The following is a 72089-nucleotide window of genomic DNA, read 5'->3' as shown; positions in this document are numbered from 1 at the left end:
TATTTTTTAATCTAAAAAAAAAAATTATTTATGTCAATTTTTTTTATCTCCTCCAAAAAGTGGTACATAATAAAATTCAATATTTTAAAAAGTGATAGTTCATTTAACACACATAACTTTTTTTCTAGAAATGATAATGAAGTAATTCTTTTGACGTTAGATTTGTAACATCAATATCCAGAGGATGCATTTGGTTTGATTTATTTTGGTTGAATATTGTATAGTTTATGAAGTTTTGAAGTGACATGAACCGTAATTCAGACATATGTTATGTTTGACATAGATAATTTGAAAATAGAAAGGTATCTCAATAAGCCAGTTCCTCCATATTTTTCAAAAAAAATTTGACCTAGTTTACTAATTTTCTCGAGGTGTCAAAGTCAGTTGATGTTCAATCAGTAATGAACCTATAATGAGTTAAACTCATATTTGAAAGTCTTAATGATTAAATTATGTATTAAAATTATAGTCATTGGAAAGCTTGCTCCGAGCAGCATATTTTGACATTTTTTATTTTACAGTAGGAGATCATTCTCCTGCAATTATGGAAGTCAAAAGAGCAAAAAAAAAAAAATCTAAAAAACAGGTGAAAATTTTTGTGATTTTGTATGTTCGCACGAACATGGCGTTCGCGCGAACATGCGCCATAAAATTTTGCGACAGCCGAAAAAGTTTGGGTACATGTTTGCCCGAACATATGTAATTCAACGTGTTCATGCGAACACTCAAATTTTTTTTGAAAAAGTTGCCATTTGTCTTTTTATTTTCCATTTGTATAACTATTTGCCATCAACCTGACCTACATGCATTGTTTGTCTTTGGCATGAATTTCATTCGCAAAATCGAAAGCATCAATTTGGTAAAAATGTTGTACATTTAAATTATTTATTTATTTCTTTTATTAGTGAAGTTGTTTGACAGATGCATTGAAGTTAAATTAAAAATTAGTAACATATTAATGGTGTTAAAAAATGTATATTCTTATTGTGTTACTAATAGTCTCCTTGCAGCATGTGGCAATCATGGAATAAAGACATGATCGTAACAAACAACTAATGCTTGTTTTGCAGGATGTTGTCGAAGACCATTGTGTGTTTGTCAAAACCATGTGTGTGGATTTATTAGATTAAATAACACTTCGTTTGGTGCTTAAAATGAACTTTTTATTTTCTGTCTAGTGTGTCTACAGTGTTTAAATCCCTAAGAGTTGCATTGGACGTATCCTCTCCCCTCGCCATTCATGGATCTTGGGTGTAAGAGAAATCCATGTAATTTTAATAGGAGGTCTGCCTTGGACCAAGATACTCGATATTGGGTATGCCAGGGGACAACCTCAAAGCAATAACGGGCCAAAAGCCAGGTCAACGTTCCAGCCGCTATATAAAACTCGATTATAGTGAAAGCCATGTCGGTGGTATTGCTGAGTGATAGCTCCCCTCCAGTACCCTTATGGTGCATCAAACCCCGGTTCTCGAGGCTGGGAGACCTTCTGAGGAATTTTATCACTCACTTGTTGAACGAAATGCCCTTACTAAAAACCATGTTTTAGTGGCCAAAATCCTTTCTATCCACTGGCTCAAGGGGTCACCCATACCCGTGAAGACATCCTACATTCTCGCAGTCCTTAGTAGAGACAACAGTCCCTTGGGAAGTCATGCCCCTTAAGACACGGATCTTGGTAGCCCCGAGAAGTGAGTGCGTTGTAAGGGGGAGCCTGTGGTACCAAGGTCCTAAGTTGTCCGCTCTAGATAAGCGCAGTTGAACTTTGGTTCAAGTAGAAATTCAGTGGATACAATCCTAAAGCCTAGGTTGTGGTGTGATTGTTCACTTTTAACAATAGCTATTCTTGTCTTAATGTGTCTTGCATGTGTGTAAAACATAATCAAGATAAAAGATAACATTCAAATTTACACCTTGGAAACTTGCAAAACCTTGTCAAAACATCAAACATTGTCAAAACCTTGTCAAGATTTCACCTAAGTTCAAAAAACCTTATGTATACCTCTATCATTAGCATAATCATATTCTTAAATGTCATTTTTGACTTAACCTAGTGGTATATCCCCCTCATATTGCATTGTGCAAACCCTAGCATCATTTTCACTATCAAACCCTATCAAATTGTCCATCAACCAACTTGTCTTCTTGATCACCTATCCTCATTTTACATTGCCTAAATGTCATTATCAACCCTAGGAAACCATCCCTTTCATAGTCCACTTTGTGTACACCTACCTTTAACATCTTTACCAAGTCCAAAACATAACCCTAACTTTCATTTTGCATATCATAATCTTCATCTTGCATACCTTCAAAACGACACCTTGCATTTGCACTTGCATAACGTCCCCAAGACATTTGCACTTTGAATATCAAAACCCTATGTCATTTAGCATTTCCTCACATTGCATAACATCTCTAAACACTTAAAAATCTCAAAAACACTCATATCTTGCATACCCACATCTTAATTATCAAGTTTTGACCTCTTTACCAACTGCACACTTCATGGGTGAAGTTGGTAGTTTTAGGGCACAGTTGGTAGTTTTAGGGTGCACTTGGTAATTAGATGTTTCATTCTAAGTTCAAGAACCCTAATCTACACTTCCACACCTTGCATTGCATCCCAAGACCTTAGGAAACACTCTAAATTATTCAAAACACTCAAAATTTGCATTTTAGGCACCCTGCAACTCTATTTTACCAACTGCAACCTTTTTTTATCAACTGCACACTTCAAGTGTGCAGTTGGTAGTCTAGGTACACACTTGAGAGGCATAAAGTTCATTTAAGTTTTCCTCCACTGCATCTGCATTCTAAGGTATCATGCCAGCACTCACTAGGACACAACCTTTGGAGTTATCAAATGCAATAATGGCACCTATAAGGTCTCATCAAGAATCAACCATCGAAATCATCTAAGATACATTTGAACACATCAATGTTAATCCCTTGTTTGACGAGATACCACCAATTCCTAAATATCCCAAAAGGACATTAAGACTTGATTTTAGGACTCACATCATTTGGAGCTACATCATTTGGAGAAGAAAGAAGGACATGAGAGCTACAAACAAAAGAGGGGATTTCTAACATTATGTTTGCTTCTTTTGATAGTCGATGCCATTGTCTTTTATGCAGCAATTTATTCTTGAAGAATGTTTGTGACTCACAGATTTTAGTCATATTATAATGAAGAATATTTATGCTTTGTTGCAGATGACTGCATTCTATTGATTGCTGTCAAACAATTTAAAAGTACCAACAGCGACAGACAAATCTATACAGTGGTTTTTTTATCTGGTTATTGGCAAAATTTATCTTGAGGCAACGGATAAATTATTATTATTTTTTATTTTATAATGGGAAACAAGAAAGGAAGGCAAAACAAATATGCAAGAAAAAGATCTGATGAAGCAAAACAAAGAAATATTCAGAAGACTATGGCACGTTATCATCGAATTAAACAAGGTGAAGGAAATGTTGAAGAACGCTCAATAGAAGTAGAAGTAGTGCATATGGGAGAGAGGTCAGGAACACTCCCTACAGAATCTCAAACAATGAATGTTGAAGAAGGTTCAAGATTAGTCCCTACAGAGGTTCAAATAACAGAAGTCAGAGAAGGGTCAGAATCTTTCCCTGGTGAATCTCAAACAATGGATGTTGGAGAAGGCTCAAGATCAGTCCCTATAGAAATTCTAGTAATAGAAATCGAAGAAGGGTCGAGATCAGGTGTAGGAACTGGTATGGATGAACTCTTAAATATTGTCCAATCTGTAAAGTATGGTATTTCTCATAATAATTTAGATCATTTACTTAAAATGGATGTAGATAAATTGAGAAAACTTGTAGCTAGTGTTCAACCATTAAGTTTGTCTAAGAGAAGGTCAATGAAGAAGAAGATAAGAGAAATTATGACTCTATTTGATAATACTGAAACACTTGAACAAGCTCAGTTGCTTTCACTTTTGCTTACACAAAAAAAGTTGCAAGAGGCATTGAAATTGGTAGGTGTAAACACAACATCAAAGAAGAGAAGATTTTCTAGCATGCAAACTGATTTGATTGAAAATGTTAAACAAGGTTTGAGAAACATGGGAAAACACTCTCGAACTAAAGATAACTCTGTGGCAAGAAAAGTGATGTTGATGTCTGTTGTAAGTAAAAATATGTCTCAAAATAGACAAATATCTTCAATTTCGTCTAAAATGGGTTTTAGTAGGAAAATAATGAGACAATATGTTAAGAGAAGATTAATTGTGGATGACAGTACTATGGAGGGCAACTGGGCAATCATGTGTAGAGCACCTCATTCTGATAGAATTGAAGAGTTATTAAAAAATTTAGTCATATCATTTTGTATTGATAACACTCGTCCTTCATCAAATAGTAGAGATGTTATCAAGCATAAGATTGCACCTGGTCAATATGAACATCATACAAAACATTGGTTGGACACAACACAACATGAGTTATATGTGTTGTTTTGTAATGAACATCCTAATGTAAAAGTTGGGCAAACATTGTTTGAAAAATTGAAGCCATACTTTGTGAGGTCAAACAAAGTGTTTGAAACTTGTTGTTGTCGTCATCATATTGAGTTTGATCTCCACTATTAGGTATTTTGACAGTTTATAGAAGACACATATGGTTTTCATGCTGCTCCTCATAGTAGGAGAAATGAGTTTATATCATCCATTTTGTGTGACAACATAGATGATCCAACTGGTAAAATAAATTGCATCAAAGGATTATGTGAAACATGTGGTGAATTGGCTCTATTTCCTTTGAAAACTGAAAATATTGATGTAACAAAAATATTGAATTGCAAAAGTTACAAGTATGTCAAGAATGAAACAAAGTTGGGGAAAGAAACAAAAAGGTTGGAATATGTTGAAGAGGAGTTTCTTGTTCTAACATTTATGGATAGATTTAAGAAATTGATTCAACCTTATATTTGTCATGCATTTTTTGCAAAGTGGCAAGCACAACAGTTTCAAACTCTGAGAGATAATTTTCCACTTGGGGAACAATTGTATCAGTTGTTGATTTTGCAGAGAACTATTCATTTTTTCATCAGAAAGCAATTCAATCAGATTATTACTTTAATAAACAGGCCACTATTATGGTACATGTTTTTTATAGACATGCACAGTTAGATTTGGATGGTGTTCAGAGTACAGTTCAAGCACGAGTAATTATAAAGGAATATCATTTTTATATAAGTGATGATAAAGAACATGACATTCACTATGTAGAACATTGCTTCAATATGTTATTTTCTTATTTGAAAGAAAGAAACATAAATGTTGATAAACATTATGTTTGGTCTGAGGGATGTGTCGCGCAGTTTAAATCCTCTAGACCATTTTATGCATTGTGTAGATATCATCGCAATGAGAATATAAAACACATATGGAATTTCTTTGAGAGTGGCCATGGAAAAGGTGAACATGATGGTGCTGGAGCTTGCATAAAATGTGCTTTGCGAAAGTATCAAATGAATTATTAGGGAGTTCATGTAAATGATGCACATGATGTTGTTGAATAGTGTAAGACTCATTTTGCATTAGATGAGGTTGGTACATCATCAACAATGAGTCGACAGACACCATATAGAGTCTTCTGGGAGATAACAAGTATGGATGTGTACGTCTGTTTAACTTTTATGCACAATTAAATTATAAAATTTTATTGTTAAGTTTTATTTTTGAATTCGTTGAAGTTTAAATTTAATTTTTCAATATTTTCAATTTAACGAACTTTCAGGTGTCAATAGAAAAAACATGCATGGTTGCAAGAGGATAGAAAAGACATGTTCCTTACATTCAGTCATGAGTACAGATAATTGCAATTGGAAATTGAAGACAAGAGAATACTCATGTTTTTGCGACAGTTGCATTGATGAAAACTATGAAGAATGCATCAATCAAACACATGGATATACAGGTGCATGGATTTTGGTACCACTTGATGTTACTGATACATTTGATAAATAAGATGAAAATTTTGATGATATTCCATTGATTTCTGATGATTATAATCATATCTCTGGATTGGTAAAAGTGGGTGAGTATCGTAAAAATTAATCTCAACTTTTTATTTAATTATCGATTTCAAATGTCTTATATATATTGTACACATGCATTCATGTATACTTGTTATGCAGGAGATATCTTTGCAGTGATTGCTGAGCCTGGAAATCATGAATGTGTTAGTTATTATTTATTGCGATGTACTACAGAGAGGAAAAAGTTATATGACCCTGAAGGAAGTGATGGAATGTTGTTCCCCATAGGTAAATTATACATATACATGTACATGCACATATATATTTAAATAAATATATATATCTAGGTAACTTCATATCTGTCAAATTTTAAAACACTTAAATTTGTGGTACAAGTTCTGTTGTGATAGAGGGAACATATTTGAAGCAAGAGAAAATAGTCCAACATGGAATACACTTTGTTGATTATCAACCTGACAACAAAGTTTTACACTGTAGCCACCTAGTCGTTACTACAGGCTTTGTCTGCATCCAGTCAAACTTAAGCGTGTACGTCGCAAGTGGAGACTAGACAGTGAAGATCATGAAAAAATATTGCATGTTATAAGTGTACATCATGGTTGATTAGACCTTTGAGATTTATTTTATAATAATCTGAATATCAACTTTGGTGAAATGTGTTTTCAATTGTACTATGGTGAAATTGTGAATATCAACTTTGGTGAAATTGTGTTTTTAATCTGAATATTTGAGTTTCAGTTATCATTAGTTTATTTAAAAACTATAATATTAATTGTACTATGGATGAATTTAATAATTTAACAACTTGATATAAATAGGCTAGAAGTTAGTTCGAACTTACACAATTTCATTATCTATGTTACAATTCTTAAATATCAACTTCTTTTCAAACTATTGAATTTCATCTTGAATTAAATGTGTTTTGATTAATTGTATGATCATAAGTTCTTAATTTTCATTAATTTATTAAAAAAATTAATAATTTAAATTAATTGTACCATGGATGAATTTAATAATACTCCACCTTAAAAAGTTCCAAGGAAATTCAAGTAGTTGCAAACAATAAATATGGTGATTTTGTATCATTGTAAAACAAAACGCATACTATCTAAGCCCACGGAGGTCCTCCAAAAGTTATAATTAAAAACCATCCATTAAAGAAGATCAAAAACATTATTATTACGATAAGCTTCCACGACAAACCACTTTAGAGTCAGTTCAAAGAAATTCATTGGACGACTGAAAATTGAACTCTTGTTAAAAAAAAAAGTATTTTCTGATTGTAGACCTTTATAAAATTAATTTGAAAATAAAAAAATTACTATTCTTAGTTAGGGTATGCAATCCTTTGATTTGACAATTTAAAATCAGTAGAGAACATTCTGTTCTGGTTAAAATCCTTTTCCATTTTTCAAGTAGTCTATTAACGTTGAGTTATTTACAAAAAAAATGAGCCTACACATTGATCAGGAAAAATTATTAGCTTAGGCTTTTGAGTGCATTATTTCTCTCACTTCCATCACAATGCGAGGAAACTCATAATTTAAAACAAATACAACACAACTTAAATGTATTCCAAATCGATGAAGAGCAACTTCCACTCCACCAATACTAGAAAACAGAGAAAGAACTCTGATTCCATCAGGATATAATGCTTTCAAGACTGATAAATGATATGCAACTATATCTATTTGGAATGAATTACCCAAACAACACAAGCGGTCAGTCGAACAAGAAGTTCCACGAGTGTGATCTCTATCAAATTTTAATATAAGCTCTATCTCATGGAGCTCTAGAGGGACGAGGTCACCTGGCCCCACCCATACCAAATTCCACTCTTCACACTTTTGAAGTATATATTTCTGTGCACTATCTTGCAGTTGCCCTCGTGCATTTTGAATCATAACTCTCAGTTGATCAATAAGGACAGTGCCACATCGTCTTGAGTCTATGGAATTTTTTTTTGTCGTCTGATCCCATGAAGGCCAATACTTTTTTATTTGTGGAAGTGCTTCCTAAATAGTCATGGGGGGAAAGGTTCTGCTTGAAATTTCTCTTCTATTGGAAGGTTATGCACATACCCTCTTGCTCTTCTCGAAGCTGAAAATAACATTGAGTCCACCAACTTTGGTTCAACACTATTAAATTGTTTGGATATTATCTTCCAAATATCCTTCGATGCAAAAGCATCATTCTCATAGTAGAAGAAATGTGGCCCTTGCATGAACACATTGATTTCCTTTGAACGTTGGCCAATAGGTTACCCAAGAACTCCAAAACCAATTAGTTCCTTGGGACACAAATTAGGGATTGCATCACATACTTCAAACATTGCTTGCTTGTCTTGCATACCCTCTATGTATTTTTCATACTTCAACACTTTCATTATCTATGTTACAATTTCCAACTCACACAATTTCATTATCTATGTTACAATTCTTAAATATCAACTTTTTTTCAAACTATTGAATTTCATCTTGAATTAAATGTGTTTTTAATTGTACGGTCATAAGTTCTTAATTATCAAATTTAGTTTATTAAAAAATTATATAATTTAATAATTTAAATTAATTGTACCATGGATGAATTTGATAATTTAAATTCATTTATCAACTTGTTTTCAAACTAGATTGAATTTCATAAGTGAAAATTAAAGTATGTGTTTTTAAAATTGTAAGATTATAAGTTCATAGTTATCATTTAGGTTAGTTTATTAAAAAACTATATATTTTAATGTTACTTTATTACATCTACGGTCATGTACTCTTAAAGTTTAAATTAGCTTAAATTAATATATTTTTTTAATATTATATTTTGTAAAAGTTCTCTAAAATAATGTATTGGCTTATCTAATGAACATATTTTTATCCACATAAAACTAATATTTATCTTTAGCAGGTTAGTAATTGATAATTTAAGAAATATGTATCTTTCTAACTTCTTACTAATTGATAATTGTTATACATGTACACGCGTGTCTCAAGATTATGTTCTATAGCTATAACACAAAAAAATACACATATGTACACATATACACGTCTCAAGAATAAACATCTACAGATCTAATATATCTCTATGTATCTAAAATGCAAATTGTAAATCTCGAATAAATATATGTATGTAGCAAAATATAAAAAGTCATATATACGTACATGTGATGGTATCTAACACTGAAATACTCAATAATCAAATAAATAGTGAAAGTACATGCATGTCATCAAGGAACTGAAATACATGTGTACATGTAAACTAGACCTCCAATATATATGCATCAAAAAATATATAAATCTGATCTACTACTAGAAGGGCCCCTCAAGACGCATACGAATAGAACGACCCTCTGATCAAGTCCCCTGTACATCCTCTCGCCGAGGCGCATCAACCAAGCCCTGCAAATTTATATACATATATACATACATGTGTTAGAGTTCTATCTTTAAAACATATATATACATGCGTGCATCATGTGCATATACATTCAAATTAAATAAAAATTTGCATATATATAGATATATATCTAGTTTTCAAAATATTTAAATAACTTTAAACAAACTATTTAAAACTCAAGTACCTAAGCACTACCAGGTGCCTCAATAGAATCATCTCTCTGATGTATATGATGCCCTAAACCAACAGTATGTGTAACCATGTGCTTAGTGACCTGTGCCTACATGATTTATTACGAGTTAAAGATTAAATTAAATATCTACATAAATATCTAAACTAAATTTTTCAATAAATGAACATATTTTTTAATTTCATATATATTTAAAATTAAAAATAAATTATATATGTACCTGGGTCTCCGGAGGTGGAGGATGATCAGCAGACTCCATCATATCATCTACTGATGCACTTGAGCCTGAAACTCCATGTCCAACTGCTAATAAATCTGAGTGAAGTGGACTGTGTAACTGGCTGGGTACATTTGGTGTAGAATCAGTGCTGCCAAGTCCGAATAACAAGTCCATGTATGATGAAATACCTAGGGTCAAACTAGTATCAATCTCAGATAGGCCTCGCAACTTCTCACCAAAATCATCAAGTCCCTCAGCTGTGATATGGACATCTCCAACTCGTATGCTCAAGTCATCTGTAGAGTGTTGTGAGTCTGGTGCCGAATGCTATGAGCTATGCACAGGTGTATCATCTGTCACTGGTGTGGCGGCCTGTGTCTGTGGAACTGTATCAGGGCTCTGATGTTGTCTAACAACATCCATCACCGCGTGTACTGGAATCCTCTATGTATCAGAAATATAGCTAATAAAGTGCAACATATCCTCCAAAAAATACAGTGCCATATCCATATGTGTTTGTTGTCCTGAAAGATCATGAATATCCCCTGGTAGTGGTAGCCCAACAGCTCTATATGCATCATCAGAGGAGGCACCTAAAGTGCTACTAGATGCCTGTGAAGATGGTTGACCAAGTGGACGAGGACATCAACTACGAAGATAACGACCAATAAAATATGATGTGATACTAGCTGTCGTAGATGCAATGTGCCCAATAGTGTCAATTGCTTCCCTCTGGGAAGCAATGACGACTCTATCTGCAATAGGTGCATGTGTAGGAATCACAAGAGACATCCTCGGTCCAACAAACTGTCTAAGATGTGTAGGTGGCAGACGATCTACACTGCGGTACTAGTCACAATCTACGATCCGACCATGCCCTTGTCTGCAATAATCAGGAATATCCAAGTAGTTGACACTGAGCCCTATATAGAACTCAGCATACAACTGATGTGCAAAATAAAGGGGTATTTGATCATTATTAGGATAATGACCATATGCAACTAAAAATCGTGGATAGATCATGCTAGCCATAATAGGGTCTCTGCATCATGTGACTCTGTAGCCTCTCACCCTACCCTGTGTCCCCTCATAAGCTAGAAATATAGCTCTCTCTGGATGACGTCTTTGGGGGCTACCCTCTTGACGTCATCGAATGATGCATCTCCTGAAACCTCAGCCCTAAGCTTCCTAGATATGGAAGCTAATATGGCAGGAGTAAATGAATGGTGACCTTTAAACCTAGCTGTCAAATCTTGTAAACTCTTACATATCGTAGTACATATGTCTCTATAAAGACCATCATCAGAGGTCAATATAGAGTGTTGTAGTCTAGCAACCTCATGCTCTGAAAATGCAAATAATGCATCGATATTGATGCGTGGAGGTGGTGCAGTAGGACCTCCAGTAGGAGCTATAGGTGCAGCTTGACTTGCAACATGAGCTGCACCAAGAGTTGGAACATGAGTTGCATGAAGAGCCCTAAGTCGAGGTACACAAGGAGCCCCACCAGAAGCTGCAACACGAGCCCCACCACGAGTTGCACAAGGAGCCATATCGGGAACTGCATCAGGTGCTGCAACAGGAACCGCATCAACCTGTGCCGCAGTAGGAGCTGCAGTAGGAGCCGCAATAGGAACTACATCAGGTGTCACACCAAAAGTCGCATCAAGCATATCGTGTGAAGCCATATCTGTAGAAATGTATGAACAGCTAAATTGCCTATTGTACATAATTTTTTATTTTTAACATAAAAAATTATACACATGTAATTAAACATACATCACACATCATGGACCTAGATAATATGTAACACATCCAGACCTAGATTAATTTGCATATAAGTATAAGATAACTTTAAAGTTGAGAGTTTGGTTATGGTTAGAGTTAATTTTTTGTTCTAAGATTTTATTATACTTTGGGGGGTATTATTAGAGAATTGAATTAAAGGGTACCTAATAAATTATTTATATTACTCTTAAATGATAATGTTTTGAGGTTTAGGTTTCAAGTTGGGTTACATATATATCATTTAAAACAAGGGTCATACTTCATTTATGTGCATGTGTTTGAATGTATGTGCATGTATCTCAAATGTAATTTTTAACAATTTAGGATTAGGGTCAACTTGTTTTAATTTTATGTAAGTTAGGCTTCAATTAGGTTTTCAAATAGGGTTTTAGTGTAATTAGGCTCAATTTTAGGGTAAGATTTAAGACCTTATGACACTGTCAGGGTTTACACGAACTTATATAATTTCTAGCATTAAATTTAGGGGTTAATATTAAAGTCCATGGTTAAGAATTTAGAATAAGGGAACTTAGCATATGAAGTTTATGATTTGGTTCAAGATTATGATTTAGGGTATTTATTATCATTTATAATATTGGGTCTAGAAATTAAATTTTAAGATCAAGGTTAGGGTTAGGGTTTGGATAATGGTTAGGGTTAGGGTTTGGTTAGGTTAGGGTTAGGGTTTGGATGTACATGTATGTTATATTCATACTTAGATATGCAAATTAATCTACATTCTTATATATGTATAATTTAGGATCTCCCCTTAAGACATGTCATTGAATTATATAGTGAATTATATACTTCTAATTATTAAGACATTAAAAATAATAACATATGTACATTTAAACATGAATATTGAAAGCATATGTATGTACATCTATATCTACCACATGAACATATTTACATGTACACTTATGAAATAAAATATACATTTTAATCTACATTCTTATGTATAATTTAGGATCTCCCCTTAAGACATGTGTTATTAAATATAGTTAATTACACTTAGTTATAAGATAAATTAAGATCAATAGTTAACATATACACAAATTATACATATAAAAATGTGAATTTATTAAAAATATGTACATACATCTACTTTTAACCATGAACAAATATACATGTACATCTATGTTCAAAATAAAAAATTATACATTTTAATCTATATTTTTACATGTACAATTCAGGATCTAGACCCTTAAGATATGTCATTTAATTAAACTTCTAAGATTAAGACATTAAAGTGAATTTGACATATATACATTTAACACACGCGCGCGCATATTTATTTATTTATTTTTTTTAATTTGTTTTCTAAAATTTTGTAATGATTTTCTAATTTTTTTAAAAATATTTTTTTTAATGTTTTTCTAAATTTTATATTACTATAAATTTTCTAATATTTTTTTTTAATTTGTTTTCTAAAATTTATATTATTATAAATTTTATAACGTTTTTCTAATGTTTTTTCTAAATTTTTTTTTTAAAATTTATATTAAATTATAAATTTTCTAATGTTTTTGTAATGTTTTTTCTAAATTAATTTTTTTAATTTTATATTAAATTCTAAATTTTCTAATGTTTTTGCAATTTTTTTTTAAAATTTTTTTCTAAATTTTATATTAAATTATAAATTTTCTAATATTATTTCTAATTTTTTTTTAAAAAAAATTTAATATTTTTTTAATATTAATTTAAAATTTTATATTAAATTATAAATTCTCTAATATTTTTGTAATGTTTTTTTCTAAATTTGTTTTCTAAATTTTGTAATGTTTTTGCAATATTTTTTTTCTAAATTTTCTAATTTTTAAAAATATTTTTTCTAAATTTTCGAATTTTTTATAATTTTTTTTGTAATTTTCTAATTTTTTTAACTATTTTTTATAAATTTGTTTTCTAAATTTTATATTAAATTATAAATTTTCTAATTTTTTGTAATGTTTTTTATAATTTTTTTCTAAATTTTATATTAAATTATAAATTCTCTAATATTTTCGTAATGTTTTTTCTAAATTTGTTTTCTAATGTTTTTCCTAAATTTTATATTATATATTTTTTACTATTTTTTCTAATGTTTTCTATATAATATTTTTTTGTTTTTTAAATTAATATAAATAAACAATAAAAATATTAAATTAACATTTAGATATGTTTTTAAAACTATTAAAAACGTAAATAACATTCAAATATGTTTTAAAAACACAAAAACAAAGCATTGAAAACATTAAAATCTACTTTGATAATATAAAAAAAAATACTTCAAAAATGTTGAAAACATTAAATTAATATTATTTTGACATACCCAATAATGAAAATGAGAACAAAAACGAGAGGATGACGTTGACGGAAGTTGCTCAAGCCACACATTAGCCCGAACGCTCAATCAATAGTACTCGTTGTAAAAATGAGTTTGGAAAAGTGAAAAAAACATTTTTAAGCGCCGAAAATCGGCACAATACATGTTCGCGCGAACATGTACCTTGCGCATGTTCGCGCAAACACGCGCGTGGTACATGTTTGTGCGAACATGTCTAAGGTGTTCACGCGAACGTATGGCGAATAGAGATGCGAAAATTTGTCAACTTTTTCAAGTTTCTTTGTCCCACTAAAGTGGAACCCATTATTGTGGGTTCACCCACTACTAATGAATCAATGCTAGTATGAAGCACAACCTATATGGTAAGCGATAAAATGTTAGAATTGTAGAGTAGGCATTAGGGATTCTAAATAGAGTAAAAAAACAAAAAAATGTATTATAGCCTAAGTTAGATCTCTCGTGCTAGTAGGAGGTACAACCATTGATGAATAAGTGTTGGTATGAGGCACAACTTGTATGGTAAGTGATAAAATGTTAGCCTAACATTAGGGATTCCAATTAGAGTAAAAAAAAGATATTGTAGCCTGAGTTGGATCTCTTGTGCTAGCAGGAGGCACAACCACTAATGAATCAATGCTAGTATGAGGCATAGACTATAAGGTAAGCGATAAAATGTTAGAATTATAGAGTAGGTGTTAGGGATTTCTATCACACACACAAGCTATCCAAATTGAGATCACAAGAGGGCTTCATCTAGGACTCTACGTACATGCCTCTGGCCTTTGTTGTGTTTGCCCCCATCTTTGGTGCTCGAGACTCCTAAGAAAATGAAATGGGAAAGAATTTGCATGAAGTCTCAAAGAGTGTTGTAATAGGTAAAAGATAAATAACACATGTTAATAAGACAAATTGTTGATAACTACTATAAAACTAGAAAAAAACATGTACTCATTTGTAAATGCAACTATTTAATATGTACATAGAACAAATGCATACTATAACCTAAAATTTATGAGAAGGAAAATATGAGATTTTACCTCTTCAATTGCCTCAACATTGGCAGTCTCAGGTGCATTCATCAACTCTACAAAACTAAATTATTTCTACATATATTCAACAAGTAAGTCAACACGTATTCATCAATATTGAGTACATGTATGTACATTCATTCATAATAAATTTCAAAATATAAACTTGACTTTTATTTAATACCTTTTTTTTGTTTCACTATTCTTGTTGATTTCCTTCCCTTTCCTCCAAACCTCGAGCTATGTGGAGTACCCTAAACAAGAAACAAATATAACATAAGAGGAATCAATAAGACACATCATGAGTTCAACTCAAATTGTAAACTTGATAAGTGTGCAAGCTATGATACTACATAGCTCTCAAGGCCAAAGTTAATGACAGAAAGCATGGCATCATCAATTTGAGAAATGTCAGCCCCCGATAATGTTAGAGTAAATAATTAATTAATTGTTAATTATTTATTCTATTGCTTAAGCTTACTTAGGTTAATGCATGTAGTTGAGGTTAGTTGTTGACAACACAAGAGTTTGTTCCCTTTAGCATACTTATCTTTTCCACCTTTTGTGGATGTGTGCTGAGTTGTCATCCTTATCTCCTACCTCTTTCCAGCTTGTTCTACAAGCTTCCATGAGGCCTTTATAAGTCGTCTCTCTCACATTGTAAATTCATTCCATTTTACATTTTCACATAGCAATTCTAATTTCCTATTGTGAAATATTCTTGTGCGATATTTGCTTCAAGCTCTTTGCTCCCTAGGTTTCTCTTCAGCAAGCTATTTGCACTGCAAGTGATCTTGGCGCATTATCAAAGTCAAATTCTCAACTCTTACATGGTATCAAAGCCTCCCTGCTGCTTCTTGTTCGAAGGATTTTTGAAGCCATAATTTGGAGTCACAAACCCTAGTTTGTTTGTGTAATTTTTCTTCAAATCGGGGGTAGAACAAATTTTCAGAGCATTTTCAGCCCAAACAAATGCTGCCATTGGATCCAAAATGCCGTTTACAGCTAAGATTCATATAAAAAATTTCATTTTTGGCTTCAGGCATTTTTTTGGCCTCCCAGGTAGCCATACGGACGAACAGAGCGAAATTTTTTATTTTTTTAATATTAATTACGGGCATCGCCATAGCAGTGTTGAAGCGCCACCCGGTGGCCACCCAGCAGCCACCCGCCAGCCACTCAAACTCCACTCCGCCGGTGGCTAGCGTCGTAGCGCCATTGGAGGCCACTGCAGCCAACGCTCCGTCGCAGCTCCACCAGGGAGCCACCTGCACCAGCGACACCGTCGAGTTTTCCTCCTGGGTGCCATCACCATCGACAGTCTCCGCTCACGCACTGCTCCAATCGCATTCTGCCATGTGGACACCTGCAGATAGTTGCTGATGTCACTTCCTGTCAGTTGACATCATATTTCGGTGCTGACATCATTTTTCATCAGCTGATGTCATTCGTACCTGTGACCCTGCTGATGTCACTTTCTTGACTGTTGACATCACCTTTCTGGTGTTGACATCATCATTCTAGTTGCTGACATCAAAGAAGAAAGGAAAATCGAAGAAAGACACATCAAAATCTGATCCTCCAACTAATCCTCCAGCAAACTCTCCCAAGGGTAAAGATTCTTCAAAGTCGGGTGAGTTTACCTCCAAGACCAAGAAGAAATCGAGTGAGAACTGTAGTTTTTGTGGGAAAGATGGACATTCAATTTCCAGGTGTTGGAAATGATTAGAGGCTTTAGAGGAAGCCATGAAGGATCATTACATTTTAGCTCCTCAGTCTTCATCTCCATCTGCAGGGAAAGGTCATGCTCTTTCTGCACGAGCTACGGCATCAACGCCTTTATGGATTCTTGATTCCAGGGCTTCTCACCACTTAACAAACACTCCTAAGTTGCTTACTTCACTTGCTCCTTGCGCCACCACATGGATTGCAGTTGGGAACTCTTCACAACTTTCAGTTTTGGGTTCTGGCACTGGTTCTTTGGCTGGGGGTTCTCTACAGGATGTACTTTGTGTTCCTGATATTTCAATGAACCTTCTATCTATCAGATTTGTCACTCTGGCTCTAGGAAGATAGTCAAGTTCGTACCACATGATGTGGTTATTTGGGACTTGCATGATCCAGAGATGATCGTGGCCACTGGAAGTGTTGACTCTGCATCACGCCTCTACAAATTTGATGGATTTGAGTCTTCTGATGACACAGGTTCATGCTTAGTTGCACATGCAGATTCATTAAGGAGACTTTGGCATGAACGTTGTGGGTATGTCAATTACAAATATCTATAGCAGATGAGCACACAGGCACTTTTTCTTAGGCTTCCCCAAATTTCCTGTCCAGATGGTGTTTGTCAGGGATGTGCACTTGGCAAGCAACATAGGGATTATTTTCCACATGGACGAGTCACTCGTGCTTTAGCACCTCTGGAGTTGATTCATAGTGACCTTATGTCATTTCCTACTCCTTCTTTTTCAGGTGCTAGATATGTGCTTACATTCATTGATGACTTCTCCAGACGCACATGGGTGTACTTTCTTAAGTACAAGTCTAATGCCTTCGACTCCTTTCGAGTTTTTAAGGCATTTGTAGAGAAGCAATCTGGACTTTCTATTCGATGGATACGCACAGACAATGGGGGCAAGTATGTGAACTAGGCTTTTAGAGATTTCTATTTTGAGCATGGTCTTCAGCATCAGCTTTCAATGCCCTACACTCCTCAGCAGAATGGTGTGACCGAGAGGAAGAACAGAACCCTTCGGGAGATGGTAAATTGCATGATTCAGTCTAGGTCCATAGATTCATGTTTTTGAGCAGAGGTAGTCAATTGTGTGAACTACATTTAGAATCAGATGCCTCATAAGCCACTTCAACATATGACTCCTAAGGAAGCTTGGCCCCGTGTCAAGCCTGATGTGTCATCATTCAGAGTTTTTGGGAGTACAGCATACGCATTTGTACCTGATGCTCAGAGGAAAGCAATGGAACCAAAGATCCGACCATTGATTTTTGTTGGCTACTGCAAGGATGTAAAGGCTTACAGGTTATTTAATCCTGATTCCAGAGAGGTCCTATTTCGACGAGATGTCCAGTTTGATGAGAGCCCTCCTGCAGTTCATTCCTCACCTCTAGCTCCCACTACTCCCTCTTCATCTCCACTTTGTTTCACGGATGATGAGGATGATGGTCATGGTGATCCCGATATACCTCCACCACAGGATCCTCCCCAGATGCCTAAATGGGCTCGAGCTACTATTGAGGCTACAGGATCTCTAGCTGGTGACCCATCCACATCCCGCCACACTCGTTCTCACACTGCAAGTTCCAGTCTACTCAGTCATACTATTAGTACTGATCCTCAGACATTTGCGAAAGCGACAAGACATTCAAAATGGGACAGTGTAATGGAGGAGGAATATTCTTCTTTGATGAAGAACCACACATGGGATCTTTGTACTCTTCCTAAGGGGAGAAAACTAGTGTGTTGTAAGTGGATTTATCGCACTAAGTATGTTGCTGATGGTTCCATTGATAAGTATAAGGCTCGTCTTGTTGCGAAAGGTTTTTCGCAAGTTGAAGGTGTTGATTACTCTGAGACATTTGCCCCTGTCACTAAGATGAATTCTATTTGCCTTGTCTTATCCCTCGCAGCTTCACAGGGATGGTTAGTTTATCAGATGGATGTGAAGAGTGCCTTCCTGCATGGTGATATCATAGAGGAGATTTATATGGAGTAGCCTCCAGGTTTTGTGCAAGATCCCACCTTGGTTTGCAGGCTTCAACGTTCATTGTATGGTCTCAAACAAGCCCCTAGGGCTTGGTATTAGAAGATGGACTCATTTTTGTTGTCTACAGGCTTCACTCGCTGCCATTCTGATCCCACAGTGTACATTCAATGTCTTGGTGATGAGATTCTGATTCTTGTTTTGTATGTTGATGATCTTATCCTTACAGGTAGTTCGTCATCCATGCTCCAGGATGTTAAACATGCACTGATGGACCAATTTGAGATGACTGATCTTGGTTTACTGCACTATTTTCTTGGTCTTCAGACTCATCAGTCTCCCACTGGCATTTTTGTGTATCAGCAGAAGTATTCTCTTGACATGCTTCGTCACTTTCACATGCTTGATTGTAAGGCTGCTCCTACACCATTTCAGTCGAGTGTTACTTTGACTACCTCCTGCTCTTCACCTATAGTGGATTCTACGTTGTATCGACAGTTGGTTGGTAGCCTATTGTACCTGACACACACCCACCCTGATCTTTCTTTTGTGGTTGGCCTAGTCTATCAGTTTTCTCAAGACTCTCATGAGAGTCATTGGCAAGCTACCAGGCGTATTTTGCGCTACATTCAGGGCACACTTATGTATGGCATTCATTACACTATGGGGACTCCACACATTGTTGGCTACACTGACTCAAATTGGGCTGGTGATGTCGATGATCGAAAGTTTACTTTTGGCTTTGTGTTTTGCCTTGGCTTCAGTCCAATCACATGGTCATGCAAGAAGCATCATGCTCGAGCACTTTCATCTACAGAGGCTGAGTACAGGGCCGCAGTTCTTGCTAGTCAGGAGGCTTTATGGCTTTGTCAGTTGATGATTGAGTTTGGATTTCCTCCTGATCATCCTACTATTTTGTGGTGTGATAATCAGAGTGCCATCCACATTTCATGCAACCCGGTGGAACATCAACATACCAAGCACATTGAGTTGCATATGCATTTCATCCGTCAGTTGATCCAGGATGGTGTTATTGCATTGGAGTACATTCCTACCACTGGTCAAGTTGTAGACATCTTCACTAAGCCTTTTGCATCGCCGCGCTTTCTTCAACTACGGTCAATGCTTGGGGTTACGGAAGTTGTCCTTGGGGGGATTGGTTGAGGCCTTCCTTCCTTCACTTCATGCTTTTTTTAGCATGTTGATTTTTACCTCTTTTTGGGGAGAGTTTTTCCCATGGGGTTTTCTCTCTTTCCCCATTTTTCAGAGGTTGCATTTAGTTGCATTGTACTTGGGTACCTAAAATGGCCACATTGCCGAGACCCATTTTGCATTTTTCCCTTGTTTTGTGAGCTTAAGGCATTCCCCTAAGTTGCACTTAAGGTGGGGTGTTAGAGTAAATAATTAATTAATTGTTAATTATTTATTCTATTGCTTAAGCTTACTTAGGTTAATGCATGTAGTTGAGGTTAGTTGTTGACAACACGGGAGTTTGTTCCCTTTGGCATACTTATCTTTTCCACCTTTTGTGGATGTGTGCTGAGTTGTCATCCTTATCTCCTACCTCTTTCCATCTTGTTCTACAAGCTTCCATGAGGCCCTTATAAGCTATCACTCTCTCATTGTAAATTCATTCCATTTTACATTTTCACATAGCAATTCTAATTTCCTATTGTGAAATATTCTCGTGCGGTATTTGCTTCAAGTTCTTTGCTCCCTAGGTTTCTCTTCAGCAAGTTATTTGCACTGTAGGTAATCTTGGTGCATTATCAGAGTTAGATTCTCAACTCCTACAAATAAGCCCTATAAAATAGTAAAGAGTATTGTTATAAATATGAGATATTGTTGTAAATGGCAAGAAGGCACAATAACAACAAGAAGATCATAGAAGGGCAAGAAGACACAAGAAGGACTTGAAGGATGATATTGGAAGGATAGTTGAAAGATAGGAAAAATTGGGGCTCAAAAAGACTACAAGGCCTAAACTGAAAATAAAGAGACCGAGAAGGAAAAGAGAGATGCAAATGAACTTTTGGTACCTTGTCAAGAAATAAAAGTGGAGATTCATGATCTTTATACTCCTGCAAGACACCCTATGTGATACTGAGGTTCTTTGATGCAGATGGGTATATGGAGGATGAACTCATGAGGTTCATAAGATGGAGTTCGAGTATGCTAGGAGCAAGATATGTGGATGGGAATTGGATGGATTTGATGAGTTGGGGAGGGTCTCAATAATGGTAGGAGATGGAAAGGTATTATTGTACTTTTAAGAATACTAATTAAGAAAAAATATTTCAAAGCCAATGTATTATTTTACTTTTAAGAATATTTTAAAAACTTTACCTCGGGTGTTCTTTCTCCTAGCCTCGCACCTCTAGCAAAATGATTACTATGTGGTGTTCTCATATTGCTTGTTGCACCCTGCATTGCATATTGTTTGAACCTATCAATCTAAAGTGCTCTATAAAATAAAAAATAAATTTACTTTTACAATATATAGGTGATTAAATAATATCATGTCAAAACTCATGAAGTTCATTAGATAACATTTTGGTAATGCTAGGAGCAAGAGATGTGGTTGAGAATTGGATGGATTTGAAGAATGGGAGGGTTTCAATGATGGTAGCAGATGGAAGAGGATCTATAAGAGGTTGTTAGTTTCATACCAATTAAGAAATAATATTTTTAAGCCAATGTATTATTGTACTTTTAAGAATATTTTTAAAAACGTTACCTCGGGTGTTCTTGCTCCTAGCCTCACACCTCTAGCAGAATAAGTACTCTAGCATTCTTGTACTGCTTGTTGCACCCTACATTGCATATTGTTCACATATCAATCTAGAGTGATCTATAAAATAATTTCATTTTACTTTTATGATATTTATGTGATTAAATAATATCATGTCAAAACTCAAACAAACAAACTTGTGTATCTTGACCACTGAAGACCATCGCCATAAAATCATCTATGAGTGTGAAATCCCCACCTCCATATGAATAACAAGTATGCCCACATTGTACACATGGATAAGATGACACTCCATCCGGAGACACCTCCATATCCATCCCATCACAAATGTGCTGACAGCTAAAATAAAAATGTTGATTAGGCCCTGTAGACTGTAACGATGCACATGATGGTGATGCAAGTGGCATAATTGAGGATGACATTGGTGGTGTAGGTGACACAAGTGGAGATGACACTAGTGGTGTAGGTGACACAAGCAAAGATGACACTGGTTGTGTAAGGGATGATAATGGATTTGTTGTAGGCTGTGATGATTGAGGTGTCATAGGTGATGATGATGAAGTTGTTCGATGATGTGATGACTCTAAAGGTGCATCTAATGATGGTCGAGATGCCATAGGTGAAGGAAAATCACCTAACTATGAGTCATGCTCAATGATAACATTTTTCAATGATGCAGCTGCATGAAGAGTTTGTAAATCAATAGGCTCCTTTACAATTTATGGGAGTACAACATGAGGCATGATTTTTTGTGTTGTATGTCTCCTCTCATGTTGTGGCACCACCCTACAAGCCTTAGGTTTATCTTGCACAAAGCCTCTCCCTCTACCCTAGAGCTGATAGATGTCAAAGTAATTTGGCTTCTCGCCAAGGAAGAATTCACAATATATCTTTCTCAAAAAATATAGAGGTACCTCATAATTATTACATGGTGGTAGGTTAAATACTATATAACACCTATCCCAAAAATATGATCTCATCTTATGATGAGTGCACCAATGAATAGGAAAAGTTTTGGTTGTGTAATAGGGAGTTGCTAGATATAGGATCGGTGTAAAGAAAACATATAGTACCTTTCCTTATGTCTTTATCTTTCACTTGCTAATATGTTAACCCATCGACATAAAATGCATGACACCTATCCCTCCATGAACCCCATTTTGTAGCCTCCCTAGACACCACATTTACATTTTGGGTCATTTGTTCAAGTACATTCACTAGGTTGAGTGGTGAGAAAGTGTAGATGATCACAACTTATTGGCCATTTGGGTAATGTTAGCACTATTTTGTGTAAGGCAGATATGAGGTCCTCTTGTTTAGTAGTTAAATGATGTAATTGTATGCACGAAGGGCTTATAGTAGGCAGTGGTTGTTGAACAGGAACATTGAGTGGAGGGTTTTATGGTTGTGTCACTATAGGTGGAGGATTTTGTGGTTGTGTCACTATGGGTGGAGGATTTTGTGGTTGTGTCACCATGGGTGGAGATTTTTGTGGTTGTGTCACAACAAATGAAGTGTTTTGTGGTTGTGTCACAACAGTTGAAGAGTTTGATTGTGTAGGAGGTGGTGTTTCATCTCTCCCTCATTTTCTTAGATTTCTTGATGCATCTATATTAAAAAAATTTAAAAACAATTACAAAACTTATAAATTACAAAACCACATTACAAAATTTGATGGAAAAATACATAAACGATGAATAGAATGAAGACCTACCTCATTTGCAGGGTGTAATGGATGGAAATGCAATAAAAATCAATTTTTATCCCAAACCCGATCAAGTTTTGACCTTCTCCTCTGCACTCCATGTTGTTGCTATTGTTTAAGGGTATAAAAATGCCCTCAAATGCGAGTAGTAGACAAAAATATATACTTTACAAAACTCGATCAGGTTTTAATTATCTTATTTAATAACCCGATCAGGGTTTTCAAATTGTAATGGCTAGCCTTGGATACCAAGTGTGATCGACATTTCACTTTTAAATAACCCGATCAGGTTATTGAACTTTTTTTTTGAGTTTCCACTTTTTTGTACACCAACTTAGTGCACCATCTAGAAAGGTTATTATCATCATTATTGACAAACTTCTTAAGAGCTCCAATAGCAACAGCACTATCAAGATTCTAATTTTCTTGTGAAAACCTTATCAACTTATGAAGGATGAACTCTTAAAGCTTCATATTCATGATGAGATGAGTGATAAGATTTGTGCTCCATTATGGGATTAAGATCATGAGTAAAAATATGAGTGTCATCATGAGTCTTAGGAAGAAAAGAGGAATCATGATCAAAAGAGCCCATGAGTCTATAGATTCACCTAATTGGAATGCTATAGGTTGGACTTCATGTAATTAAGCTCATAAAGAGGAGATCACAAAAGGAAAACCCAGTGAGATCTAACCACACACAAGATAGTCAAATTTGAGTCCATGATAAAAGGGTAAGAAGGTTGGGTTCACCAAAAGAAGGTAAATATCTAAAACTAAAATGAAAAGGAGTGACCTAACACCACAAAAGAAAGAGTTGATGGAGTCAGGTTCACCAAAATGTTTAGGGGGAAAAGAAAGACACTTTAATAGGACTATAAGTCTCCCTATTTTTGGGCCACAAATCTAATCAAATATATGTGAAAGGGAAAGAGGAGAATTTCCAAATATGATTCCACTTATGATCTAAATTAGATTAGCTAGGACCCAAAGGAAGAAGGGTGCTAATACTAAATTCAAATTATAAAGAGAAATAAAATACAAGTAAATGTACTCTTTGGCCCTTGATAGGATAATGTGAAAGTGAAATTGAACTAATGACTTAAATAATGTAAATCTAGATGCTATGTGAACAATTAGCCCAATTAAGATATAGATCTAGGGTAAAGATATAGAAGGAAATAAAATATGAAAGACTCACCTTGAAATGCATAGAGGAAGATATCATTTGGCTTCAAAACTTGTAGATCTAAACTATTTCTTGAATATCCATTTGTGGATCTTAGAATAAAATGATGAAAGGGGGAAAAACTCCTAAATCTCCCTTAAAAAAGAGACTGAAGGACTAGGTTGACTTGGGAAGACGTCCTATAACTAGGTGGATGTAGTCTAGAAACTTGAACTAACTTCTCCAGAAAACTCTAAAAAGTAGGTTCTAGATTTGTAAGCTCTGACTGATATCCTACAAATCAACACAAAAAAGAAGAATTTTGTGGTTGGGGTTTGATGAGGGCTTGCCTTGTTCAAGCCCTAGGTTAAGGAATTAACCATTATTGAGAAATGTAAATGTAAATAACTAAAAGATAAGATTAATGATAAAATTCACCTTGCTTGAAACCCTTATTAATAAGGATTTTGTATGTAAATATATCGTAGATCTTGAACTAGGAATGTAGGGTATCTCCACACTTTGCAATAGATCTACCATAATTCCATCATGGTGTCATGGATGTAAACGTGCATCAATGAAGATGATGATGAAAAATCTCCTATATTGATGACAAACAATAAGCCAGATCTTGCAGAGGAAATGCTCACAAAGGATCCTTCAACGCTAGATAGAAATATCCTTGCTTAAATGCTTGAAATCTTGAATACTTGAACTCCTTGAATGTAAAAGGTAGAAATATGGACTTAAGAGAAAGAGCTTGAAATATTGGAATTAAATTATGAATATGATATATGAAAATAAAGCCTCCAAGTCTTCTTATATATGATTTTTTTTGTGGGGGGGGGGGGGGGGGGGGGGAATAATACATGACAAGAGAGCGAAAGAAAACTAATTAAATCCCCAAGGCCTTTAGGGCCCTGAGCCCCAAAATCACTAGGGAGTAGGTTGACCTGGATCGACCTAGTCCAAAATAGGTCTACTTTAGTTGACCTTGTCTTGGAGATCAAGTTTGGAGTGCCACAAAAAGAAGAGGTAGATATCAGAAGAAATAGGGTGGAAAGAGGAAGAAGATAGGAGAAAAAGGAGATCAATCACATGTATATCCATGGTTCAAAGAATGCATTATGAAGAGGGACCTAAAAGATTTTAAAAGGCAAGTGCATCCATTTTAAAATGGCACAAGGGTGTTTGACTCTCCTATTAGGAATTTCTAGGCTCAAGGTACCTATATGGATAATGGTTCCATCTCCAAATCAATAGATATTGTAAGGAAACTTGGCAATAAAGAATATAACCATTTCCACATAACCCATAATAGATCTAAAATAAACATGGAATTAAAATCCACATGCAAGAGAATAGACAACATACCCACAAAATTGTGACACAAGATATACCCTGGGAAACCCTCATTGAGGGAAAAAACCCAGCCTCCAAAAGCATCCATCATCATGTATTATTTAGCAAAAATAACCATTGCCATACAATCATGGAAGCCTTCATGGCCATAGCCACAACCGAGCAATCTATGTGAACAAGCATGAATCCACACATCCCATGCCATGCTTTCAACCTTCACAAATGCTCCCTTGGCTAACCTGTCAAGCCTTGTCCCACTTGACTCTTGCCTTTTTTCTTCTCCTTGTCACTCTCTCTCTCTCTACAACAACTACCCTTGTGGCTGCTTATATAGTAGCAAGTCCCACAAAACCACCAAGTGGTATTACATAAACCATGTGCTAAAACCATGTGCTACCTAACCCACTGACCCCACATTTAATATTGGGCATTTAATTCTTTTCCCCCAATATTAAATAATTACATGAAATATTTTCACAATGTTACAATACAACTCATCAAGAATATTCTATGAGAATCTTTACATGTTGCACGTCCATTTAGGTACAACATTACATAATAAAATAAAATAATAAAATAACAATATTATGCAATGTGTGCAACACTCATTATCTCAACAGATATTGTAGAGGCTTCAAGTACATGTTCTTGCACACACCTACATTACCAAGAAATAAACATGCATATCCACAAAATTTCATGATATATCATACAATATTATAAGCATCAAGTGGGTTAGTAGGGTTAGAAAATCCATGAAACCAATAATCCTCATATGAAAACATCCACTATATAGTAAGTCTCAAATCAAGTCGCTAGGGAGACACTATACAACATCAAAGGCATATAGGAGAAGTACTAATTGAAACCCTCATTGAAAGAGACATTGGCACACAAGAAACATGTCATATGTTATTGGAGTTACCATTGGTAGAAAGTAGTAGAGTATTTGTTACACTAAATATTTCACAAGAGGTGTTCAAGCCAACCATGAAAAATGAAAAAATAAATGAAGATGATGGTCACTTAAAACATTCCACTAAAGGATATACGGATGGACCATATGAAAAGAAAATTGTCACACTCATGGATGCAACTAAATCTTGAACTTATAACAACAAGAGAAAAAGTGATAATAAATGGAAAGCAAGGACAATGACAACTATTGTGAAAGTGTTTCCAATATTTATGAATGCACCTTCACGAAACTAAGAAAAGTTGGTTGATTTTTGTTGGTCGGAATTATTATTGTATAAACCATTTCTTAATATACAAAGAGATATTGGAGTAGATGATACTATAGTTATATCCAATCGGGAGTCCCTCACTTATATTCCATGGCATGTGGATATGAGGACTATTGAAAATGAAAATGAAAATCATGATGATTTTGAAGATGACAATGAATTAGAAAATAATCAAAATATAATTGAACATGAGTGGGAGATAATATCAAGACTACATCATGGACAAATTATGGATCTAATAGAAATAGAAATGTTGGGTAGAAGAGATATCAATAAACATGCTCCATGGAGTACAAAATATTGAGGAGAAGAATACACAAAGAAATTAGTATAATTTATTAATACCGTGAAAGAAAATGACATACTAATACCTAATGATATGATGATGAGTATATCCGATAGAAATTTAGGTACTAAGCAAAAAAAGCACTTGATATTTTTATGACACATTATAATCCTCTATGCATGATAATTTAAGGAATGATTGGAATAGGGAAATCATATCTAATTCAAGCCATTTTTCAAGCTCTTTATTATGCATCACCACTACAATGTTCTCCCTTCACCATTTGGAATTGCAACTTTTAACATTAGTGCATCAACAATTCATTCAACTCTAAGAATTCCTCTTATAGATTTTTCAAACTTACAAGACACAAGGCTAACAACTTTACAATAAGAAATTCAACATATTAGGTACATATTAATTGATGAAATGAGTTTTATCGGGGAAAATTTGCTACAAAATATAGAATCAAGATTATGTCAAGCTTTTCCAGAAAATTCAAACATGATTTTTGGAGTAAGATGAATTATTGTAGTAGGAGATTTGGGACAACTACCTCCTATTAGTGACAAACCACCCTATGATAGTAATGTTCATACAAAGTTATTATGGGAAGAGTTCAAGAGTATTGTTACTTTGGATAAGGTGTTCAAACAAGAAGATGAAAGCAAAGACCAACAAAGGTTTTGCCAATTACTCACTAATATAAGAGATGCTCATCCAAATATAGATGATTGGAAATTGTTAATGACAATGAAACATGTTTCATTTCATCAAAATGTTAAGGAGGGGTTTGATAATACTATTCATCTATTTGCAACTAATGATAATGTACATAACCATAACATAAATAAATTATATTCACTAAAACTTCTGGTCAACCATAGCATTGCATCAAAAGAAGGTAGTACTAATCTAGGAGGAGGTCAAAATGATGATGTATATATTGAATTATTACTTGCTAAGGATGCAAGAGTCATGTTAACATCTAATTTCTAGATAGAAGTAGGACTTGTCAATGGAGCTGTGGGATACATTTGAAGTATCATATACATGTCTAGAAATGCCCCACCAAATCCACCAACATATGTTATGGTTGAATTCAAAAATTACTCTAGAATGCCATTTGAAGACAAATCTCCTAATTTAATTCCCATTTCTCCAATACAAAGGGGTTACACATGTCAATTGCCCTTATGCTTGGCTTGGGTATGAATTATCCATAAAAGGATTATTGTTTTCCAAGGCAATAATTGACGTTGGATCAAGAGAAATGGTAGGACTAACATTTATTGCTATATCGTGAGTTAAGTCTTGGGATAGACTTAGAATTTCACCACCCTTTTCTTATGATTGTTATGAAAAGATGAAGACAAGGATGTTGGTTTAAAGAATAATTTTGACAGCTGAGTGTCAATACACTTAACCATTTTTCACTATACATGCTGAGCAAAGAGTAGGTGCTGAGTGATATCAAATTTCGAGTGATATCAAGTGCCGAGTGATATCAAATGCCGAGTGATATCAAGTGCCGAGTGATATCAAGTGCCGAGTTATTCAAGTGCCGAGTAATATCAAGTGTCGAGTAACATAAGGTGCCGAGTGATACAGTTTTGTTTAGGTGCCGAGCTATCCAGGAAGTAGCATGTGCCAAGCATCAGTAATGCTTCAAGAGCCAAGTAACTTAGGATATCATCATAAGAGTTTGTAATTGCACAAACTATGATGTAAACCATTTTTGTAACCAACATAAGGTAAATCTCAAAAGATCTAGAGATAAGAACGAATCTTTTACATTTTCTATGCAATCTGCATGCAACCAATTGGAAAATTGGAAAGGCATGCAACCAATTAGCAAAAAGGGAAGTATTGAGCGAGAAATTGAGATTCAATGTGGATCGTAGATCCATATCTAACCCTAAGTCTTCGAAATCTTTTTAAAGGAAGACAAAAGATTCACTGTAATGATGATGAGAGAAGGAGAATAGTGTTAAGGGAAAAACATAATGGAATTCAGTGAAAGAAGACATAGAGAGTAAGAGCCGCAATTCAATATTCAGTTGATCAGAACAAAGCAAAGGAGATGAATAGAAATCAGATCTCAGAGGATCGAAATCAAAGAGAGAGCCAGAACAAGTGCCTACATTCAACAATCAAGGATTGCAAACTATCAGGTTTATAATACCTAATACTCTCTTACCATTGTATTAGAAAGGAAATCCTATGTAGATAGGTTGGCTTAACAGCTATTTTTAGATCCTTATCAAAAGGTGATTAAATCCTTTAACAGGGTGACACTTCATGTTAAGTGTTTGTAAATCCTTTAACCAGGTCACTATTGACATAGTGTAAAGCCTTTAAAAGGGTGGGCCTTTAACAGGGCAGCCCATCAGAAGTGGTTGAACAATATTACTGCAGTGAATTTTTGTGGGTATCATCCCCACCCCAGTTTTACCTTCTTATTTCTGGAGGGTTTCTGGGTTACCAAATTCCAGTGTTATGTGTTGTTGATGCATGTCTTAGTTTCATATTTTCATGATGTATTTACATGCATGCAATTTACTTTCAAATAAAAGTTTTATTGGATAAAGTGTAATACTTCTGATTCACCCCCCCCGCCCCCCCTCTCATCAGTATTCTTTCCATATTTGAATATGTTGCGTTGTGGATGCTACTAGCTTAGATATATTTATACATCTATCTAAAACATGCCGAGAGATATCAATCTCGAGGTACCTATCTATTCTTAATAAATATTATTGAAATAGGTGCCTCAAGACTGATATCTGTCGATGTCTTTTAGATAGATGTATAAAGATATCTAAGCTAGTTATAACATAAATAAGTCTCTATTATATCAATTTTAATTATAATTCTAACTTAATTATAATTCTATTTTACAAAATAAAATATTGGTTAAATTAATTACACATATGCTCATTAGTTATAATACTAAGTATTTTTGAAGGCACTTGTTGGGAAAAGAGGGCACAATTTGCATGTCATCACTAAGACGAACTAATTTCGAAAAGAGTTCATTTAAAAAAAAACTAAATATTAGAAATTCATAGAAATATTTTTTGTGTGCTTAGTTTTTATTGGCTAGATGAAAGATACTTTTTTTAATCAATAATGGGCTGAAGCATTTGAGTGTTATTTATCTATTTATCATTATTTATTAGAATTTATTATTATTATGTATCAAGCTCAAGTAGAGTTGAACCCAAGACCTCCTGGATGAGACACTCACAATTTATGTTTGTGTTACAAGGTCTTGCCTTAGATGAAATAAATTTTGATTTTTGAATGAAAACATTGAAAAACACTACCAAAATTCTGATGTACTAATTGAAAAAAGAAATTTTGTTTAAAAAAAAGGAAGAAGATCAAATATTTTTCTCCCTAGAGTTTTCGAAGCAAACAAATGTTAAAACAATGCATGTGAAAAACATAAGTCTCGACCTAAATGGAACTAATAATCTAATTTTTTTTTAATAAAAAAAGTCATAATTAATTTAGAATCTAGAAAACAAAGAAGAATCCATACATAAATGAAAACTAATTTGAGATTTTTTTTAAAGACTTGGACAATGAAAATTTTCCTTAGAAAAAATGAATAAGATCCCCAAAGAGTATTACAAAATCAATTTCATTCATTCATAAGTTGAAAGATGTGAGGGAAAAAAAAATATTTTTGTACCTTAAATTTAGGCTATCTAGAATTAATGAAAATTTTACACTAAAAACATGACATTAAAACATTTAATTCTATCCAATGTAAATAGCATAAACGATTCCAAATAACTATATTATTTTGCACCAATCAAAATTAACCATTCTTTCATAAATTAAATATTTTTAAAGTTTTAATTTTATTTATTAATTTTTAATATTATATAATTTATTTATCTTAAATATGATTGGCTCAAAAAATTTGGCACTTTTTTTGAGATTCTCTATATTGTATTTTGCTCGACTAGGATTAACAATTATATATGAATTGTTAGTATTAATTAATAATATAATGTATCAAATTATATTAAAGTTAAACAAGAGGACTACAGTTAATACAAGAAATTGTATTCATTATTTTCTTATTACAATATTATATTCATTTATAAAGTTTTAATGAATATTAACAATAATAGTAACACTATGTATTAAATATAATTAATACAATCAGACATATCAACTCACCCTTTGTAAATATCTCTTATCATCTTCAATCATGATAAAACTAGCACTTGCACCAAAAGGTGCAATGTGTACGTCGATAGTAGTATATGTTGTATAATTTCTTCAATGTGACAGAAGGACAATCCTTTTTGTTGTTACTCTTTACTTTGCTAATTGTTGGGATGATGTCTTGCTTTATGTGCAATTGATTTGAATAATTTGTTACAAGTGCACACCATCAATCTATAACACTATGTTGAATTTTTTTTTTCTCTTGTGAAAATCATATCATATCATGTACAAGAGATATAAATTTAATTTGCAATTGAGAGGCAACTTACTTTTTTATTGTCATTTTTTTGCTAACAAATCAACAAATAGCTAGATGAACTATACAAACCAAAGGTCTTAAAGAATAAAAAATGACCCAAGTGAAGGTATTATTTTGGGATAAGGAGGAGCGAAAGGCTAGATTGTACAAGTTGTTAAAAAAATCTCAATAAATATTACAACTAACCAAACTAAACTAAGCCTCGAGTGATTGTTATAGGCAAAGTTATCCAATTACATCTACCAATGTAATAGATGTGTTAGAATATATATTCCACTGATATAACTGGGGGGGGGTGGGGCGTGAATTAGTTATCCAACTATCATCACAAACATTAACCTTAAACAAACTTATGCAAGTGATATAAACTAAAACCACAACAAGATACTCATACACAATTAACACCAAATATGTTAACTAGGGAAACCCTTGATCAGAGGGAAAATCTTGGTGGGGATGGTACCCACAAGATGATGTACTAATATAAATATTCCTTGTTAGAGGATAGACCTTGTTAAGAGTCTGTTACAACATTCAATACATATGAGTCCCTGCTAGGAGACTTTGAATCCCTATTACGAGATTCCAACCCTATTAGGAGTTGTGGAAGATAGCTGGACCAACTGCCCAAACAACTTCAAGGTTAAGATCAAAGAACCCACTGTCTAAATGATCTTTATATTATTCCTTGCAAAATAATAGAATTGAAATGTACTTCCTTCCTTTGTCTCTATCCTGTTAACCAGATTTTTGCTCCTTCATATCTTGTAACCAGATCTCATACTGCACATCTAATGATCCCTTGGATTGCTTATACACATTTAGGAAGCATTCTGCTCCTTCTTGCACTATGCACTAATCTTGATCCTCTCAATCAAAGTCTATTTACAAATAAGAAAAAAAACTTTCCTTTATACCATATCTTCATAATAATTCCTTGAGTCGGCCTTGAGGGTTTCCTAATTAATTAAAATAAGATAATTAATCAAATCACAATTACAACAACACTATCTGACTCATAGTCTATACAAAACTTTATGTGTGTGAAACCACGTCTTGTGCACCTGCTAGCATCACCACATGATCTTCCTCTATCACTGTTATCTATGCATCAGCTCCATTACATCTCAGATGAAAGATAGTGATAGATCATTATAGCTCTGTTTTCCAATGTTCTATTTTTGCACTACTTATAGTAAAACAAGTGTAACTTCTATACAACATTGAATCAAACTTAGTCTTTTAAACCACATCATTAGGACAACCTCAAGAAAATGTCCTCTACTGTGCATCATCTGAAACTTCCTTAGCTTCTGTACATACTAAGATTACTGATTGCTATTCTCCCAATCTTAACAAAATTATTGCTATGTTGACATGAATGACAAATACAGTCATGAATGCAACATATCAATACTCTTCAATGCTTAGGATACTCCCCCAATGTAGTGTCATCAAAATTCATGCTAGCAAGATGTTCATCTACAACATTTTTCCTCTCAAGATTTGTTTGAGCAATTTGATATCATGCTAAAACACACCTCTTACCTCCTCCAATGACCATTATAGGCAAAGTTATCCAGTTACATCTAACAATGTAAAAAATGTTCTCTCTACAACATTTTCCTCTCAAGATTTATTTGAGCAATTTTATATCATGCTGAAACACACCTCTCACCTATGGGTATCCATATTCTTATGGTCCTTTAATGCTAACCAGTTTATAAGGTGAAGTAATTATGCATTGAAGATAAAATATGTTCTATCATTAAAAACCATAACCTTTGTAGTTAGAAACCTTACGTGAAACATATGCTTGGAGGGTGTTTTGGATTAATAGAATTGAATCTTTTCTATCTCCTTAAATTCCATCACTATTAGAATGGCTTTATTATATCCATAATTATTACAGTGCAATAACAATAAATAAGATAAAATTGATAAATTTCCTTTGTAGTTAGAAACCTTACATGAAACATATGTGTGGAGGGTATTTTAGGTTAATAGAATAGAATCTTTTCTATCTCCTTAAATTCCACCATTATCAAAATGGCTTTATTAAATCCATAATTATTACAGTGCAATAATAATAAATAGGACAAAACCAATAAATTTTAATCCCAAACATTACAATAGCGCCAACATTTGTGATTTCAGAGAAGGGAAAGGAAAAACTAAAAAATTAATCCATGTAAGAGGGTAACTATCAACACTATAATTATTTAAAAAATATTTTAAACATGAAAGTCAAAATGTTCTCAAGCAATAAAACTCTTCTCCAACATCAAATTGTTCTCTTGTTCAACCATTTTTGAGAACATATTCTTCTAGACTCCACCACAATGGTAAAATCTGAACATTAGCAGGGAAGTTTGCCTGCATTCTTAAGATTATAAAAAAATTTTATGCTTAAGCATACCAATTTCTTGCTTAACAACTACTTATATATATGTACGTTACAATTATGTACAATCTAACAATAGGGAAGGGGATTTGAAGTCCAAGAGGACATAGAGGTCTTGTTTGGGTCTTCCAATCGGTGGTTATAGTCATGCAAATAATTGTTTTTGTTATATTCTATAAGCCTTAAGTGGTGACTCTTAAACAAACAAACAAATACATGGATTCCTCTCTAGGTCTCTAAATTACTTTCCACACCGAAATAAATGATGGTGAAGAAGCATGTGTATTATTTGGGGGTTCAAGAATTCATTATGACTAACATTGTCCCATTCAAGGAAATAATCTAAACCTACTATGGTTAGGGACTCCACACCGAAAAAATAACATTAAAATAAATAAGGAAATCATCAACCCAACATGCTAGGTTTGGCATCTTTGCTATACCATCAATCATTAGTGAACAATAATGGGTAGGTGCCATAATTAAGAAAGGGATGAATAACTTTCTATTTAGAGCATTTTATTTTAATATAAAATTAAAAAAAATAGTTCCATTATCACATAATATGTTACTCAAAGTAAGAAAGAACCTGGACAAATGTCTACACTCAGCTCCGTCGCTTCTTCTTCCAATCGGTTATTTATGCTGGAAAAACTAAAACTATTTATCAAAGAATTGTAAAATATCTGTCAGAAATTCACACACATAAGGAAAACAATGATTCCATTTTTTTTGATAAATTATTTATGAAACCACTATTTGAAAATTTAAAATACCTCATTGTACATTGTTGAATGCTACGAGGAAGGAGGAAACATTTTGACAATTTAAATTGAAATCATTGGGAAGAAGTTGATAAGAAAATGCTAAATATAGATACCTAAATGAATTTCATGAAGGCAAAAGCTTAAATTAGAGGGTTGTGAAGAATTAGTTTTTGCATACAGGCAAGAACAAGGATATCACTTGCATGCATTGTACTTGGTCCCTACACATTCACATTGGAGGGGATGTGGATCTTAGTTGGTAAACATATTTGCATTGAAGGAAATGTGGAAAGAACTCCATTGTTATTTTTACAGTTTAACGATATATTATAAAATTTCTTTAAATACATATTATAAATTTTCTTTAAAGATATATTATATATTTATAAGTATAATAACTTTACAAGTATAATGTCACAAGTAAATTTGCATTTCAAATTACTATATTTCTGGTCAACATCCAACAATTTTCTTCAGATGTAAGACAATTTTCAAATCATTGTGTGCCACAATAAAAAAGCCTACCGACTTAATTATATAGTATGCAAATATAGATTTTTATTATATATAATTATATATATTTATACAATATTTTAATATATCACAATTATACAATCTTATATATATATATATATATATATATATATATATATATATATATATATATATATATATAGATATACTATTTTATAATTTATATAAATATAATAATATAATTATAATATATTTAAATAGAATTAATTATACATTACAATATGTCTTATATTTTCAAATAAAGTATTTATCATTTAATTTTTTTCTAGAATCTAATTTAGAACTATTAAAACTATTTATTGACAACAAATACAAGCCACTACGGAACACTTCTTACTACTAAATTTACCTCACGTTTTTTCCTCTTCCTTCCAATATATCATTCGTCCCACCTATGTAGGGGAGACTTATGTTTTCACCTCATTTTGTACTTTTAGTTTGCCTCCATTGTAGAAATATTAAATTACATTTTTTCACATTTCTCTTATTTTTATTTTTTAAAGACTTTCTTTTTTCTCATTGGTTCCTCCTATTTTTGCTAGTGGTTTATTTTTATTTTATTTTAAAAAATTGAAAATATTTTGTGCTACTCATTTTCTACTATTAATTTGCCTCCATTCTAGAAATATTAATTACATTTGTAATGTTTCACAGTTATCTTATTTTTATTTTTATTTTTTAAGATCTATTTCTTTTTCTTAATTGGTTCCTCATATTTTTTGTTAGTATTTAAAAAAAATAAAAATTAATATGTTTCTTTGTAACCAATAAAAAACAAGCAAATGAAATATTTTTACATTTCTTAAAAAATTCTAAAATAATTATTTCTACACTTCTTAAGAAAATCTTAAGTATTTTTATTTTTTTACATTAATATAACTCCATAAACCTAGAAACACTAACACATTATTTGTATCTAAAGCTAATTGTAAAGAACTATAATTGAAAAATGATATATATACACACTACAGATTTTTTCAAAGTTATAAGCACATTTCCTACTCGAGTTGCATCACAACTCTTATTTAACATATATTTTGATTGTGATATTGCTATTAGGATTTAACTGTGTGATTTTTGAAAAACTCATTGACCCATGTTTCATGAGTAGTGATTCAACATGAATCCATCTCTCATGAGAATAAATGGAACACTTAGCACTCATTGTATCTAGGTGATGCTCATAGGGGTGAAGCACCAGGAGGTCACCCATCCCAATACTACTATGGCCTGAGTGCACTTAACTATGGAGTTTCCTCCATGGTTAAACCCAAAGCTTGCAACCCCATTTGCAAAACCTTCACCAAGTGTTGTGCTTTATGAACCATTCATTAGAAAGCCCCTTAAGCTCATCAATTGTTAAGTAGGAGATAATTTTCACAGCAAGTCAAATTGTGATATTGCTATCAGGATTTAACTATGTAATTTTTGAGCCAAACTCATTGACCCATGTTTCATGAGTAGTGTTTCAACATGAATCCATCTCTCATGAGAATAAATGGAACACTTAGCACTCATTGGATCTAGGTGATGCTTACAAGGGTGAAGCACCAGTACTTCTCGGGAGGTCACCCATCCCAATACTACTCCAGCGTGAGTGCGCTTAACTATGTGAGCATCAACTAGATCCAATGAGTGCTAAGTGTTCCATTTATTCTCATGAGAAATGGATTCATGTTGAATCACTACTCATGAAACATGGGTCAATGAGTTTGATCTCAAAAATCACATAGTTAAATCCTGATAACAATATCACAATTTGACTTGCTGTGAAAATTATCTCGTACTTATCAATATATTTTGATCTCAACCTAGCTATTACATAACCTCTCAACATAAAGGCTATACAACCTTTCAACATAAAGGCTTAAAAAAACAAGAAAAGAATTATATAATTACTATGCAAGCTGAGAGTAGCCAAAACCCTCCCTCCCAAGGGACAACTGAATCATCTAAGTTAATTACTTTAAATATACAAATAAATAATTTGCCGAGATATTTATTATGTATATGGTAAAGTTAACTTTCATCTTTTTTTTATACCTGCCGTTTTCCACCCGTCTCTTGGATCTTTATAACGTGATTTCACATTGCCTGTTTTTCGAGGACGGAGGGTTTGCAGGCGAGAAACCCTTGAAACACTTGACGCCGTCACTATTTCTCTCTTTTCCTTCTCCATTCTAAACCTTGCGATTACAACAATTTGGGTTCTCAACGCCGCTGCTCGGATTTTCTCAGGTTAGATTTATTTTTTCTCTTTTATTTTTATTTAGTGCAATTGCTGTCGCGAACCTTCTTTGTTGGATGTCAAATATAATGGCATTGAAGTAGAATTTCACAATGGTTTGTCGCATGAGCTTGCATTAGATTTTTTTTATTGTGACTGGAATGGTTCTTAGTCCCCTTTAGAACGAATTTGATTCTAGGGTTTTTTATACCTTTTTTCTTTTGCACTTATTGCTTTACTCTCTGTTGTTATCGTTGGATTTACTGAGCTCGATTTTGCTATTTTGAAACTTTTGATGATGTCAGTTTTAAACTCAAATTTCTGTATTAAAATGGTTATAAATGGGGAGAGATTGACGACGGTGCTTGATCGACGCGCGGATTGAAATGTTGGTAGACTATTTTTTTCCCAGATTTCGTTAAATTAAGTTCCAAAAGTAGATACCCGGAACCTTTAAAAACCATAGAAATCAACGCAAATGTTTGAAACTTATCCCTAGAGGAGAATTTAGCATGCTACAGAGAAAATTCCCCCTATGTTGGCAAAGGCCACTGTATAGAAATCTGTGATGGTAATTACGTAAAGGGGGGTAAGGGGGGTCGCTTTTCATTAAATGCTACAAAATAAGGTTATTAATATAAGTGCACAAGCATGCCGAGGGTCCACATTATGTAGCTTATTACGAGTACAGCAAACACATAGAATTTGCAGCCCCCTTTAATGCATGCGGTTATTTGATTGATATCCATGTGCATATCAGCTAGTTGTCAGCGTTCTTAAGCTAAATGCCTTCAATTATGGACACTGCAGGCCTGTTTCATAATTTGCTAAATTTTGATTGTTTTGTGATTGTTTGATAATTGATTAGCTTAGTAGATTACTTATACTGCCCGTTCTAGAAGGCATTTAATTTTTCAGATTATTATCTTCCTTGATTTACATTAGTATATAATGGATTTCATTTGCATGGACAAGTTTTGGCATTACCAATTGTGATGAAATGAGTGAATTTGGCTGATATATATCTGGCATTATCATTTTTTTGGTTTTATGTTGTAATGAGGGTATTTGTTATAAAGCTCAAATTCATGATGGGAAGACACATCACAATCAAATTCGTGTAAAATATTGGATACTTTTATGATATAGATTTGTCTTCTACAATTTAAGTTTTGTTAATCATTTGGGGTGCTTTTGTACCTTGTTATGCAGATTTTGTTTTCTGTTCTTGTGTCTGGATTGCTCGTTGTACTGATTAGTTACCAGACGGGACCCATTTTGTTACCAGTTCAACCCAGTGAAGATCCAAGAGCTTATCTAAACAATTTTTCTTAATACAGAATCACAAAGCCCAGTTGTTTTCCAACGTATGTGAGTTTGTTGTGGCTGGACATCATGACAGTTCCAGGTAATGGGTTGTTGCTGCTTACATATTCCGCTGAGCTTGAAGATGGAAAGCCTCTTTATGTATCATCTAACTGTCATCCTATAAAGGCTCTTGGGTTGGAACCTGCTGGATTCTCATTCCATGCTGCTGCTCTAAGATTACTGGGTTACGAGGATTGCTCAGAGAATGATAATGATGATAAAAGTGAGGTTGATGAGAAGGATAGAGGACACACAGCATCTTACGATTCATATAGTTTCAAAGGGAAAAAGAAATCTGCTGCTGGAAAGGATCAAGAAGATCATTATGCCTTACTAGGATTAGGTCATTTGCGCTTCCTTGCAACTGAAGATCAGATTCGTAAAAGCTACCGTGAAGCTGCTCTGAAACATCATCCAGATAAGCAGGCATCACTTCTTCTAGCTGAGGAAACAGAGGAAGCAAAAGAGGCAAAGAAGGACAAAATTGAAAGTCATTTTAAGGCTATTCAGGAGGCATATGAAATTCTGATAGATCCTGTAAAGAGGAGAATTTATGATTCCACTGACGAATTTGATGATGAAGTACCATCTGATTGTGCCCCACAAGATTTCTTTAAAGTGTTTGGGACTGTTTTTTTGAGGAACAGCCGATGGTCTGTGATTCAACCAGTTCCATCGTTGGGGGATGAAAACACTCCCATGAAAGAAGTTGACAAGTTTTATGATTTCTGGTTTATCTTCAAAAGCTGGAGAGAATTTCCTCAAGAAGATGACTTTGATCTAGAGCAGGCTGAGTCTCGAGAACATAGAAGGTGGATGGAAAAACAGAATGCGAAGATTCGAGAAAAGGCCAGGAAGGAGGAATATGCAAGGATTATGACACTAGTTGAGAATGCTTATAAAAAGGATCCTCGAATACTTAGGAGGAAAGAAAATGAGAAGGCAGAAAAATTGAGAAAGAAAGAAGCCAAATTTCAAGCAAGGAGGTTGAAAGAGGAAGAAGCAGCAAAAATTGCAGAGGATGAGAGACTCAGGAAAGAGGAGGAGGACAAAAGAGTGGCAGAAGCGGCTCTAGCTCAAAAAAAGGCAAAAGAGAAAGAAAAGAGACTTTTACGTAAAGAAAGGTCTAGGTTACGAACTATGTCTGCTTCAGTCGTCTCCAAGAAAATTCTTGGCATTTCAGAAGATTATGTTGAGAGTTTATGTTTATCCTTGGAAGTTGAACAGCTAAGAAATCTTTGTGAGCAAATAGAGAACAAAGAACAACACGAGCAAGCCCAACTCTTGAGGGATGCATTGGCAAATAATGATGGTGGAAATAAGCCAGAGAAGAGTGTGCAACAGAATGGTTCTATACAGGAAAAGCCTAGTGGTCAAGGGGTAGCAGTGCAGGTGAAAGCAGAAAGTTTGCTTGACAATTATGAAAAGAAAGAAAAACCTTGGAGCAGGGAAGAGGTTGAATTATTGCGGAAAGGATTGCAGAAGTATCCTAAGGGAACCTCACAAAGGTGGGAAGTAATAGCGAATTATATTGGCACTGGGAGGACTGTGGAGGAGATTCTTAAAGCTATAAAGACTGTTCTTTTGCAGAAGCCTGATTCTACAAAAGTATTTGATTCTTTCCTTGAAAAACGGAAGCCTGTAAATACCATTTCATCCCCTTTAACAACTAGAGAAGAAGTTGTAGGCATTCCTGTAAATGGGAGTGCCAATGCTATGGGTGTTGAGGAAAAAGAAAAATGTAAAATTGAGCAGAAAGCAAGTGATGGTAGCAGTCAAAATACTGATGAAAAAGAGACTCCTGGTGGAAGTGTTCAGTCTGCTTCAAATGGATCTGTGGCAGCCAATGAGCAGGAATTCTGGTCGGCTGTACAAGAAAGAGCTCTAATTCAGGCACTGAAGACATTTCCAAAAGATACACCTCAGAGATGGGAAAGAGTTGCAACTGCAGTTCCAGGCAAGAGCAAGGTTCAGTGCATGAAAAAGTTTTCTGAGTTGAAGGATAACTTTAGGAACAAGAGGAATGCTGAGTAGGTTTTTTAGATATACCTTTGTAAAGGTCAACGAAGGTGAGGTGACTGTTAGTCACTTGATGAGATGCTTTTGCAGATTCAAGTGATGAGCATTTAGGCTTTTATTGCCTGAGATTTTGTCTGCAATATTATTGCACACTATAGCTGTGCATATTCCTCTGTGCGTTAATTTTTAATAGGAAATTCATTGGATAATTATTCGAAGCCAACTTATAAGTTTTGAGTAGCTTTTTGGTCTACCTTTTGTGGTTTCAAATGAAGGAACAAAGAAAATGATATTTGTTTAAGAGATTTGATAGAAACTAATTGAGTCAAATAATGAATTTCTCAAATGTTATTGGCATCTACAGTCTTTATTGTGTTGCCATTAGTTGATTTAGCACGGGGACATTGATTCTGAGAAGCTAAATGGTATTCAATTGTGGAAGTCACCGTTTTGCATGCTGAAACTTTTGGAAATAGATAAAAGTTATGCTTGAGGCATAAAAACATATATATGATTAATATTTGAAATTGCACTCTTTGGGTTGCTTATGCTGACTTGGTAACTGTTTGAATTAAAGAGCAACAGGTATAAAGATGTTAGATTGCATTCTAGTTTAGGAGTCTATTTTGGCCTTTACATGAATTATTAATTATGCTTTTAATTCTGTCCAACCTTACTTGGCAAGGAATGGGTGGAGTATTTAAAGTTCTCAAAGGTCTCGCTATTGAATTTTGGGTCACACATGAGGAAGTCTGGTGGAATGTTTTCTGATTGAGCTTGATGAGTTCTTATGGGACATAATATTGCAATCCTGGAATTTTTATTGGTTTATTCTCGGTTTTTGTTTACCAATTTTACTTGATGTATTTTTACAAGGCATAATATTGTGTGATGTTCTGGCCCATGAGGATTTCCGTTTACCAGTTTTTTAATAATTTCTTTGTCACCAGGCATATTCATTTGATTGTGAAGTTGTTTCTGGCCCCACGTATTGGTCTAAAAGTTTTCAATTTGAGGTTAAAATGTTTTGTAACGCGAGCAGTAGTTTTTAACATATCTTGGTCGATCTTCTCTCTTCTCATATCATCTGAGTTATTTGTTGAAATTTTATAGTATATAGTGAGTTCCCTTTGAATCTGAAGCTGTAGGTGGATATGGTGAGATGGGAGTTTAGCTTTCATGAGGTCGATACATGAGAGGGTACAGAGAGAACAAATGAGGTTGAAGTGACAAGCTCCAGTTTTCCTTTGCTATATACCTACAAAATCACTTATTGCTTTTAAAGCAATTGAATAGACACTAGTAGGCATTTAAGTTTGCAAAATTTTTAGACTCCTGCATTTCTCCTTGATGTTAAACAAATTCAAGCTCGACTCCAGTGTTTTTCTATAGTTTCCCGTACAAATTTGTGCATCAGAGTTATAACAGAATTGACATTGAAACATTAATTATGATAAGTAATAAACTAAAGTATGGTAAACCTCTTACCAGTTGTATATGTTAGTGAGGTTTTTTTCCACTAAGTGGAACCTGGCAGGGACATCCAAACTTTTTACATCAAAAAGTGCAGGAGCACATGGTGGATTTAAACTATAGCGGAGTTGAATTGAAAAGAAAATTCACGTATGGTGGACTAAAACCTGAGGCCCCAAAACTAAGTACTTATACATCCATTGTTTCCCAAAACCAAGTACCTATAACTCCAGTATGTTCTGTAATTTCTAATTCTTCTAGGAGAGAACAGTTAATGTTTTGACAGCTGGAATATGTACTTGGATCTTTTTGACACTAAGTGGAACTTGGCAGGGACATCCGAGCTTGTTACATTGAAAAGTGCAGGAGCACATGGTGGATTTAAACTATTGTGTAGTTGAATTAGAAAAGCAAAATCAAATATGGTGGACTAAAGACTGAGGTATATTGTTTCCATAAACAAAGTAGCTATACCTCCCTTGTTTACCAAAACAAAATACCTACACTACTTCCAATACGCCTTTTATTTCCTTTTCTGTTCTAATTCTTCTAGGAGAGAACGAGTAATATTTCAAAAAGATGTAAATGTTTTGATAACCTTTCAAGTAATACTTTCCAGATTGGTAACTACTTACTTTGGGCATGCTTTTGAAAACTGTTGCATCAAAGCAAATAGTAAATAGTTAAGTTAGCTGGGTTTATCAAATGAATTGATTTGAGGAAAGGGTTCCTCTGAAATCACCAGGGAAGAAGTAATTACAAGCCTACAGTTGGTAAGAAGACTGCATATTTCTTTCTGAACTCTGCAACGATGGTATTAGTACAGAATGTTCTTTTGGGAGCAACCTTGTAAACATCTCCAATCAAGGGATAATCAATGCCACGTAAAGACTGGAAGGCATGCTCCTTAGTCAACCTAACCACCGAGTAGTTGGGGAGTGGTTGTGGCAGTGGATTGTGGGGGACTACCAATTTGCTTGGGGTGCTGCTGAGAACTTGCAGGTAATCAAATTGTTTCATCCAACTTTGATGGCGAAATTTGACTTTTTCAATTACACTTTTTGTAATGATTTATAAGGTTCAATTGGTTGAGCTTAATTGATGAGAATGATGGGATGTTTCTTGATTATGCTATCTTGGAAGATTTATACTATTAGGAGGTGAGATCAAGTCAGGTTTAATTTCCTGATAATTTTGGTACATTGTGTTCCACCACGTGAAAGCATTTTTGGTGATGATAATGGTATGCAGTTTAACTTTGGGATTTTGACTATCTGGTTACCCATAGTTGGCAGTGACTTTGGTCAAGATGCACCCCTACTCCGTGTCCAATTGAAAACAACAGAGATATAAATATCTATGTAATCAAGTTTTTTCCAGAAATATATAAAAATCATGAGGCCATCTATAAAATATGAGTAGAAACAGTGATCCTCTTCATGGTGTTAAAATCTTTTTGCAGTTCCCATTACCCTCCCAAAAGATGACTGACTCAAGACATTCTGTTGCTCAAGGTTATTGGATCAAGGTTATATATGGAAGCTTCTCAAGTTCTCCAGTGGAAAAATTATAGCAATTATTATGTGGTTTTTTTGTTAAAACGTTGCTATCTGAGATCAACTGTATAGAAATGGTAGGCTACTATGGGGTTTATTATCTAAACTGCTTCTGAAGTCTCTTGTTCAAAACATTGTTGCCCCAGATTTTTAAGATGCAGTGTTTTTACCAATAATTTATCTGCTGTGCCTTTAAGCTGTCATTTTCTATATATATATATATATATGTATGTATGTATGAGAGAGAGAGAGAGAGAGAGAAAACATTCTCTCTCTCTCTCTCTCTCTCTCTCTCGCTCTCTCTCTATCTGAGATAGTATATATATAGAGAGAGAGAGTATGTTTTCTGTTCTACATAATTAAATCAGAACAATATGCATCTCTTGTTTGAGAAGGCTGTTTATAAGCATTCCCAACGCTGCACACAAGTCATGGTGTATATGTGGTGTGGCATGTTAGCATTCTCTGTCTGATTTGGTCTTAAAATACATTTGTTCATGCAGTAGCCTCTATAACGAGCAGACCCTACCTTCTCTGTCTGGTTTGGTCTGAAAATACATTTGTTCATGCACTAGCCTCTATAGCGAGCAAACCCAGACCCTACCTTCTCTGTCTGGATTGGTCTTAAAATGCATTTGTTCATGCACTAGCCCCTATAGTGAGCAAACCCTATCCTAGATGTTGGGAAGTACTCAGTATGGTAAGTCTTATGGTTCAAAACTCACATCAGGGAGCTGGCAGAACTCAGATGGAATTTCTTTTCTCAAAGTATAATTTTGGTGCAAGTAACCATAAACTAGACAATGTGCCAGCATAATGCCTCTGTCTTTAATTGTTTTTGTTTCGTTGCTGATGGAAAATAGGTTAAAGGGTGAAAAATTCTCATTCTTTTTTCTTATTGAGAAATGGTCTGAGGTGTTTGTGAGTTATGTGAGTTTTGGAAAAATGTCTTAGAGCAATCATGATGATCATGAAAAATGTCTTGGAGCAATCCCTGAAATGAAATATCAGGTTGCTGCTGCTGTAGGGTGTGGAGTATATTTTTATACTTCATTACACACACACATAATATCGAACCTTTCTTTTTTATTACTTCACATGATGGTTAAAATGAACTCATGGTACGTGTATTTCACTTGTACAACAAAAGCTAACGTCATTCCTTTGTAAGTAGAGGAATGAATTAGAAACTCTGTGATGGGTTCGTTAAATCATTTATCACCAAATATTTCACTTGTACAACAAAAGCTAACGTCATTCCTTTGTAAGTAGAGGAATGAATTAGAAACTCTGTGATGGGTTCGTTAAATCATTTATCACCAAATATTACAGTAGATCAGGGAAATAAGGGGGTAGATATAAACATGTTTAGTCAACTGTAAAAGGTTATAACATCATGCAAATAACATCCTAATCTGGCCAATAAGAGTTTTGAAATAAAATACACACTTATTTCAGCCGAAGTACAAGAATTTCTTTGATCCTCAGTGCTCTTTTTCCTTTTCTAACATTTTTTATGACGTGACAAACAGGTTTTAGGGATCCGAAACCCATTACACAAGATTTACATAGATATGATCATTAAAGTCCAGCAAAGACAAAACATAAACTACAAGACATCCACAACATGAGACAGGCCAAGACCACAGAGGGTTTTAACAGTAGGCTCCCCAACCTGGAACTAACACAACATGGAAAAACATGCCTCAGAAAAGATTTAAGATTTTCCTTTAATCCCTTTCTTGTGGGATTGGAGGGTCATGTTAAAAGAGGACAAGGACTTCTTGGAATTTTCACCTTTGATCGTAATATAGCCCTCATCCACCATTCCAGCTGTACTCTGCTAACCAAAGAGTCCACCCCAGAGAAGTCCAGCAACAGGGGCACACTAAACAAATCTAGAGATAGGATGAACATCCTCCACAAGAAAAGGGCTAATAACATCCAAAGAGACTGCACCAGCAAGCATCAGTAGAGCCAGCATCCGCCTGAGAGACAGTGTCAGCAATCGCTAGAGGGACGAAAACTGCAACACATCAACTACAAGAGCCCATTCTTTATTAGTCTCAGACAATCAAATCAAAACCAGTATTCTCAACCTTCACAGAATCCGTACCAGAAGCTGGAAGAATTTATAGATGGCATCTTGTTTTGTATCAGAAGCTGTAATAATTTTGGTGCAACCATAAGCTATAACAGTGTTTTAGCTCAATTTCTCGTCCTTAATTGTTTTTATTTCATTGCTAATGGCAAAATATGTTAGGGTGAAAGACTCTCATTCATTTTTTTACCTCAGAAATGATCTGAGGTGTTTGTGTTATGTGAGTTCTGGAAAAATGTCTTTATTTTGCAAAAATGGATCTCAATCTCATTAGATGGTCATCGCTGAAATGACATATCGGGATGGAGTATTAATATATACTCCATTACACACAGACACAATAACTAACCTTTCTCTTTTCTTAATATATGCTTGATGGTTAAAATGAACTCATGGGTTGAGTGTATTTTACTTGTACAACAAAAGCTCCGGTCTTTTATTTTTTGAGTACAAGAATGCACGAGAAATTTTGTGATGGGTTCGTTAAATCATTTATCACAAAAGATTACAGTACTTATGACGAATCAGGGGCTTAGATAAACAGGTTTAGTCAAAACCATACCACAAAAAGTTATGACATCATGCGGATAACATCCTTATCATAGGACTATTGAAACTAAATGCACAAATAACACGTATTTCAAACACAAACATAATCACATGCACATGAATTTCTTTGATGTCTCATTGCTCTTCTTTCTTCTCTAATATTTTTTTATTACATGAGAAACAAGTTTTAGAGACCCGAAGCCTATTACATAGGATTCATATAGATCTGATCATCAAAGGAAAAAAAGGCTACAAGACACTTACAGAAACATTGGCAACATCTGCAACTCTGACTGCTTTGTCCACGCCGGTGACTGGTTCTGCTATTGCGTCAGCCTCAATACAGGTCTCTTCCTTCAGCGCAGATGGAGCTGGGTTTGGCTCGGTGTCTCCTATGTTTGCTTCTACTGCTCCTGACTCCATCCTTCGCGGCATTGCCCTAGATGGGATTCAAACTCATTCCTCTCCCACCCTTGCCTTTGGGGCTTGTTTGGGAGGCAGCTCTGCGGCTGCTCTAGCTGGGATGACTATTGCTCCATGTAGTGGTGCTACAGGCAGATCTGCCATCTCTTACTTTGATGTAGTAGCTTATGAGGCCGATATTGGTGGTGGCTTTGGCAATCAGACTGTGCGTTCGGGGCCTTGTGATGCTATGCATGTCACTGTATGTAACCCGATTATGCTTGATTTAGGGCCGGACATTGCTGATGAGATCTCCACTTACGTGGATGACTTCTCTTCCACAGCTACTATTTTTCATTTTAAGGGTTTCAGGTCCTCTGTTAGATATGCACGTCTGGATCACTTGTGCTTGGGAGCCCCTCATTTTAGAAACAGCCCAGATTTATCCTTTGGCAAGGGGGTTTTTTATTGTGAAATTCGCTACTGCTAAAGATAGAAATGCCATTCTGCATAATGGTTTCTCATGGGGGGAGAAGTTCCCCTTGATGGCTAAACTTTGGTATAATGATTTTGCCCTAGCCCTGTTGTCGGAATCCTTTAATAAAATCTCGCAGTGGGTTAGACTGTCGAATCTCCCTCTTCATCTATGGCTAGATTTAATTTTGGAGGCGGTGAGGGAGGCCCTCGGGGACTTCTTGTTGGTTGATATTGAGTCTTCCAATGTGTTTTAGATGACATATGCTCGCATTCTTGTGAAAATTGACATCTCCAAAGGGCTCCCTGAAAAGATTAAGTTGGTCTCCCCTCTTGGCTCTTGGTTTCAGCTTCTTGATTATGAGGGTATCCACTTCCGATGTAGGAAATGCCACAAGACCGACCACCTTGTTGCCCGATGCTCCTCTGATAAATCTAGATTGAAGAAGTCACCTACTTGGTGGAAAGGGGTTTCAGATAATCACTACACGGTTCAAAAGGCTCCCTCTGTTGGGAATAGTGGCTTGTCTTAGGACACTGGGGTGGCGGATTCGATGGTTGTTGATGGTATGAATGTTGCCCCAACGGTGGTGAGCTCTTTTGTTCTCCCTCCTTCGGATTCTGTCATTGGTGTTTCAACTGCAGCCCCTCTTGTGGCTCCGTCTCTGGATGTTGCTATTGTACCTCCTTCTGGTGTGGTCCAGATTTCTCCCCAGGCCATGGGGGTTTTGGGGGCTGGTTGTGATGTTGATGACTTTGCGTAGCAGAACGTTGCTGGTTTGGTGGAGAATGGTTGGACAATAGTAAAAGGAAAAAAGGTCAAGCCCATCAATCCAGCTTTTGATATGGCATTATGATCTCAAAAGAAGGGATTGAAAGGGAAATCTTAAGTCCTTGTCCCATTTTGGCTCTCTTGGCTTTTATGACCTATTGTACTTTGTAGTTTGACATGGTTATGGACTTATTGTCTATTTCTTTTTTCATGGTGTTTTAGGTGCTTGGTCAAAACCTGTTTTAATGGCAGAGGAATATTGTGTTATCTGTGTTGCCACCATGGTCCCCTGGTTCTTTGGTGACCTGTTCCACCTATGGGCTGTAGTATTGTTCAGGTTGGGCTTCATTGAAATATTTTTCGTTTTGTAAAAGGGTTTCAGGCTCCCTTCAAAACTTGTTTTCCTTAATAAAAAACATTGGCAATAATAGAGAAAAAGCTAGTAAATAGTTAGACCAACCAAATAAAACCCACAATATGAGACAGGCCAAGATCACAAAGAGGGGTTTAACAATAGGCTTCCCCAACTAAGAAGTAACACAACATGAAACAATAACTTGTCCATAGAAAAGATTAATATTTTCGTTTACCCCTTATCTAGTGGGATCAAAAGGTCATGTTGAAAGAAGGTGAGGACCTCTTAGAATTTCTACCTTTAATTGTAATCCAACCCTCATCCACCATAGTAGTTGTATTCTACCAGTCCAAAGAATCTAACTCAAAGGATCAAGCATTACGGGCACACTGAACAAATCCAGAGATAGGATCAACATCAACCATATGAACACGTCCAACAATATCCAAAAAGATTGCACCAACAACAGTGGAAGTAAAGCAAGCACCCACCTAAGAGAGGGGCCCAACAATTACTAGAGGGACAACTCCAACAACACATTTAACTGCAAGAGCCCTTTCACTATCAATCTCAAGCATAATCGAATCAAATCCAACATTCTTAACCTTCTTGAAATTCGTACTAGAAGTTAGCATAGTTCAAATGATATATATATTTTTTATATCACTAGTAATAGTAATTTTGGTGCAACCAACCATAAACTAGACATTGTTTTTGTTGATTTATAAGGATCGCTGCAGATTTTCAAAGAGAGCAATCTTTCTCTTATATATATATATTGTGAATGAGACATGGAGAGACATGTCCCTTCGTGGCACACGTCTATTCATTATTACATAATAATATAATGACAATCTTAATTATTATGTATGTGTGTGTGTATAAAGTTTTCATGAATCATTATTATATTAATTTCTCTTCAATAGTTTAGTCCCACGGGTTTATCGTACTGAAGCTACCAAACATCAACACTCCCTCTTAGCTAGGGCGGATAAACACAAGATTACCTCAATGTAAAAATTAGGAATGACAAGTTTTCAAGATATCTTTGATCATAAAATATCCACCATTTTTGATATCATCTCATGATATCAAGTGTTATGGCCTCTTGAATGTCACATGACATGACATTCACCAAGTACACTAAGTAATGAGTAATGACCTCTTGAATGTCGAGTCACAAGATATTCACCAAGTACTTTGAGTAACAACTTCCTAAACATCAAGTCACATGACATTCACTAAGTACTTTGAGTAATGGCCTCTTGACACAAAGTTGGATAACATTCACCAAGCAATAAAAAATTGTCACAACGTATGTGCACATGTATCCTCAATGATACTTACCATAGGAACATTCATGGTCTATTAAGTAACTTAATCAACCATGCACGATATAATCTAACATGATTTGGTTAGACATCATAAGCTATCCATCATAATAGAAGATTAAGTTATTGTAAGATGATCACCTTTCAATAACTTATACAAATACAAGTGATAATCATTTGGAAGTCGTCACTTACTTATGATGTACATAGAAGGTAGGCCCATTCAAATCATGTAGTTACACACATAGATTTTCAGACTTCCCCTTAATATCAATCTTCAGAGCTCCTTATCTAATGTTGCCTCTAATGAAGTGTCATACACTCTTTCAATCTAATATCAATCTCCCTTCTCATGCAAGAACATACTTAGATGAAAAGACCAAGCCAAATAACTCTTAAAATATGTATATAAATACTAATAAGAGAGAAACTAGAGTGAGTAGATAAATTAAATACTTAAGGATAATAAATACTTATCTATGCATCAACATCTTTGATGCAAATTGCTCCAATGAGGGCCCATATACAACAAAACAGAAAAGATCAAAGAAAATAGGAATCATTCTTCCTTGAATGCATCTTTAATACTTCTTAGTTTGTCCTCTTTTATTCCATACACTTGTTAAATCTCTCACATTATTTGACATTATATATATATATTGGTAAATCTGAATATATTTCCTTTATTTATCTCTTCCAGTCTCCAATCACTGAGATGCTCTTTTGTTTGACTTTGACTTTGTACATGACTCTGCGTATATTTTTCAAAAATGAGTTATGACGTCTCTTTAAGGGAGACATCTCTTACTAACAAATAACCTTTTCGATTTTAAAGACACTTTTAAATATCTTAAGTTTATAATGACACTTATTTAGTGATGCACCTTCCTTCATGATAATTGGGCATATATTTATATCAAATCAATATATTAATGGCTTATAGTAAACACAAATTATGAGAATATTGAGTTATATCTCCTCCTTGATATGCGGTGTGACTGTCTCCACATCTTGTGATTCTCCCTGTCGCTCATGGATTTCTTGTCATTGTTTTTTAGGTCCTAATATGGTTGTGTAAAGAAATAATAGTTTGATGATTCCAGTTGTATTCTATGAATATTGTCAATGAGTCCTTCATCTGTGCTTGCTCCTTCACTACTTCCTTTGCCCCTACAAATTCCACTTTCTATAGGCTTCTTTATGAATCCAAAGACTTTGTATTTCCTTTCTTGCGTAGATTCTGTTTATAACATAAGATAAAATTGAAGGCTTCGTTTCTTAGCATTTTACACATGTAATATGAATTTTCTTATGATATTTAATTTGGAATCACCAATATTTAATCTACAATCTTACTCTCCAACACTGATGAAACAAAGCACAATGGTCTAATATCTTTGATTATGGACCATGTTGTCCATTGGTTTGACATGGATCACCATAGTTCAATGATGCTTATGATTGACATTCTCCTTGTATATCAATGTTGTTGAAGATATAATAGTAGTATGATCGTTAGATGCATATTTGATGATTCCTCTAAACATGCAAATATGACCAATCCTCATGTAGAGGAGACCACCGACTTCAACACACATTAAGTAGAGGCTACAATTATAAAATATAGTGATGCAAAGCTTCAATCTTTTTTTCTCTTAGACCCATATGCCATTTGTATCAATGCTATTAAGAGGCTTGTCATCAGGACTCCCATCAGATCCAAATCTCAGTACCATTGCACTACAAGTTCTTTTCAAAACCAACCTTTGACCATTGTGTTATTTCATTTATATCCGATTGTACATTATACAAATAGAACTCATAGTTATTATCACACTCATCTATACTTTCCTCATCACACTTGCGTAGCAAATTTTCTGCAATCTCTATTATAGTATTCAAGTATTTGGGATCTTCCTTTAAGCGACAAGTCTTTCTTCAAGGGAACATGACTTTGATACCATGTTGATTTATAAGGATAATTGTAAATCTATTAGCACTCCTTGTTCGGTATGTGTTTTTCAAAGGCAACAATCTGTCTCTTATATATATTGTGAATGAGACATGGAAAGACATGTCCCTTCATGTCTATTCATTATTACATAATTAATGTAATGACAATTTTAATTATACGCACACGTGTATATATGTCTATATATATATATATATATATATATATATATATATATATATATATATATAGATATGTATATGTATATATATACATACATACATATGTATATATATATACATATATACACATATGTACACACACACACACACATATACATATACACATGTACATACACATAATTTTCATGAATCATTATTATATTAATTTCTCTTCAATAGTTTAGTCTCATAGGTTTATCCGACTGAAGCTATCAAACATCAATAGTTTCATCTTAATTCCTTGTCTTTGATTGTTTTCATTTTGTTCCTAACATGAAAATAGGTTAAAGAATGAAAGACTCATTTCTTTTTGTATTGAGAAATGATCTAAGGTGTTTGTGTTATGTGACTTCCAAAAATGTCTTAGAGCAATCATGATGGTCATGAAGAATGTCTTTATTTTACATAGATGTATCCTAAATCTCATCATGTGGTCATCCTTGAAATGACACATCACATTGTTGCTACTATAGGGGGTGAAGTATTACTATACACTTCTTTATACACAAACTTAATATCTAACCTTTCTCTTTTCTTACCTTATACAAGATGGTTAAAATGAACTCATTAGTTGTGCATTTTTTATTTGTACAAAAAAGATGTGAACGAGAAATTTTGTGATGGGCTCTTTAAACCATTTATCACAAAATATCAGAGTAGATCTATGATGTCGTGTTAGAGTACCCAAGATAAATTAACCTAAACATGTTATTAAGTTTACTAAACAATTATTCTTTCATAATAGTTTATATAACATCAATGATAATAATGTGGAAGCAATATAATGAAACAACATACACATAATGCAGTACAATTATAATTTACATTTCTCAAGGATTCCTTAACATTGAATCACATTTGTGTCAATTTATTAATTAGATTTAATCATATATCCATGTCTATAAAGGAATAACATATACATGACCACATAACTAAATACATGGTGTACAATGATAGCAGAAGGTATATCCAAATATATACATCCATTGCATATTGTAGTGTATGTAATAATAATCCTATATATATATATATATATATATATGATGTCATTTCATATAAACCTCAAGATACAAATACATAATACATGAATACAGAGGTACATTAACATAAAAGAAAGTCTCCAAGAGACAAGAATAAGAATAGCGCAACTGCACCAATAGAACACCCCAACACTAGTACAAGTTTGTTAGACCTCAATGGTAAAAGAATCACTACCACCTAAACTCATGGTAACCTAATTAGACCCACTCCCACCATGCTACAGAGATAATGTTAGGTCCCACTTAGATAATCAATTCATAAAATTAATAGCACAAATCCTAGGCAATGGATCCTAAAAGCTCTCTATCTCAAGTGGTGCTACACATACAACAAAGATGACTCTAGAGGCATCCAACATAAGAAAACATAAATTTATACTTAGGAAACCTAAGACGCATATGGGGAAGTGTCATCACATGAGTCAACTTTAAGATTATCATGACAATTCCTTTGGACTGGTATCAATAACCTTTCAAACAAACAAGATTAACTATGTAAGATATCAATAAAACATCTTCTCTCACTTCCGTGCTAGCCTGTACTAGCACTCAAGACATGGAAGAGGAACACAATCATCTTATTAATTCATTTAAAAAACCCCTATTCGATGTGTTTTATTATCACAAAATTAAGTTACTTACAATGAGTTATCCTAGTAGGCACTTAGGGCCCCAACCCCCATCACAAATCACTCCTTCCCATACACCTAGATAACCTACCCCAATGCTCCATCCAAAAGAAACTGAATGAAATGTGTTGGTCAACAAAATTGTTGGTTGACTTCTTACGAGTTCTCCTACTCTATGTTGGGAAACCCAACAAAATTTTGATCAACAAAGAAGGGTGAATCTTTGTTTGTTCAACCTCCACACTTCATGCTTTGTAATACCTAGATGGTTGTGCCTATGCTAGAAGTGGCTAATAGTTGTAAGTGCTAACTTAAAGATGCTCTTGAGTTGCCAAAGGTTCTGAAGGAGAAATCTGAGTGCTTTCAAATACTTTAAAGAAAATGAAAATATAATGAGGTAATCTGTGCAATATTGGTGGATTGAATCTCACTAGCATATGACCATATGTATACACTTATAAGAAACATACAATGACTAGTCCTTAGTCCTTTTGGGTAAACAGAGTCAATTCCCACATAATCATATTATTTGAACCCTTAGAGACAGTGTGCACCCCATCCACCACCGGATAAAAGGAGAGATAAATGCAATCCTATGCCTAGATGAAATTAACCCCAAATTAAGGAGACCAATATAGAACAAGTTCATGCATTATTTCCATTCATCAATATAGTGGTATTGATCTAACAAAAATAATGAAGAACATGAGATATTTAATACACCATAAGCCAAAAGAGATTTAAAGGAATTATCATTGTTTCTATGCTTCATAAGGAAATACAGAAGAGGAGCTCAGATTCAAGAGCTATTCAGTAAATACACATAAATAAAAGTATTTAATTCATATTGAAAATTACAAATGTTCTCTCCAACAATGTTCTTCTTCCCTCCCTTTTTCTTGTTTTAAAATGCTACTTTAATAAATATAGGTTTTTGTACCTTTTTTCGTACAAAATGAAAAGGTGTGAACAAGCTCCAGACCTTTACATAACTAAAACTAATTACCTAATTAAAAAAAACAAACATAAAACACACAACCATTATTAGGCTTCTTTGGTCTCTTCTTCTGCAACAACAATCACATCCTCCACCTCCTTAGGAACCTTCATGTACACTTCAATCCATTTGGCTATCTCGGCATGAGTGGCCCATGTGAAAGCAGAAACCATTGGGGTGAAAGCCTGTATATCACTCCACCTCTTTCCTCGAGCTATTTTGACCTCATTGATGAATTTGGAAAACTTATTCTCCATGGAAATCAACTTGTTAAGTAATATGTGAAATGTATCCATCTGAAAGGTCATGTGAATCCTTGTATATTGTTATCACTAATTGTAGAAACATTTGGAATTCTTGTATCCAATCTTTGAGTGATTTAATCTTTCCATCTTCATCAACAATTGAAGGAATGGACAAATGCTCAACAACAAAGATTGCCTTTTGCTTCACTCCGAGTTTCTGCTTTTCTTGATTCATATAAGCTAGATTTATTGCTATTGTGTTGAGGAAATTAATAGTATTCCTAATATGGACAGGCGCATCAGGGTCCCTTTTAGTAACTTCAAAAAACTTATTTAATTCAAACATTGATGGACCCCATTTTCTGTCCAGTTCTAATAACTTTTCTATTCTTTTCACAAAGAAATCCAACATGCTTGAAATATTATTGTACCTCTCAAAGACTTCTTTACATTTTTCTAAAATAATATTTTCTTTGTACACAAACACTTCTTTTAGTGTATTGAAAACACAATCATGATGATCAATCAATCTTGTGCTAGGACTTTCCTCTTTAGCAATGACATGAGCTTTCCAAACAACCACTATACTGGAAACTTCACTGGAACCCTTTTCACTCAATTCCTTTTCTAACCTTCAAATCTTTACATGCATTCTATTAATAATAGAATTCATGTCCATTTCTCTTTGTTGCAACTCTTTAATCATTTTTTTCACATGCCTAATTTGATCTTGGTTGAACATTGACTCATGAGTGAGTTTGGTAGTTGTAAGTTCTGGATCTATATTCTCCACAGTCTCCATTAGGGTCATTCCTTCATCACCTTGTGAAATGTCAATCAACTTTGGTTTGTTTCCTTTGAATGTTACCTAGGTGGCCAATGTGTAGGGCCCATTTACCGTTGCACCAAAAGCCATGACTATTAGTGAACATGGAACACCACATAATTAACCACCTGTGGGCAGGGGAGCGCGTCGCATCACCCAACAATCTCCCCCTCGACGCGCATACCAGGTGCTTACGCGGGTCGGGAAGACACCGAGAAGATTTGAACCCATGACCAGGCCAAAACCAGGCTCTGATACCAATTGTAGGGCCCATTTACCGTTGCACCAAAAGCCATGAATGTTAGTGAACATGGAACACCACATAATTAACCACCTGTGGGCAGGGGAGCGCGTCGCATCAACCAACACAATGTCTCCATTCTTGGATCATAACCTACTCCTTCCACCTTATCCAGTGACCCAAATTCTGACACCAAGGTAGAATCCTCCTACTTCCTTATCTAGTCAAGTAAAAACAACTCCTTGAGAGTCAAACCTAGAAAAATAAAGATATCACTCTTCTTAACTAGCTCTCTAGCTTCATCTTCAATGCAAGTGATATTATCCATATCTAATTCACCCATCTTCTGTTGTATAATTGCAACATGTTGTGACTCATCCACCCCTTCAAGTCTCTTGGCCTTTTTCTCCTCAAAATCTTTCATTTTTTATTTAATCTAGAAATTCTTAATGAATTCTTGTGGTTGAATACAAATTTCCTATTCAATAAAAAATAAAGAAATGACTTCTCTCTCATCTTCAATATCTATTATTGTATCATTCTCCATTGTTTGGGCATGACATCCATGAGGTTCCCACTAGATCAAACCACCTTGGACTCTGTTGTTCTTTTATTCTATTCAGTCTAGAAGACCAACCAGAGCTAAAGAGGATTTCAACTTCTCCCTTCTCATGACCTTGGTAAACATATCTATTGGATTGTCATCTATATGTATCTTGTCCAAATTTAACTGTCCATCATCCAAAACCGACCAAATGAAATGGTACCACAACTGTTTGTGTTTTGTCTTTGAATGTAGAGCATAATTCTTCTCAAGATGAATGACACTCTCACTCAACGTATCCCTATAAATCAATATTAGAGCCACCAAAATGTAGACACGTACTGGATGTTCCTCTCAAATATCTGCTAATCCATTTAACTGCATTCCAATGCTCAAGCCCTATATGAATCATATACTTGCTAACAACTCCCATTGCATCAATATTTGACCTTGTACATACCATAACATACATCAAGCTTCCTATAGTTGAAGTATAAGGTACCTTGGAAATCTTGTCCTCTTCTTCTTATATCTTTGGACACATGTCCTTAGTCAACTTCAAATGACTAGGTAAAGTTGTGCTGACAAATTTAGCATTATCCATAGAGAAACATTGCAATACCTTCGCAATATAATCAGCTTAGATAAAGTCAAGTTTTTGTTCTTCCTATCTCTGCAAATTTTCATACCAAGGATTTTTTTTGCTGCCCCCAAATCCTTCATAACAAATGAATGTGACAATTATTCCTTTAACCCCTCAATGTGATCCATGTTAGACCCAACGACAAGCATATCATCAACATATAAACATAAAATAATGTAGCTATCATCATCCAACCTCTTAAAATAAACACAAAGATCTGAATGACACCTACTGTATCCGTGCTCATGCATAAATCTATCAAATTTTAGATACCATTGCCGAGGTACTTTCTTCAAGCCATATAAACATTTCTTCAATCTACACACTAAGTTCTCTATTGGAAAATTTTGCCCCCCATTCAGCCCATCACTGATAACCGATCTGAGAGATCTTCAATGAACTAGATTCTTTGATGTGAGTTAACACCTTTTTGGTTGTATTAACATGTCATGTTAACTCAGTCTCTTCAAGAGCCGAGTTGGCTCGGTTCCTATGGCTAATTTTTCCTTCATGTGTCGAGTTGCGAGTTAACATGCATTTTTTACTAAGGTTAAAATTTTGTGTTAACCATTTTCACCATTTTGAGAATGATTTTTCTGCTCTTTTCAAAATCACAAAATCACTACTACCTCTTCAATCGAACATTCGAGAAATGTGTCAACCAATTGATTTCTTCCATGTGGTGGATTCTTCTTGTACTAGTTTGTTTTTTAATTGGACGATCCTCGTATTTTCACATTGCTTCTCTTTGCTCTTGTGGAGATATGATAGCCATCAAATCTGGAAGCATCTTGTGGGTATTTATGAGTGCATCACAACCGTCCATTGGAGAATGAAGAAGATCTTGCATCTATGGTTGGGTTTTATTCATCTATTGAGAAGATTTTCGTAGCATCTGGGCTATTTATTTCTAAATGAAGATTTACATCAATGACTCATCTTTGGGGCAAATCAAATTTATTCCACACATGTCAACTCTAAAATTTTCACGGTGGTGGGTTAACTTGTGTGTTATCCCATCTCATATTTTTTGACAATGGTGCAAATTTATTTGTTGCAACCATGGCATGTTACAAGGACTTCTCTTTAATGCTAAATGACATTCTTTGGCCTTGTTTGCATGACATCTATGCATCTCCATGCCTCATTAATGATTGTAATGATCAAATCTCATGGGATTTGATTTCTTATGGCTAGGTGCATTTGTTTTGCCCTTTCTACCACTTCATGACAACAAGTTGATTTCAAGATTAGATTTCACTTTGATATTCATTTATGGCTTCTCTGCAAGTTGACTCCACCTTTGGTTGGGTTTGAACTTCAAGTTAGATTTGAGTTATGCCTGAACTCTTTAAAAGGAAGTTGTAAATACTTTTTTCAGGTTCTACTCTATTTGTATTTTGCAACAACATTATGCTCTACAATTTTTGCCTTCCATTAATGAAACTCCTCATTTTCCTACCTATTCTTGCCATTTTGTTTACTAGTTCATGTATTTGTCTTGCAGTGAATGTTTCTTTTCCATTTTCTTAATTCATATGTTGTGTTAAGATTGTTAGTAGTTGTTGTATAGTGAAGTTCATTTCCTATTAGCACTTCAACCAGTTCCAAACCTGCATGTGCATTCTTGGAAATAGAATAGAGTCAAGACTAGTGTATTTGGTTGCTTTTATTGATGTGTAGTGCAATTATAGGCAGGGTTGTAACCACTATTCTATCTTGGTGCATCACCACATTTCCCTTTCTGCATTTTGATTTTTGCATTCCTTCTCCCTTTTCCTCTCAAGAAGTAGTTTAGGTGCACCCTGATAGTAAGGAAGCTATCCTTCTTTAGAGATTCAACCTTATAGCACAAGTCCCACACTTGGAGGTTGTTTCCATGTTACATGAGGTTGCCTGAGATGTAGTTTCTCAGGCAAGGGTGCAAACTATTGTGTCAATAGTCTCCTTACCCATGACCTCAAATCCTTGTGGCTATGCCATGTATATCTCTTCATCCAAATCACCATGAAGGAAGGTTGTTTTAACATCAAGCTGCCCCAAATGCAAGTTTTCAGTAGCCACAATACTTAAAACAATGCGAATAAAAGTCATTTTAATAATAGGAGAGAATATCTCATCAAAGTCAATGCCCTTTGTCTGTGCAAATCCTTTACAACTAACTTGTCTTTAAATATTTTCTTACCTCCATCCTCTTCTTTCAACCTATAAACCTCTTTGTTATGTAAAACCCGTTTACCTACATGCAACTTGCATAAATCCCAAGTCTTATTTTTCAGCAAGGAGTCTATTTCATTTGCCATTGCAAACTCCCACTAAATCTTAGTATCCACCTACACAACTTCATCATATCATTTAGGTTCACCAACATTAGTAAGTAAAATAGAATACAAAGAAGGAGAAAATCTTTTTGGAGGTCTACTTAGCCTTGTTAATCATCTAACATTCACTAGTATGTGTGGTATTTGTTCTTGCAGTTGTTGCAGATCATGAAGAATTGTTTGAACATCATCTTTTGGAGTATCATCCAACACTACATAATCATTTTATTTATTCTCATGCTAATGCAACAGATCTTTGTACAACACTTTCTCATTGAATATGACATCCCTGCTTCTTACAATTTTATGATTTTTAAAATCTCAAAGCCTATAACCAAATTCATCAATGTCATATACAACAAATATACATTTCTTTGACTTAGCTTCTAGCTTGGTTCTATTTTCAAAATCTATATGAGAAAATGCTTAACAATGAAGGTTTTGAGAAAAAAATAACTCACCTTCTTACTAGTCCTTGCTTCCTCTAGAATACCATAACCCAAAGGAGTAGAGGGACCTCTATTAATCAAATATACATCAGTATTGACAACCTCTGCCTACATGTTTAAGGGAAACCCTACATGCAACCTCATGGTCCTTGCATGCTCCATTGTAGTCTTGTTCATGTGTACAACCACTCCATTTTCCTATGGAGTCCTTGGAATAGTTTTCTATCTATGAATACCATTAGTAGAAAAATAATCTTCAAATTCATGACTGTAGTACTCACCACCATTATCAAATTTGAGATATTTTAATTTCTTATCAATCTCACTTTCAACCAAGCATTTCCATTTCTTAAAAGTTTGAAATACATTAGATTTATGTCTAAGGAAATAAACCCATACTTTTCTAGTTCCATCATCAATAAATGTAACTTAATAATAAGATCCACTACGGGAAGATACCTGAGCTGGTCTCCATGCATCTATATGCACAAGCTCTAATATCTTACTTTTCTTTTCCTTCCCACTCTTCACAAAATTCACTGTCTTTTGTTTTCCATACACACAACTTTCACATAAATCCATATTAACACATTTTAGACCTGGTAAAACTTTCTTTGAATGTATTAATTTCATACTTTTCACACTCACATGCCCAAGTCTGTGGTATCATAGCGTTGCATCAGAATCTACAATATTTTTTTGTTCTCCCTACTCAATTGTAGCAATTGTTCTTGTACATTCATTTTTCTCTAAAACAATCAAAGTAGAAGGAACAATATGACTTGTACAAAGATATAAGGTGCCTACTTTCACACTTTTTTCTACTACAAGGGAACCTTTTGAAACCTTCTAGTTTTTATCATTAAAACTAGCTACACAACCCTCATAACTGAGTTTCCCTGCTGAAATTAAATTTCTACTCAGCCTTGGAACATGTATTACCTCATGTAGTAGCCAATGATTCCCATTCTACAACTTAATCTTAACTTTTACCTTTTCAACAATCTGACAAGGTTCATTATCCCCCTAATAAACAAGCCCAAAATCCCCTTGGACATAATCAATAAAATAACCTCTATGAGGTGTATCATGAAATGAAACACCATAATCTAAAACCCATAAATCGTCAACACTTTCTAAAGAAAAAGCAAAGCATCCTCTTCAGATTTGTTACTTACCACATTTTCCTCCTTGCTCCCTTTTGACTTATCTCCTTCATTGTTCTTTTGAGTCAAACAATCTTTCTTCTTATGCCCTAATTTACCACAATACCAACAATCTCTTGGTCCTTTGGATTGAGACCTCTTTCCCTTTGACTTTCCTCTTGATTTCTCACAATTTTCCAAAATTATTTCCTCTCTAAGTCATTTTGCCTCTACTTTGTGCGTTCAAAGCACTCTATGATGTAGATCCACCTAAGGTTTTCTTACAAGTTTTCTCACTCAGAATAACACCAATCACATCATAATTTTTTAGGGTATTAAATGTAGAAATAGAATTACTAACAACCATTACCAAACCATTCTAGCTTTTAGGCAAAGAACACAAAATCAAGAGAGCCCTATTTTATTCATCAAAATTAATACCCACAGAAGATAACTAACTAGTAAAAAATATTAAACTCATTTAAATGATTTGAAATAGATCCACCTTCTACCATCTTTATATTAAATAAATGCTTCATGAGAATTTGAAGCGGAGGGCTTTTCATACAATTTCGCTAGGGTTTCCATCGACTCTTTTGTCGTCTTCAATTTTTTAATGTTAAATGTCACCAATGGTGCCAGGCATAACTGAATACTTCCAAGTGCCTTTCTATCTAAAATCTCCCAGTCCTCACCTGTCACAGTCCAACAGCTTCTATAAATCCTTTTGATAAAGATAGTTCTCAATTTGCATCTTCCATAATTGAAAGTTTTGCCTATTAAACTTCTCCACCTTCAACTTACCCTCATCTACTATCACTTCTACTCAACCGTGAGACTTTCTTGTAGAGGATAACAAAAAACTAACCTTTCTCTGATACCACTTGTTAGGATTAACCATAAACAAAAATAACAATTACATGCAAATATAAACAATATCATAAAATAATAAATCGCACAAAAGAGAACACAAGACACCAAGATTTAACATGGTTCACCCAATCCTTGGGCTACATCCACCAAACAATGAGTCCAATATTATTACAACCTAATTACAATCCATCACAACCTATGAAAAATCCCTAACCCTAAGCCCTTTTTTACAAGTATTTTTGTCATTTTAGGGTTATAATCAATTACAACATGTCGGCCCAAAATTCTTGATAAAATAGGGCCCAAATTTGTTTTGAAAGAATTATGAAGTATGTATAGGACTTCTTTGACTAGTCGCTACAAACTAATATTTTTGATAACATTATCTTCTAAGTTCAGCTGGTGGGTGTATCTGGCCTTAATACTTCTAATGTTCCCTTCAGGGTCATATTCCCTACTCTTTTCACTAGCCAACCAGTAACAATTCTTAATCAACTCATGTACCTCCAGAATCATATTATACCCAATAATAAAACCATTAAATTGAATAAAATGTGGGAAAATATTGCCCTTCCTTCTTGATTGGGTTATATCCTTTTCTACCCACATCATTTGCCAAATGAATTCCAAAAAAACCAATCTCTCTAGAACAAATAATGGAAATTTGTAAGGAGGTTGTCTACATCCATATATCCTTAGTCATGTATACTTGGGTTTCACAATCCAATCTCCCAAATTGAAAAGAAAATCTTTACTTGGCTAACAATCTTTAGGCCTTGACATATTCTTTATTACTTGAGGGATCCTCATTATGGGTTCTCCGATCATCCTGATTATCCATTGCACAAATGAATCTTTGAAAATAGTGAAGTCCCCATCTCTATCATGAGTGTCACAAAATGGGCACCACCTTTGAATGGGCATAGGACTACCATAATCATCAGTAGTTACTAACCTCATAGAATTTATGAACTAGTCAATGTTCTGGTATAGTATCAAGTGGAATAGTAAATAATTTTTGAATGACCTTGAAGTTTTCCATTTGACTAATTGATAGTGCAAACTTTTCTTGAAATCTCAGAGGCAAAGTCAAATTCCAAGTAGGTATGTGAATTTTGAATCTTCATACACATGTACATGTAGTCCAAGTGAATCTTTTTCTTTTCATCTTCTCTGAAAAGATGAAGCCATGTATAGAAAGTATTCTTTAAAAAGTTCATAAATGAATCAACTGGATGAGGGCCCATATTGTCCACCTACATTAGTTTATCATTATGACCCCTACAAATGAAATGAGAAATTTCCCTATATTTCCCAAACTTCATGATTTTCTGATATTCATTCTTGAAATGCTCTCTGTCAATTTTGGTGAGGGCTTGGGTACTCAATTCAAAACATTGTTCAATAAATGACTTGGTAATTACTAACAAGGGCATGCCATCTAGTTTTCTCACTGTTATTGTGGTAGGTTCATAATATTTTGCTAGTACGTTTATAAGCTCAACATCCACAAAAACAATAGGAACAACTATTTTTCCTAGACCAAGTAGATTTGCAAAGAAATGCAAGACCAAGGACCTACCATGTAGATTTTTTTTTTCATCCCTACACTCTTTGAATTTATCTTGAAATATAAACAATTGACCGCTTGAAGATGACCTAGGAAAAACTACTAACAACATTTTCTAAATCAAATTTTCCACTTGTTCCTCTTTCTGTGCCCTATTACTAACATCTTTCTTTACAAGCATTTTGAGAAAATTGTAGCTAGATAGGAGGAAATTATAACTTATTATTTTGAAAGCTAATTGAACGTAGAGGTGAACTTAAAAGTCAACGTCTTCTTCACTCCACCTTTTTTGATCTATGTAGAATAACTCATTCTCGATAATTTATCAGCTTCAAGACATTCCTCATTTAATGCTCATAACTTTTCACACATTTCATAATTCATTCTTTGCTCCATATGTAACATCACCAAGTACTCAACCTTTTGTTTCAAGCGTGGTCATTAATATTTCAATATTTCAATATCTTTCAATATTAAATTTTCCCTTATGGAGTCAACCTTTGGATTCACCTTCAAAATTGCAAAATTTTGGAACTTCTAATTCATAGTTTAAGGGTCCTCGTGAAATCACAAAATCAAGCCATCCTTTCTCTTCAAGGGAGTTTGTTCTTTTGAAATGGCGAAATTGAAAAGTGATCCTAAACTAGATACCAAAATTGTGAAATCAGAGGCTGGCACTTTCTTTCATCCCAATTTGGCAAAATTAGGGAAAATTTCATACTTATGAACAAAACTTTGAATATGTTCCATCATAATGATAAAACAATTCCACAAAAAATTCTCGTAAACCATAATCATGAATGTCACCAAAGAAAGTAATGGAGCATAGGGAAGAATATCACATTCATACAAAAGTCCATTGTTCATCTCATTGTAGCATTTCCAAAGATCATCCATCCTATTATGGATATCTCACAATCATAGTAACAATCCACAAAATCTCATAACAAAGAATTATTTATAATCAAATATTAACAACATCCAATTCTAAACATAGAGTAACACAATCTATAAAGATAACCATCCAAAATATAGAACAACAAATTAGATAACACAAGGTGACCAAGTAAATTAGACTCAAAAAACTAATGGTATTAACCCTTTATGGTAGATGACATAATGATTGAGACAAGCGACATTACTCACATATACACTACAAAACTATACACAGACTACTTGAGACACAAAAATGGCTATATCTTTTCATATAGTAAATAAGATCTCATAACCCATGGATCATAATTCCCAAGGGGAAATCTCAAAGCCCTAAATAATCATCAAAAGAAAACACAAAAAAACCACATACAAAGAAATCATAAAAAATACAAGTTTAGCTTTGCAACAAAATTAATTCATATTCAAAAAGTCCAATTTGACTATAAGGGTTTCTAATCAATGACATGCATGAATACATGTGGTATAAAAATGTAAATAAAGTATTCATGCGTATTAAATTACCATGCGTTCAATAATATTAACAGTTTCTCAAATATAAATAAATTGATAAAATCATAGTGTATACAGATTTCATAGAATTAATGAATAGAATAATGATAGTATTTCTTATAATTTATTAAATACTTTAAAATCCAACTCAAAATAATTAACCCTTAATTAAATATTAATTACATTAATATTTTATTAATTATGACTATATAATATTACCATTTTATTACTTTAAATGATTATAAATTATAAATAAATTTAATTAATAACATAAATAATTAGATTAAATGTACTTTTAAAACATGTAAGATTAATACATCTTTCTTTCTTACATGCATGCATATTTTTTAATCGGTAAAAGACCTAAGCTCAATTTTTCAATCTAGAAAACAAATTACATGAAATAAGTAAGTGTTGGAACCACAATAAAAAGTATTAATCTTTTGATTATTAATACATGTCCAATCATATTATTGTGGGAAAACATAGATAATAGATAATCTATTGATTATCTTTACAAAAGATGGATAGTTAAATAATTATAAAATTCAAAGCTTCTACAAACCCTTAATAATATCATTAGAGACTTTAGGCTCCATCCTTCATCTATCCATTCACTCCTCAAGCCTCAAGAGATTACAAGAAACTACACATAGCCACTAAGCTTCTAGAACATGGGTTAGTGATTAGCAAATTCTCTAGCTAAAGGGGATATAATACTATAAAGGAAGAAGAAAACAACCATAATATAAAATGATCATACTGAGCTATGACACCCCCTTCCATAACCTTGATACCACAACTAGGAAAGAAAGAAGTCGCCACGAGAAGACTTCCCTTGAACTAGAAGTGAATGGCATTTAGAGAGTCCTGAAACACTTTGAGAACTTCAACAAATAATATAAAGTTAAAGAATAATAGAATAGGCTGGTAAGGTTCTAAAAAAAACATAGAACTTTCCTTCCACACAATGTTGCTGCAGTACATCATTCCATGTTAGGAATAAGATTTTAATAGAAGGTGTTAGAATATTTAGAATAATTGAGAGGGGCAGGGGGGGGGGAGTGAATCAGTTATCCAAGGTCTAGATCTACAAATTGAACAAACACTTAAACAACTTTAGATCTTATCATTCCATTGCTCGATCTCTATTGTAAACTATTAGCAACATTAGCTAGTTGTCCACTGTTCTAAAATAATAGATTTGCAGAATGTAAACATTTAATCAATAAAACATCATAATAACATCCACACAAGTTTGACACTAGGTTTTAATATGGAAGCCCAATTTGAGAAAAACCACCAACAACATGTCACCAATTTTCACTCTTCTAAAGTCAGCTCTGTTAGGAGTTAACCCTATTAAAGGTTACAATACACACTATTAAATGTGACCTTGTTAAAGGATTTAATCACCCTATTAAGAGTGGCCTTGTTATTGGGCTTTAGAACATTCCATTAGAATGCCACCCTGTTAAAGGATTTACATAGACTATTAAGTCACTATGACTATTGGGTATGTGCAGGATCATGGTTAACCAAACTATGGCCTTAAGTGGCAGTGAAAAATCAGCAAATCAGGTTATGTTAACTTGATACATAATTTCAAAGTAGTTATGGGCTTTATATCAAAATTTTGTAAGAAAATAATCTGTAGGAAATTGAATGTAATTTCTAAACTAGTAGGCCTTATCTAGAGGAAAAATAATTTGATTTGTCAAAATTTTGGATTTGAATGCAGTACAACAAAAATTTCGGGGCAAAAATAAAAAGTAAGTATATGTTTGACCACCTTAATCAAAATCAAATGATAATATTTTTTAGTATAATTCTAGATTAAAAAAAGTAGACTCATGACTAGATGTGACACATATTTTTGGGTATTTTTATTCCAAATAAATAATTAAATATTTATAGAATAGAAAACTCCCGTGTCTGACCACCTTAACTCATTGAAAAATTTACCAAATTAATTTTTTTCCCCCTTATACTAAGCGAAACATAGAATGTGACACAACTTTTGGATTTCAAAAATGTTATACCGTCTTATTGTTATAGCTATTTTTCAATCAGTATGTCAATCAACACTTTATAGACATCTTCATTAAAAATTAACTAATAAATATTTATCAAACTTAGAATTTGTTAGCAATTATATCGATGGAATCTTGAGAGTATTATAAAAAGAACCATTTTCAATTTATTGGATTTTGATGAAAATAATATTGTCAGATGACTACTTGAAGTCTGAATGTGAATGAAACCTTTCTCAAACACATTTTTTGAGTTGGCCAAATAGGTTTGGTAAATACCAAGCCTAATTAGGTTCCTGATACTAGATTGGGTACCCAATATGAAATCGGGTACCCAAAAAGTAGTGACTAAAATTCTTTCAAAAATTCATAGCCTAGCCCAAATTTTGGAAATTTTGGAGGGAAACCACCCAAATTTTGGAGGGAAACAAAAATTTGGGAAGTGTGGGCATTATTTTATTAACTATTATTATTATTATATATGATTATTATTATTAAATGTAATATAGTAATAAATATAATAATAATTATAACTAAATATAATATAATAATATATATGATAATAATAATTATTATTATTAAATATATAGTAATATTATATGATGATTATTATAATATATAGTAATATATATTATTATTATTATATTAAAATATATAGTATTATATTATTATTAAATATAATATTGTCATGAAATGTGTCAAAAGGGGTCACTTTCAACGCATTCGAATCAACCAAATAGGTCCCTAGGGGTCCTAGGGCCCCTAGGGAAATATGTTTTCATGAAATGCATTAAAAGGAGTCATAGGTTATCCTATGACACCTTTCGACACATTCAAACCAACCAAATGGGTCCTTAGGGACATATGTTCTTATGAAATGCGTATAACCTATGATCCCTTTCAATGCATTCGAACCAAGCAAATGGGTCCGTAGGGGTCCTAGGGCTCCTAGGGACATATGTTGTCATGAAATGGATTGAAAGGCGTCATAGGTCATCCTATGACCCCTTTTGATGCATTCAAACCAACCAAATGGGTCCTTAGGGGTGCTAGGGCCAGGGACATATGTTGTCACCTATGACCCCTTTCGATGCATTTAAGCCAACCAAATAGGTCCCTAGAGGTGCTAGGGCCCCTAGGGACATATGTTGTCATGAAATGCATCAAAAGAGGTCATAGGTTATCCTATCACCCCTTTCAACACATTTAAACCAATTAAATGAGTCCCTAGGGGTCCTAGGGCCCCTAGGGACATATGTTGTCATGAAATGCATCGAAAGGGATAATAGGTTATCCTATGACCCCTTTCGACACATTCAAACTAACCAAATAGGTCCCTAGGGGTGCTAGGGCCCCTAGGGACATTTATTTTCATGAAATGCATCAAAAGGGGTCATAAGTTATCTTATGACCCCTTTCAAAGCATTCAAACCAACAAATGGGTCCGTATGGGTGCTAGGGCCCCTAGGGACATATGTTTTCATGAAATGCATCAAAAGGGGTCATAGGTTATCCTATGACCCCTTTCAATGCATTTGAACCAACCAAATGGGTCCCTAAGGGTTCTAGGGCCCCTAGGGACATATGTTGTCATGAAATGCATTGAAAGGGGTCATAGGTTATCCTATGACCCCTTTTGATGCATTCAAACTAACCAAATGGGTCTGTATGGGTCTTAGGGCCCCTAGGGATATATGTTGTCATGAAATGCATCGAACCTATGACCCCTTGTGACGCATTTGAACCAACCAATTGAGTCCTTATGGGTCCTAGGGCCCCTATGGACATATCTTATCATGCAATGCATCAAAAGTGGTCATAGGTTATCCTATGACCCCTTTTGATGCATTTGAACCAACCAAATGGATCCCTAGGGGTCCTAGGGCCTCTAGGGACATATGTTGTCATGAAATGCATCAAAAAGGGTGATAGGCTATCCTATGACCCCTATCGACACATTCGAACCAACCAAATGGGTCCCTAGAGGTGCTAGGGCCCCTAGGGACATATGTTTTCATGAAATATGTTGAAAGGGGTCATAGGTTATCCTATGACCCCTTTCGATGCATTTGAACCAACCAAATAGGTCCCTAGGGGTGCTAGGGCTTTTAGGGAAATATGTTGTCATGAAATGCATCAAAAGGGGTCATAGGTTATCCAATGACCCCTTTTGACACATTGAAACCAACCAAATAGGTCCTTAGGGGTGCTAGGGCCCCTAGGGACATATTTTGTCATGAAATGCATTAAAAGGGGTCACAGGTTATCCTATGACCCCTTTCAATGCATTTGAACCAGCCAAATAGGTCCCTAGGGTTGCTAGGGCCCCTAAGGATATATCTTGTCATGAAATGCATCAAAAGGGGTAATAGGTTATCATATGACCCCTTTTGACACATTCAAACCAACCAAATAGGTCCCTAGGAGTCCTAGGGCCCTGAGGGATATATGTTGTCATGAAATGCATTGAAAGGGGTCATAAGTTATCCTATGACCCCTTTCAATGCAACCAACCAAATAGGTCCCTAGGGGTGCTAGGGCCCCTAGGGACATTTGTTGTCATGAAATGCATTGAAAGGGGTCATAGGTTATCATATGACCCCTTTCAACAAATTTAAACCAAGCAAATGGGTCCCTAGGGGTGCTAGGATCCTTAGGGACATATGTTGTCATGATATACAAACCAACCAAATGGTTCCCTAGGAGCCCTAGGGCCCCTAGGGACATATGTTGTTATGAAATGTGTCGAAAGGGGTCCTAGGTTATCCTATGACCCCTTTTGATGCATTTAAACCAACCAAATAGGTCCCTAGGGGTCCTAGGGCCCCTAAGGACATATGTTGTCATCAAATGTGTTGAAAGGGGTCATAGGTTATCTTATGACCCCTTTTGATGCATTCAAACCAACCAAATGGATCCCTAGGGGTCCTCAAACATATGTTGTCATGAAATGCGTGGAAAGGGGTCATAGGTTATCGTATGACCCCTTTCAATTCATTCAAACTAGCCAAATGAGTCCCTAGGGGTACTAGGACTCCTAGGGACATATATTGTCATGAAATGCATCTAAAAGGGTCATATGTTATTCGATGACCCCTTTTGACATATTTGAACCAACCAAATAGGTCCCTAGGGGTTGTAGGTCCCCTAGGGATATATGTTGTCATCAAATGCGTCAAAAGAAACCTATCACCCCTTTCAATGCATTTGAACCAACCAAATGGGTAGCTAGGGGTCTTAGGGCCCCTAGGGACATATGTTGTTATGAAATGTGTCAAAAGGGGTTATATGTGGTTTGCAAAACCCTCAGTTTGGTGAGATTTTAAAATATCAAATCTTCAATTTGAGGAGGATTTTGAGGGGGCAGGGGATCATTTGGTGGACAATTTTGAGGGGGTACTAGAGGGTTACAAAGAACATTATTTCCTACCTCAATATCATCATTTGGGTTAGCCATAGCTATTAATTTAGGTTTTCTATTAAAAACAACCTAAATTTCAATAATTTCTATTATAAAAAACCTAATTTTTAACAAATTCAATTAAAAATAACTAATTTATAATAATATTCTTTCAAAACATTAAAAAAAACCAAAAAAAAAAACCCTTATCTAATACTCGTTTTGAAATTTGATACCTAAATGGAGGTCAAAAATCAAACCAAAAAAAATGTAATTGTAAAAGAGCTCTCAAGTTTTTCTTTAAAATCTATGTTATAGGTTTTAGGAATCCGATTTCATAGAGGATACCTGAAAAGATTTGGTCCTAACTTTTTAGCCTTGGTATTAGGTTGGGTGGAAAAAAGTCAAAGTGTATTTTTGAAACACTTTTGCATGTTTTCAAACTCTACTTTTTTCACATCACCACTTTTTGGCACACCATGATCTTGGACATACACTATTAGGTCGACCTTGATTAAAGGATTTCAAATTCTGTTCACAATGGTTAGAAAGTAACAACAAGTTTGATATATTAAGTACAACTCACTTTGCATGTACAAATCTTTGTTCATCTCTCATGTATTGATTCACTATTTGGCCTCCATTGTAATCTTAGTTTTGATTCTCTTGGAAACCCTTCAAGCAATCACACTTCACTTCTTCTCAACTCGATTCAACCGTCTACTTAGATTCACCAGTCAATAAAATCAACTACTTCAACTCTCTGTAACTTCTTCACATGCATAGCCTCTCTACACATTACATAAAGTTTTCCCTTGTACTTCTTTAAATAGGTAGTTTTAATCTTTTTCCACTTAAACACCACCATAGATCTTAGGGTTTATGATTCAATCCATCCAATATAATGAATTTGATCACCATTATGTTTATCTCTTCTTTTCTAGAAAATTCTCCTTGAATTCATCTCTTTAATCATTTAACTAATCCTCTCTTGGAATTAAATGATCGAACTCATCGATCCCTATCTTTAACATGCTTTCCACATTCCAAGAGATAAACCTAGTTGACTGGAAATTGCAATTCCTCACAAACAATTAAAATGCTTTTCCTCGGCCAACACTAAGTCTTGACACTCGTTTATCACTAGGTTACTCGTCTGCTACTAAATTTCTTGTTCAGCACATACACTGTCACTCAATTGATATTGATGCTCGGTGAACACTAACTTTTCTTGACACTCGCTATAGCTCAGTTGACACTAGCATCATTTGGAATATATATCAAAAAATTTAATGTTCTACTCTATTGCTCAATGAAGTCTATGCATTTGATCTATCTTTATTCACACTTGCAAGACTTGAACATTACTGTCTTCTCCTCTTGCAATATGATTTAAACAATCACTTTATCTTGTCAAATTCCAACTGTTGATGTTTTTGTAGCTTCTCCTAGATAAACTATAGA

The 72089-nt window shown here is 34.4% G+C and overlaps 1 protein-coding gene across 2 annotated transcripts; it reads left to right on the top strand.

The window, feature by feature from the left end:
* The first annotated feature begins 37527 nt into the window (after positions 1-37527).
* On the top strand, positions 37528-41395 carry LOC149535164 (uncharacterized). Of its 2 annotated transcripts, none has more exons than XM_089807453.1 (2): positions 37528-37662; positions 38992-41395. In XM_089807453.1, the coding sequence occupies exon 2, from the start codon at positions 39047-39049 to the stop codon at positions 41051-41053; it is 2007 nt and encodes a 668-aa protein (XP_089663579.1). In that variant the 5' UTR covers positions 37528-37662; positions 38992-39046; the 3' UTR covers positions 41054-41395. The 2 variants fall into 2 exon arrangements, with proteins under 2 accessions (XP_089663579.1, XP_089663578.1); XM_089807452.1 differs by having other exon boundaries at positions 38864-41395.
* The last annotated feature ends 30694 nt before the right edge of the window (positions 41396-72089 follow it).

The sequence above is a fragment of the Cupressus sempervirens genome, chromosome 10, assembly GCF_028749045.1.
Source record: "Cupressus sempervirens isolate cs-2001-9-10 chromosome 10, ASM2874904v1, whole genome shotgun sequence".
Taxonomy (NCBI): Eukaryota; Viridiplantae; Streptophyta; class Pinopsida; order Cupressales; family Cupressaceae; genus Cupressus; species Cupressus sempervirens.
The sequence above is the reverse complement of the archived record's forward strand: the minus strand, read 5'-3'. Positions and strand labels throughout refer to the sequence as shown.

Excerpts from the sequence above, each read along its gene's own strand:
- LOC149535164 (XM_089807453.1), top strand. The coding sequence starts at position 39,047 with ATGACAGTTCCAGGTAATGGGTTGTTGCTGCTTACATATTCCGCTGAG.